Genomic DNA, 72,089 nt, shown 5'->3' on the forward strand with positions numbered 1-72,089 from the left:
TCATGATTGGAGGAAGGCCCCTCTCATCCTGATTGGATGAAGGCTTTGCCACCCGCCACCAAAACTGAAACTAGGGTTTTTTGACCCCAGGGGCTCACTGGGGACAGGGAGGAACTCCTTATATGGTCAGCACACTCTATAGTAGGGAGGATTATCCAGAAAAAAAGAAAAAATAAGTGATATTTGAATTAAGTAAAATCACTGAATATACCTTTAAGTTTAAGCACAATTGTTTTGTTTAAGATCAGCTTTTATTATCCAGCAAATAGTACATACAGTACATACAGTACAATATTGTATGACGCAATTGGGATAAATAACAGACAAAATCATTTAAAATACATTATAGGCCTACTACTTTTTTGTGATTGATGAATTGTGTGGATCTTTCAAATCGATGTATACAAATGATTTGGTCAATTTCTTGTTTGTTCTTGTTTGTTTTTATTTCCATTTGGTTTAACTTGTATTACTTATTAATTTTGATGAAACATACTTTATTAGAATAATGTTGTGTTTTGGATATTATAATATAATGGAGAATAAATCTTTACACTGCATTCAGATTAACTCTTTAAAAGCTACTGACGCGTCGACAACGTGTGGACTTGTCGGAACGCAGGACAGAATTAAAACACTTTTGCTGGAAAGTTTTGTTAGAAAGTTGTAACTGCAAACTTAAAAAAAGAAATGTTTCAGTGACGAGATCTGATGTTCAGCTATAGGCCTATGAATAAAACAAAGTCCCAGACGGGGAAAGGGCGTTGTGTATGTTTATGTTTATGTTTATGGAAGGGCCGAGTGTCACACCCGTCACGAATTGGGATGGAGCTCGATTACCGAAACCCGAATATACACCCAATAACAAGCGTATTGAGTACCCGCCCCGGTATCAATATGCTTTTGGGCTTATTAAGCCTGTTATTAAATGTAATCTTCCATGCTGGCACAAACATGTCGGTCGAAAAGTGTATTCATACCTGCCAAAACTACGCTAAAGTGACAGTACACATATTAACCAGTCAACAGTTTATTTAATATTATTATATTGGTAAAATTTCAATTTCCTTCCGTCTGTTAGAAACGTACTGTATTTGAAGGCCCTAGTAAAAAATACTGGTTCCGTTCAGAAGTTGTTTCCACAAATTAATATAAAATGCTCGATAGTGGTCTCGATAAGAACCCAGCTCGATAAGCCTGATCGATAAGAAGCTCGTTATCAATAAAGATTAACCCTAGTCACAAATTAACATAGGAATGAGCCTGGCTCCATGTGACTGTAGCTGATTGGTTGGTTGGTTGATTGATTGATTGATTGAACATGTTAACAGTTTTGCAGAATGGGTCCAGTTCTAGGGAGGTACAGGTCAGAATGGGTCCAGTTCTAGGAAGGTACAGGTCAATACAAAATGTGCTTAATCCATTCTGACCTGAGATCAGATTCTAAAAATGTCTTCTACATCCTGACAGTTTTCTGAAAAAGCTGTTTCTATGTCAGTGGTTCTTCGATTTTTCAAAAATAGCAGACCTACAAGCTTGTAGCGCGCCACTCGGTGGCGCGCTATGAGCTTGTAGATCTGCTATTTTTCAATAGCTAAAGCATAACATAATGCTAACACCAAAAGGGCAGAATAAACCAGAAAAAAGCACTATAAGACTTGTTTACATCAGGGTCTTCCATTTTCAATTCATCAGAACATTTAAAGACATACAGATACACACTTCTATGTCAAATATAAATATTATATACACATTAGAAAAAAAGGAAAACATTTGCCTACAGTATATAGCCTATATAGATATTGGGGGCGCATTCACTTTTTTTACAGGGGCCATTTTCGAGTTGCAGCCGGCCCATAAGTGCTACAGTTTAGGGGATTCACATTTCTTAACACCTGTTGGCAGGGCGTTCCACATTTTAGTGGCATATAGGAGCAAAATTCATTTTAACTTTAATTTAATTAAAAAATAATAATAATTTAATTTTCAAGGGGTTACAGTAACTTACAGGTGTTATAAGCCTGGGGTTCTCAACCCGTGGGTCACGACCCCTCGGGGGGTCGCCAAATTATTTTGGGGGGTCCCCAAATTATTTTCAAAAAAAATAAATGTTTTTTTTTTTTTTGCAACTGAATGGCTGGAAAAAGGAAATGAAGAGTTTACATATAGTACATGCATACACCTTCCCTAATGTATATCTGGTTTCAGTATTTATTCATGGTCTCTATTATTAAGGTTATTGTAGCAGTCAATTTATATTGGGGGGCGGGGCGGGGGTCCCGAGACATTGCCAAAGCATTTCCGGGGGTCCCCGGCCACAAACGTTGAGAACCCCTGTTATAAGCGACATGCGTGGGACGTCATTACAAGGCAACCAGAGATCATTATCAACAATGCAACACTGTATGCATCATCAAAGGCATCATTCATTGTACAAAGTTAGCAACAGCATTACTTTGTCGGGGTACCATTTCTACTAAGACTTGTCGGGGTACCATTTCTACTAAGACTTGTCGGGGTACCATTTCTACTAAGACTTGTCGGGGTACCATTTCTACTAAGACTTGTCGGGGTACCATTTCTACTAAGACTTGTCGGGGTACCATTTCTACTAAGACTTGTCGGGGTACCATTTCTACTAAGACTTGTCGGGGTACCATTTCTACTAAGACTTGTCGGGGTACCATTTCTACTAAGACTTGTCGGGGTACCATTTCTACTAAGACTTGTCGGGGTACCATTTCTACTAAGACTTGTCGGGGTACCATTTCTACTAAGACTTGTCGGGGTACCATTTCTACTAAGACTTGTCGGGGTACCATTTCTACTAAGACTTGTCGGGGTACCATTTCTACTAAGACTTGTCGGGGTACCATTTCTACTAAGACTTCCAGAAACAACTGCTATCTGCTAAACTCCCAATGTTCATGAGTAATTGTCAATAAATCAAATTGATTGATTGATCATTTTTATTTCACAGTATGCAGAATGGGTAGCCTACATGTCAAAGAAAGCACAAGGTTTAGTACTGACGGAAAGAATGTGAAATAAAGGGCTGAAGCTGGAAGAAGACCTAAACTCATTGGTATGCACTGCCATCTAGTGGTATAACCATGTCAGGGCAGAGGCTGGGGAAAACATAATCATATTTACCCAGGGTATCTGGGCTAAGCTCAAGAACTTGTTTCCAGCCAGGCCCTGCTCATAGAACATTTCATGGTAGTGGTTCAATGCCTTGCTCAAGGGCACTTCAGCGGTAGTAATTTTAACGTGTCGGACCGCTGATTCGAACTGGAGACCTTCCGGTATCAAGACCGCTCCGCAATCCATTCGGCCACCGCTGCCGCTGTGTGCGTCTTTAATGGAAATGCACAATGTTTATCTAGTGTACTGCTTAATGCATTTAATATAATATAAACATTAATAAACAACTGCATAGATCAAAACATGTGACCTACTTTTTTATATTATTTTGAGCATTATTATTTTTTTTTTATCTCTGTGTTTATAGCAGTGTGAACGCTATTTTAGAATGAGTTTAGTCCATCCCAGGCTTCCGTAGTAGTGAGCAGTGTTGCCATGTCTGCTTATTATAAGCGACTTTGGGCTTATTTAGTCGCGGGTTGTGGGTTTTTGCTCTTGTTTCTAAAGTTGTTTATTTGGGCTTGTTTCTAACGTGTAGTTGTTTATTTGGTCTTGTTTAATGTTGTTTAAACCAGTGATTCTCTTCTCACGCAGTTCCATGTCATTTGGACCCCCAAATAATTGTGTAAATTTGTCTGCAGACCGACATCTGAAAATATTGTATGCACAGGGACAAGAATTGTGTTTAAAAATATATTCCACAACTACATTTAATTATTACATTTTTTTAATTGAAAATAGCATCTACATCCACAAGAAAATAGCATCTGCAAGCTCGCGACGCGTCGCATTGCTTGTAGATCTGCTATTTTCACATTCATTTTGGGCTTGTTTTCATAGAACCGGTCGCTTGTTTCGGTTACAGAATCTGGCAACACTGGTTGTGAGTCACGTGACCGTTATGGTCGACACTGTTATGTCTTCCTGCAGAAAAAAACAACAACAAAACCATCAATATTTATCATTTTAACGCTTTTAAAAAGCTCTTTATTCACCAGATTGGACTCGTTTATGAATACAGCGAAGATAGAAACCACAGGCTGTGGCAGTCAGGGTTTTATAGTGCTGCTAAATATCATAAAAACGACTTTATATGAGATGATGATGCAGCTGTTCTACGTTCACTAAGCCTGTTATTGATTATTATATCATACATTAATCAATAAATCAGCCATAATGCTGCGATGGATCCTCGGAGGACGAGAGGCTCAGGGTGCTGTGGAGGTACTGTAAGATTTATTTATAAATACTGTGTCTTATTAATATATAGGCTACTGTAAGATTTATTCATAAATACTTTATATTGATTTGATTGATTGACATTTGTATTTCACAGTAGGCTATGTAGTAGTAGTAGTAGTAGTAGTAGTAGTAGTAGTTGTGCTTGAAATGTACTGTAATTCTGCAAACTGTTAATAAATACTTCAATCAATCAAGAATGGGTTTATTTCAAACGAAAGCTCCAACCTGTGATTTCCTGTTTTTATGTAGAAGTGCTCTAAATGTTCTGATTAATTGAAAAAGGAACCTGTTGTTGTTTGTACTTGTAAACAAGTGTAATGCTTTATCAGTGTATCGTCCACAGTATTGATCGATTGATTGATTGATTGATTGAAGTATTTATTAACAGTTTGCAGAATTACAGTACATTTAAAGCACAACTCAATACAAAGACTGTTAACTGTTAATAAAGCATTACACTTGTTTACAAGAGGATCCACCTTGTTCAATTCATCAAAACATTTAGAGACGTACAAATAGACACTTCTATGGGGGGGGGGGGGGGGGGGGGACATCTTTGTAGTCTAATAGACGTCTAAATGGCTAAAAAATTGGTCTAAAAACGGGGGTAGAAAATAGTCTAAAAAGGAAAGTTTTTTAGCAGTCTAGGCTTAGATTAGACGTTGAAACAACGTCTAATCTAATTAAACAACGTCGTTTCAACGTCTATATATAGACTGTCTACATTTAGACCTTGATTAGCCTGCAGGCGAATTGCAGTCGTCCGTAGGTGCCCTTTGAGAGCAGTTTTGAAGGAGTCTAGGGATTCACACGTCTCAATGGCTGTTGGTAGGGCGTTCCACATTTTAGTGGCATAGGAGCGAAAATAATTTAGTCCAATCAAAATTCAGAAAAAACATAAAGGGTTGAAAACGACTGATCTAAAAGGTATCCGAAAAGGTCCATAATGCGTTTCCATTCAGGTCCTAAAATTAATTTATACATACTGTATAAATTAATTATTAAATGTGTGTGTGTGTGCGTGTGTGTGCGCTGTAAGTAAGTAAAGTGCTTTACATACAAATAATTAAAAAAAAAAAACAATATTGAAGAGAATATAACAGAAAAGTGAGTGCGTGCGTGTGTGCGTGCGTGCACACACTGTATGAGACAGGGAAATCACCCTTAAAGGACCACTTCACCACTTTTCAACATCTCTTCATATAATTGGTCCTCACTAATGTTCATGATAAAACCACCATTTTTTCCTACTCAGTCTGTGTCTCATAGGAGGGCTTTGGGCAGTTCGGACACCCGTCCACCAGTGACATCATCATTAGGCAGATTTATTTTTAAACAAGATTTGTTTTAAAATATATTTACATTTGTATTATCGTGAGAACGATGGCTTCAACTTTTGCATTGCAACTTTTCAGGAAAAGAAAGCCTGCCTTTTCTATTAGCTTGGATTCACCATCGATGATGTCACTGGTGGACGGGTTTCTGAACTGCCCACAGCCTTCCTATGAGACACAGACTGAGTAGGAAAAATGGTGGTATTTTATCATGAACATTAGTTAGGACCAATTATAGGAAGAGAAGTTGAAAAGTGGTGAAGTGGTCCTTTAACAAACAAACACTAGATTCTACTTGTGTTATTGCTCTCATACCATATTTTAACTTTTTCTTTAAATCTTGTTTTAACTTGAATGTTTTCTATTGTTGTCCATATTGTACACAGCACTTTGTAACATTGTTTGAAAAGGTGCTTTACACATACATTTTACTTCCTGCTTATTAGGCTACTATCACAATATAGAGTTTTTTAACTGTAAGAAATAAAATAACTCAGGTCGTGTGTTTCCTTTCCAGAGGAGCAGTGTGTTGTTGACATTGTGTTGTTTACGATACGATACGATACGATACAACTTTATTGTCAGCTTACACTGAGATTTGCTTTGCGTCCATGACGTCACCGTTCAAGATACAGACAAGACAGACACAATACATTACAGAATGATACATTACAGGACACACATCACAGTAGCAGACAGGAACAAGAAGAACAATAGAACATATCCTCTTGGTTTACCAATTTTGGTTTAAAAGCAGAACAGACTGGTGTACAAATGACTTCTTTAGCCTGTTTTTCTTATATTTCGGGACTCTAAACCGCCTCATGGAGGGCAGCAGTTGATATTCATCATTTAAAACATGTAAGGGGTCAGAGGAGATGCTCTTGGCCAGTCTAAGCATGCTCTTGGTCTGGGTCTCTTTAAATGAACGTAACACGACCTCAACAGGCCTACCAACAGTTTTAGCGCAGCTCCTAATTTGGTTTCCATTGTGTTGTTTACGTTCCAGAGGAGCAGTGTGATGTGCATCGGAGAGGAACAGCCTAAAAACATCTTCACTGAACTGCAGGTCCTGAAAGGACATTTTGACATCGTTCGCTTCCTGGTGCAGATCGATGACGTCAGGTGACAAATCATGACAATAAACACATTCTTTGGGTCTGAACAAATAATTAGAAAGGTTTTAGGACTAGTTACTCATATAGCAGACTGTAGCAGTGCTGTGTTAGTTAATAGGACTAGTTACTCATATAGCAGACTGTAGCAGTGCTGTGTTAGTTAATAGGACTAGTTAATAGGACTAGTTAATAGGACTAGTTACTCATATAGCAGACTGTAGCAGGGCTGTGTTAGTTAATAGGACTAGTTACTCATATAGCAGACTGTAGCAGTGCTGTGTTAGTTAATAGGACTAGTTAATAGGACTAGTAACTCATATAGCAGACTGTAGCAGTGCTGTGTTAGTTAATAGGACTAGTTAATAGGACTAGTTAATAGGACTAGTTACTCATATAGCAGACTGTAGCAGTGCTGTGTTAGTTAATAGGACTAGTTAATAGGACTAGTTAATAGGACTAGTTACTCATATAGCAGACTGTAGCAGTGCTGTGTTAGTTAATAGGACTAGTTAATAGGACTAGTTAATAGGACTAGTTACTCATATAGCAGACTGTAGCAGTGCTGTGTTAGTTAATAGGACTAGTTAATAGGACTAGTTAATAGGACTAGTTACTCATATAGCAGACTGTAGCAGGGCTGTGTTAGTTAATAGGACAAGTAAGACGCGCAAACGCGGGAAGCGAACGCAGCTCGTAAATTGCAATAACAACAATTAGAATAAATTACGTACTTAAGGTTTTTTTTAAGTTAAGTCTTTTTTAAATTAAATGTTTTTTCAAGTTTTTTTTAGTGTGTGTATGTGTGCGTGCGTGTTTCTTTTTTAGGTTTTTTTTTTAAAGTTTTTTGTTTAAGTTTTTTTTTAAGTTAAGTTTTTTGTGTGTGCGTTTTTCCTTTTTAAGTTTTTTTAAGTTAAGTTATTTTTTTAAGTTAAGTTTTTTTTTAAGTTAAGTTTTTTTTGTGTGTGCGTTTTTCCTTTTTAAGTTTTTTTTAAGGTAAGTTTTTTTTTAAGTTAAGTTTTTTTTGTGTGCGTTTTTCCTTTTTAAGTTTTTTTTTAAGGTAAGTTTTTTTTTAAGTTAAGTTTTTTTTGTGTGTGCGTTTTTCCTTTTTAAGTTTTTTTTTTTAGGTAAGTTTTTTTTTAAGTTAAGTTTTTTTTTAAGTTAAGTTTTTTGTGTGTGCGTTTTTCCTTTTTAAGTTTTTTTTTTAAGTTACGTTTTTTTTTAAGTTAAGTTTTTTTTTAAGTTAAGTTTTTTTAAGTTAAGTTTTTTGTGTGTGTGTGTGTGCGTGCGTGCGTGCGTGTGTGTGTGTGTGTGTGCGTGCGTGCATGTGTGTGTGTGTGTGTTTTTGTGTGTGATACAGCTGCACCCTCTGGTGGTGGGCGGGTGGTGTTACAGCGTGACACACACACACACACACAGACACACACACACACACACAGACACACAGACGTGATCTGCTGGGTCTCATAGTAAATGCTCACTGCGTTCGCAACTAGTTACTCATATAGCAGACTGTAGCAGTGCTGTGTTAGTTAATAGGACTAGTTAATAGGACTAGTTAATAGGACTAGTTACTCATAGCAGACTGTAGCAGTGCTGTGTTAGTTAATAGGACTAGTTAATATGACTAGTTAATAGGACTAGTTACTCATATAGCAGACTGTAGCAGGGCTGTGTTAGTTTATAGGACTAGTTAATAGGACTAGTAATAGGACTAGTTATTAGGACTAGTAATAGGACTAGTTAATAGGACTAGTAATAGGACTAGTTAATATGACTAGTAATAGGACTAGTTAATAGGACTAGTTAATAGGACTAGTTACTCATAGCAGACTGTAGCAGTGCTGTGTTAGTTAATAGGACTAGTAAATAGGACTAGTTACTCATATAGCAGACTGTAGCAGTGCTGTGTTAGTTAATAGGACTAGTTAATAGGACTAGTTAATAGGACTAGTAACTCATAGCAGACTGTAGCAGTGCTGTGTTAGTTAATATGACTAGTAATAGGACTAGTAACTCATAGCAGACTGTAGCAGTGCTGTGTTAGTTAATATGACTAGTTAATAGGACTAGTTAATAGGACTAGTAATAGGACTAGTTAATAGGACTAGTTAATAGGACTAGTAATAGGACTAGTAACTCATAGCAGACTGTAGCAGTGCTGTGTTAGTTAATAGGACTAGTTAATATGACTAGTAACTCATAGCAGACTGTAGCAGTGCTGTGTTAGTTAATAGGACTAGTTAATAGGACTAGTAACTCATAGCAGACTGTAGCAGTGCTGTGTTAGTTAATAGGACTAGTTAATAGGACTAGTAACTCATAGCAGACTGTAGCAGTGCTGTGTTAGTTAATAGGACTAGTTAATAGGACTAGTAACTCATAGCAGACTGTAGCAGTGCTGTGTTAGTTAATAGGACTAGTTAATAGGACTAGTAACTCATAGCAGACTGTAGCAGTGCTGTGTTAGTTAATAGGACTAGTTAATAGGACTAGTTACTCATATAGCAGACTGTAGCAGTGCTGTGTTAGTTAATAGGACTAGTTAATAGGACTAGTTAATAGGACTAGTAATAGGACTAGTAACTCATAGCAGACTGTAGCAGTGCTGTGTTAGTTAATAGGACTAGTTAATAGGACTAGTTACTCATATAGCAGACTGTAGCAGTGCTGTGTTAGTTAATAGGACTAGTTAATAGTACTAGTTAATAGGACTAGTAATAGGACTAGTAACTCATAGCAGACTGTAGCAGTGCTGTGTTAGTTAATAGGACTAGTTAATAGGACTAGTTAATAGGACTAGTTAATAGGACTAGTAATAGGACTAGTAACTCATAGCAGACTAGCAGTGCTGTGTTCAGAATTAGGACAGGAAATCTATGGAAAATACAGGATCAAACCTCAAACTAATTGCAGAAAAAACAAACTCAGCTGATTTTGTATCTTCAATATATCCTGAATAATATAAAATAAAAAAGGTTGCCTGGAATTGTCTGAGGGGAAAGTGTTGAAAATGGCCTGTACAGTATGTACCAACACATGTACAGTATGGCCACCATAATTATACATCCTATATAAGGCACATAGTTCTAGATTTCCTTTTGCTTTCAGTAGCATGTGACATATCAAACTAGAGGGTTTTCATGATGCTGAATCCATTCCAAGCATTAGTTTTGCATAAAAACACTCATTGGGCTACATTTGGCCATAGCCACTTGACGGCTATGGACTATATTTCATATAGTGACCATCAGTAGTTCTCAGACTGAAATCAACATTTCATACCATTGTTTAATTTTAATGTGACGTAAATGTCACAAGGCAGATGGGCGGGCGGGCGGGTGGGCGGGTGGGCAGGCAGGCATCTGTTGTATTTCTACTGTGTGTGTATGTTTATAATGTCATATTTCTACTGTGTGTGTATGTTTATAATGTCATATTTCACGTGTTTTCTCTTATTTCCAGGTGTGCGTCAGCAGGAGACGATGGCCTGGTTTTGGTTTGGAATATGAAGGTAAATATCATTCTGTATTTTAGAGTCCGGCCGATGTATCGGTCCGACCGATGTATCGGTCCGACCGATGTATCGGTCCGACCAAAGTATCGGTCCGACCGATGTATCGGTCCGACCAAAGTATCGGTCCGACCAAAGTATCGGTCGTTAGTTTTTTTACGACATCGGTATCGGCAGTTATGCAACCGATTTGTCCCGATTTCTTTCAACCTTTACGTCCATAATATGTTTTTCGGGGATGTCATTCGTGAAAATGTTGAAAAGCTTCCAAAATAATTCAAAAATAGCCGATCTACAGAGCTTGTAGATCGGCTATTTTTGAACATTTTCTGATGGGTTTAAATTAGAGCTGGGACTCGATTAAAAAAATTCATCTAATTAATCAGAGGCTTTGTAGTTAATTAATCTCGATTAATCGCATTTTAATCGCATACCATTATTCAACCCGCGAACAGTGAGAAACCTTTTTTTTCAAATGTTTTTTGGTATCCCAGTGAATAGTGACTACGGGATTCCACTCATTTTCAACATTTTACTGTCATTAATATACCTTAGAGTTGTTGTGTGGATATAATAAGAAAGTCCCCCCCATTCTGTGTTGCCTAGAACTGGAGGTCTGAAAAAAATCAGTAACATTATGAAGTACATCTCAGTGACATCACAAAAATGTACTTCATAATGTTACTGTTTTTTTCAGACCTCCAGTTCTATAGGCAACACATAATGGGGGGGTGCACACAACTCCATAGAAAAATGTTGAAAATGAGTGGTATTCCCCTTTAAGCAATACAACTTTTTTATCCCAACAGATAAACAAGAGCAGCAGTGTGTATATGAATACTCAAATGTGCTTTACATGGCGGGGCATGAGAACAAATAAAAACAACTTTATTATGGGGGAAACATTTCACATGAGGTTGGGGCTGACCCACGCTTGCTACTTCAGTATGTTTCGCATCGAGGACAGCTTGACAGCGGTGAAATCACCGCGCGTCTCCGGTGGTCTGTGAGACATGTTAAACTGAAGCAGCTAGCAAGCCTAGCATATAAGCTAAAGTTGGTCATAAATGGATCATTTCCCTCTGACATTGCACACAGCCATGCCGCTATCCACGCGTACATCCGATAGCTTTTACATCTAAATGTCCCATCCATGGAGCAAAAGCGATATAAGCGGCTTCTTCATTCGATTCATTTGGGTTTGGGCTTTTTGACGGAGCTGTAGCCTGTAGTGTAGAGTAAACAACTGCTGCTGCTCGCGTGCCGCAGCCTATTCAGTACTACTAGAAACGCACCCAGTGAGAAACGTTCCGCGGTGGAAAAAAAAGGTGCGATTAAATGCGTTAATTTTTTTAACGCGTTAATTTTTCTGTAGTTAATTCATCTCAATTAACGCGTTAAAGTCCCGGCCCTAGTTTAAATGTTTAAATGAATAAATTCAAGTTAGATGTTGTCAAATAGAAACTTGACTCAAATCTAACATTTTCTTTTTTCAAATTGATTAGAGTCTAATCAATTTGAATAAATAAATAAATAAATAAAATCATTAGACAATGTTGCACATTTCTGACAAAATATCGGTAATAATTGGAGCTCTAGGACTCTCCACAATCGGCATCGGTCGGCTCGACTGCATTTCTCTCACGTCATAAAAGCATTGTATGGTTCTGGTTCGGAATATGAATTTCATTCTGTATTTCACTCATAACATCAATTCTTCATTAATTTTTTTACTGTAATTTGCTAGGTAAGCTGTTTGCTGTGCGTACTACCGTGTTGTTACCACCAGATGTCACTGTTGTCACTGCTATGGATTAATGAACCACTTACAAGCTGCCTAATGTTGAGATAATAATGATATCGTGGAAATGTTCTTAAGATCGTCGATATTGTCTTAAAAATATCTGATCTACAAGCTCGCATCGTGTGTGCGTGCGTGTTTGCGTGCGTGCGCGTGTGTGTGTGTGTGTGTGCGTGCGTGCGTGCGTGCGTGCGTGTGTGTTTCCAGACAGGTCAGAGGCTGGTAGAATGCAGAGGTCATTGTCAACAGATCACCTCCATCACGACCTTGACCTCCACGACCTCCACACACACCTGGCTCATTACTGCCTCTAGTGACCGCACGCTGAGCGTATCCTTAACAGTTTTACTGCTATTTAATCCAATATTCTACGCCATGGGTTCCCAAAGTGGGGTCCGGGGACCCCTAGGGGTCCTTGAGGGTACCTAGCTCAATTAGAGATAGTTAATTTAACTCTGAGAGTGTACAAATGGAACCAAATGAACCCTTATGAGTCTGTAACTCTGAGAGTGTACAAATGGAACCAAATGAACCCTTATGGGTCTGTAACTCTGAGAGTTTACAAATGGAACCAAATGGACCCTTATGGGTCTGTAACTCTGAGAGTGTACAAATGGAACCAAATTAACCCTTATGGGTCTGTAACTCTGAGAGTTTACAAATGGAACCAAATGGACCCGTTATTTTACAATATAAATTGGGGGTCCCAGAGATGGAAATGCCATTAAATGGGTGGGTCCTTGAAATTGATAGATAGATAGATAGATAGAGTTTTTATTAAAGTGTCCTACATCATAAGATGCCCAGCCTGCACAGGCTCACAAAATTGTACATACATAATAATACATATACACAAAATACATAGACAGTTACTTATGGATACATCGTTCTCCAACGTAACTGCCACGCCTTCTCTACGAATTGTCCTAAAACAAAAACTTCATTACTGAACAACCAATTTAACATAAAACACTCAGACATCCAAAACAAATCTGGGTTCTTATCCTGATTTTTTTCAAATAAAGAGTTTCTTAAATCATGGTATAGTGGACAATAGAAAACAAAATGAAACTCATCCTCTACAACTCCCAGGTCACAAAGAGCACACAGTCGCTGCTCCTCAGGAATGCCAGTATATCTGCCAACCTCAACTGCCAGAGGTAAAGCACCAGATCTTAACTGGGCACAGAGGGACCTCTGTCCTCTTTTTAAATAAATGCAACATAAGGTTCAGTCATGTAGTCCTCTTTGAATTGAATATAACTTCTTAATTTAGCTTTTTTATGTCCACCCTCCATTGCTGCTGATGTAACATTGACAGTTTATATTTGACTGTATTAATGTTACAGTGAAGGTTATTTAAAAAATATATATGTTTAAATCAGAAAGTGAGAAAATTGAGGAGACCTCTCTTATCCACGGATGATTACATCTTTTATTCCAATTAAATATAATTTTCGTAAACCTCTCTTCTGGCAGTTGGATAAGGCGATTCCATAATCTGATCATTTCACTTCTCTGCCTTGTCAGGCAGCTTTCCCAACCTGTGTCACCTTCAATGGCCAACTTAGTGGTATACTTATGCACCCCGAGAAAACACCTCAAAGCTCTACTCTGAATGTTTTTACATTCGGTGGCCTCCTCAAAGCCCCACACACCTGCTGCATGAAACAAAATGGAAGAAACCATGGTGTCATAAAGCTTGGTAAATGTAGCAAAACCTAAATCAGGGCAACATTTCCTTTTACTTAATATGGCACCTAATGCTCTACCTGCTGAGTCAGCCAATGCATTCCTTCCCTCAGAGAAACTCATAAATTAATGAAAAACAAAACCTAAGTATTTGTATGAGGGGGAATAAGTCAAAGACATTGACCCGAACATAAAACTATGGGTACTTTGCTGTACAGCTTTCCTTCTGAAGTGTATAATCTGAGTTTTCTCTTTGTTAATCGCAAGTCTCCATTTACTGCACCATAGACATGAAGTCTCCATTTACTGCACCATAGACATGAAGTCTCCATTTACTGCACCAGACATGAAGTCTCCATTTACTGCACCATAGACATGAAGTCTCCATTTACTGCACCAGACATGAAGTCTCCATTTACTGCACCATAGACATGAAGTCTCCATTTACTGCACCAGACATGAAGTCTCCATTTACTGCACCAGACATGAAGTCTCCATTTACTGCACCAGACATGAAGTCTCCATTTACTGCACCATAGACATGAAGTCTCCATTTACTGCACCAGACATGAAGTCTCCATTTACTGCACCATAGACATGAAGTCTCCATTTACTGCACCAGACATGAAGTCTCCATTTACTGCACCATAGACATGAAGTCTCCATTTACTGCACCAGACATGAAGTCTCCATTTACTGCACCATAGACATGAAGTCTCCATTTACTGCACCATAGACATGAAGTCTCCATTTACTGCACCAGACATGAAGTCTCCATTTACTGCACCAAAGACATGAAGTCTCCATTTACTGCACCATAGACATGAAGTCTCCATTTACTGCACCATAGACATGATGTCTCCATTTACTGCACCAGCCATGAAGTCTCCATTTACTGCACCATAGACATGAAGTCTCCATTTACTGCACCATAGACATGAAGTCTCCATTTACTGCACCAGACATGAAGTCTCCATTTACTGCACCAAAGACATGAAGTCTCCATTTACTGCACCATAGACATGAAGTCTCCATTTACTGCACCATAGACATGATGTCTCCATTTACTGCACCAGCCATGAAGTCTCCATTTACTGCACCATAGACATGAAGTCTCCATTTACTGCACCATAGACATGAAGTCTCCATTTACTGCACCAGACATGAAGTCTCCATTTACTGCACCAGACATGAAGTCTCCATTTACTGCACCAGCCATGAAGTCTCCATTTACTGCACCAGACATGAAGTCTCCATTTACTGCACCAGACATGAAGTCTCCATTTACTGCACCATAGACATGAAGTCTCCATTTACTGCACCAGACATGAAGTCTCCATTTACTGCACCAGACATGAAGTCTCCATTTACTGCACCATAGACATGAAGTCTCCATTTACTGCACCATAGACATGAAGTCTCCATTTACTGCACCATAGACATGAAGTCTCCATTTACTGCACCAGACATGAAGTCTCCATTTACTGCACCAGACATGAAGTCTCCATTTACTGCACCAGACATGAAGTCTCCATTTACTGCACCATAGACATGAAGTCTCCATTTACTGCACCAGACATGAAGTCTCCATTTACTGCACCATAGACATGAAGTCTCCATTTACTGCACCAGACATGAAGTCTCCATTTACTGCACCATAGACATGAAGTCTCCATTTACTGCACCAGACATGAAGTCTCCATTTACTGCACCAAAGACATGAAGTCTCCATTTACTGCACCATAGACATGAAGTCTCCATTTACTGCACTATAGACATGAAGTCTCCATTTACTGCACCAGACATGAAGTCTCCATTTACTGCACCAGACATGAAGTCTCCATTTACTGCACCATAGACATGAAGTCTCCATTTACTGCACCAGACATGAAGTCTCCATTTACTGCACCATAGACATGAAGTCTCCATTTACTGCACCAGACATGAAGTCTCCATTTACTGCACCAGACATGAAGTCTCCATTTACTGCACCAGACATGAAGTCTCCATTTACTGCACCATAGACATGAAGTCTCCATTTACTGCACCAGACATGAAGTCTCCATTTACTGCACCAGACATGAAGTCTCCATTTACTGCACCAGACATGAAGTCTCCATTTACTGCACCATAGACATGATGTCTCCATTTACTGCACCAGACATGAAGTCTCCATTTACTGCACCATAGACATGAAGTCTCCATTTACTGCACCATAGACATGAAGTCTCCATTTACTGCACCATAGACATGAAGTCTCCATTTACTGCACCAGACATGAAGTCTCCATTTACTGCACCATAGACATGAAGTCTCCATTTACTGCACCATAGACATGAAGTCTCCATTTACTGCACCAGACATGAAGTCTCCATTTACTGCACCATAGACATGAAGTCTCCATTTACTGCACCATAGACATGAAGTCTCCATTTACTGCACCAGACATGAAGTCTCCATTTACTGCACCCTAGACATGAAGTCTCCATTTACTGCACCATAGACATGAAGTCTCCATTTACTGCACCAGACATGAAGTCTCCATTTACTGCACCAGACATGAAGTCTCCATTTACTGCACCAGACATGAAGTCTCCATTTACTGCACCATAGACATGAAGTCTCCATTTACTGCACCATAGACATGAAGTCTCCATTTACTGCACCATAGACATGAAGTCTCCATTTACTGCACCAGACATGAAGTCTCCATTTACTGCACCAGACATGAAGTCTCCATTTACTGCACCAGACATGAAGTCTCCATTTACTGCACCATAGACATGAAGTCTCCATTTACTGCACCAGACATGAAGTCTCCATTTACTGCACCATAGACATGAAGTCTCCATTTACTGCACCAGACATGAAGTCTCCATTTACTGCACCCTAGACATGAAGTCTCCATTTACTGCACCATAGACATGAAGTCTCCATTTACTGCACCAGACATGAAGTCTCCATTTACTGCACCAGACATGAAGTCTCCATTTACTGCACCAGACATGAAGTCTCCATTTACTGCACCATAGACATGAAGTCTCCATTTACTGCACCATAGACATGAAGTCTCCATTTACTGCACCAGACATGAAGTCTCCATTTACTGCACCATAGACATGAAGTCTCCATTTACTGCACCAGACATGAAGTCTCCATTTACTGCACCATAGACATGAAGTCTCCATTTACTGCACCAGACATGAAGTCTCCATTTACTGCACCATAGACATGAAGTCTCCATTTACTGCACCATAGACATGAAGTCTCCATTTACTGCACCATAGACATGAAGTCTCCATTTACTGCACCAGACATGAAGTCTCCATTTACTGCACCAGACATGAAGTCTCCATTTACTGCACCAGACATGAAGTCTCCATTTACTGCACCAGACATGAAGTCTCCATTTACTGCACCAGACATGAAGTCTCCATTTACTGCACCATAGACATGAAGTCTCCATTTACTGCACCAGACATGAAGTCTCCATTTACTGCACCATAGACATGAAGTCTCCATTTACTGCACCATAGACATGAAGTCTCCATTTACTGCACCAGACATGAAGTCTCCATTTACTGCACCAGACATGAAGTCTACATTTACTGCACCAGACATGAAGTCTCCATTTACTGCACCATAGACATGAAGTCTCCATTTACTGCACCAGACATGAAGTCTCCATTTACTGCACCAGACATGAAGTCTCCATTTACTGCACCAGACATGAAGTCTCCATTTACTGCACCAGACATGAAGTCTCCATTTACTGCACCATAGACATGAAGTCTCCATTTACTGCACCATAGACATGAAGTCTCCATTTACTGCACCAGACATGAAGTCTCCATTTACTGCACCATAGACATGAAGTCTCCATTTACTGCACCAGACATGAAGTCTCCATTTACTGCACCATAGACATGAAGTCTCCATTTACTGCACCATAGACATGAAGTCTCCATTTACTGCACCAGACATGAAGTCTCCATTTACTGCACCATAGACATGAAGTCTCCATTTACTGCACCATAGACATGAAGTCTCCATTTACTGCACCAGACAAGAAGTCTCCATTTACTGCACCGGACATGAAGTCTCCATTTACTGCACCAGACATGAAGTCTCAATTTACTGCACCATAGACATGAAGTCTCCATTTACTGCACCATAGACATGAAGTCTCCATTTACTGCACCAGACATGAAGTCTCCATTTACTGCACCAGACATGAAGTCTCCATTTACTGCACCAGACATGAAGTCTCCATTTACTGCACCAGACATGAAGTCTCCATTTACTGCACCAGACATGAAGTCTCCATTTACTGCACCAGACATGAAGTCTCCATTTACTGCACCATAGACATGGAGTCTCCATTTACTGCACCATAGCCATGAAGTCTCCATTTACTGCACCAGACATGAAGTCTCCATTTACTGCACCATAGACATGAAGTCTCCATTTACTGCACCATAGACATGAAGTCTCCATTTACTGCACCAGACATGAAGTCTCCATTTACTGCACCATAGACATGAAGTCTCCATTTACTGCACCATAGACATGAAGTCTCCATTTACTGCACCAGACATGAAGTCTCCATTTACTGCACCAGACATGAAGTCTCCATTTACTGCACCAGACATGAAGTCTCCATTTACTGCACCATAGACATGAAGTCTCCATTTACTGCACCAGACATGAAGTCTCCATTTACTGCACCATAGACATGAAGTCTCCATTTACTGCACCAGACATGAAGTCTCCATTTACTGCACCATAGACATGAAGTCTCCATTTACTGCACCAGACATGAAGTCTCCATTTACTGCACCAAAGACATGAAGTCTCCATTTACTGCACCATAGACATGAAGTCTCCATTTACTGCACTATAGACATGAAGTCTCCATTTACTGCACCAGACATGAAGTCTCCATTTACTGCACCAGACATGAAGTCTCCATTTACTGCACCATAGACATGAAGTCTCCATTTACTGCACCAGACATGAAGTCTCCATTTACTGCACCATAGACATGAAGTCTCCATTTACTGCACCAGACATGAAGTCTCCATTTACTGCACCAGACATGAAGTCTCCATTTACTGCACCAGACATGAAGTCTCCATTTACTGCACCATAGACATGAAGTCTCCATTTACTGCACCAGACATGAAGTCTCCATTTACTGCACCAGACATGAAGTCTCCATTTACTGCACCAGACATGAAGTCTCCATTTACTGCACCATAGACATGATGTCTCCATTTACTGCACCAGACATGAAGTCTCCATTTACTGCACCATAGACATGAAGTCTCCATTTACTGCACCATAGACATGAAGTCTCCATTTACTGCACCATAGACATGAAGTCTCCATTTACTGCACCAGACATGAAGTCTCCATTTACTGCACCATAGACATGAAGTCTCCATTTACTGCACCATAGACATGAAGTCTCCATTTACTGCACCAGACATGAAGTCTCCATTTACTGCACCATAGACATGAAGTCTCCATTTACTGCACCATAGACATGAAGTCTCCATTTACTGCACCAGACATGAAGTCTCCATTTACTGCACCCTAGACATGAAGTCTCCATTTACTGCACCATAGACATGAAGTCTCCATTTACTGCACCAGACATGAAGTCTCCATTTACTGCACCAGACATGAAGTCTCCATTTACTGCACCAGACATGAAGTCTCCATTTACTGCACCATAGACATGAAGTCTCCATTTACTGCACCATAGACATGAAGTCTCCATTTACTGCACCATAGACATGAAGTCTCCATTTACTGCACCAGACATGAAGTCTCCATTTACTGCACCAGACATGAAGTCTCCATTTACTGCACCAGACATGAAGTCTCCATTTACTGCACCATAGACATGAAGTCTCCATTTACTGCACCAGACATGAAGTCTCCATTTACTGCACCATAGACATGAAGTCTCCATTTACTGCACCAGACATGAAGTCTCCATTTACTGCACCCTAGACATGAAGTCTCCATTTACTGCACCATAGACATGAAGTCTCCATTTACTGCACCAGACATGAAGTCTCCATTTACTGCACCAGACATGAAGTCTCCATTTACTGCACCAGACATGAAGTCTCCATTTACTGCACCATAGACATGAAGTCTCCATTTACTGCACCATAGACATGAAGTCTCCATTTACTGCACCAGACATGAAGTCTCCATTTACTGCACCATAGACATGAAGTCTCCATTTACTGCACCAGACATGAAGTCTCCATTTACTGCACCATAGACATGAAGTCTCCATTTACTGCACCAGACATGAAGTCTCCATTTACTGCACCATAGACATGAAGTCTCCATTTACTGCACCATAGACATGAAGTCTCCATTTACTGCACCATAGACATGAAGTCTCCATTTACTGCACCAGACATGAAGTCTCCATTTACTGCACCAGACATGAAGTCTCCATTTACTGCACCAGACATGAAGTCTCCATTTACTGCACCAGACATGAAGTCTCCATTTACTGCACCAGACATGAAGTCTCCATTTACTGCACCATAGACATGAAGTCTCCATTTACTGCACCAGACATGAAGTCTCCATTTACTGCACCATAGACATGAAGTCTCCATTTACTGCACCATAGACATGAAGTCTCCATTTACTGCACCAGACATGAAGTCTCCATTTACTGCACCAGACATGAAGTCTACATTTACTGCACCAGACATGAAGTCTCCATTTACTGCACCATAGACATGAAGTCTCCATTTACTGCACCAGACATGAAGTCTCCATTTACTGCACCAGACATGAAGTCTCCATTTACTGCACCAGACATGAAGTCTCCATTTACTGCACCAGACATGAAGTCTCCATTTACTGCACCATAGACATGAAGTCTCCATTTACTGCACCATAGACATGAAGTCTCCATTTACTGCACCAGACATGAAGTCTCCATTTACTGCACCATAGACATGAAGTCTCCATTTACTGCACCAGACATGAAGTCTCCATTTACTGCACCATAGACATGAAGTCTCCATTTACTGCACCATAGACATGAAGTCTCCATTTACTGCACCAGACATGAAGTCTCCATTTACTGCACCATAGACATGAAGTCTCCATTTACTGCACCATAGACATGAAGTCTCCATTTACTGCACCAGACAAGAAGTCTCCATTTACTGCACCGGACATGAAGTCTCCATTTACTGCACCAGACATGAAGTCTCAATTTACTGCACCATAGACATGAAGTCTCCATTTACTGCACCATAGACATGAAGTCTCCATTTACTGCACCAGACATGAAGTCTCCATTTACTGCACCAGACATGAAGTCTCCATTTACTGCACCAGACATGAAGTCTCCATTTACTGCACCAGACATGAAGTCTCCATTTACTGCACCAGACATGAAGTCTCCATTTACTGCACCAGACATGAAGTCTCCATTTACTGCACCATAGACATGGAGTCTCCATTTACTGCACCATAGCCATGAAGTCTCCATTTACTGCACCAGACATGAAGTCTCCATTTACTGCACCATAGACATGAAGTCTCCATTTACTGCACCATAGACATGAAGTCTCCATTTACTGCACCAGACATGAAGTCTCCATTTACTGCACCAGACATGAAGTCTCCATCTACTGCACCAGACATGAAGTCTCCATTTACTGCACCATAGACATGAAGTCTCCATTTACTGCACCAGACATGAAGTCTCCATTTACTGCACCATAGACATGAAGTCTCCATTTACTGCACCAGACATGAAGTCTCCATTTACTGCACCAGACATGAAGTCTCCATTTACTGCACCAGACATGAAGTCTCCATTTACTGCACCAGACATGAAGTCTCCATTTACTGCACCATAGCCATGGAGTCTCCATTTACTGCACCAGACATGAAGTCTCCATTTACTGCACCAGACATGAAGTCTCCATTTACTGCACCATAGACATGAAGTCTCCATTTACTGCACCATAGACATGAATTCTCCATTTACTGCACCATAGACATGAAGTCTCCATTTACTGCACCAGACATGAAGTCTCCATTTACTGCACCAGACATGAAGTCTCCATTTACTGCACCAGACATGAAGTCTCCATTTACTGCACCATAGACATGAAGTCTCCATTTACTGCACCAGACATGAAGTCTCCATTTACTGCACCAGACATGAAGTCTCCATTTACTGCACCATAGACATGAAGTCTCCATTTAATGCACCAGACATGAAGTCTCCATTTACTGCACCATAGACATGAAGTCTCCATTTACTGCACCATAGACATGAAGTCTCCATTTACTGCACCAGACATGAAGTCTCCATTTACTGCACCATAGACATGAAGTCTCCATTTACTGCACCAGACATGAAGTCTCCATTTACTGCACCATAGACATGAAGTCTCCATTTACTGCACCAGACATGAAGTCTCCATTTACTGCACCAGACATGAAGTCTCCATTTACTGCACCATAGACATGAAGTCTCCATTTACTGCACCAGACATGAAGTCTCCATTTACTGCACCAGACATGAAGTCTCCATGTACTGCACCATAGACATGAAGTCTCCATTTACTGCACCAGACATGAAGTCTCCATTTACTGCACCAGACATGAAGTCTCCATTTACTGCACCATAGACATGAAGTCTCCATTTACTGCACCAGACATGAAGTCTCCATTTACTGCACCATAGACATGAAGTCTCCATTTACTGCACCAGACATGAAGTCTCCATTTACTGCACCAGACATGAAGTCTCCATTTACTGCACCAGACATGAAGTCTCCATTTACTGCACCAGACATGAAGTCTCCATTTACTGCACCATAGACATGAAGTCTCCATTTACTGCACCAGACATGAAGTCTCCATTTACTGCACCAGACATGAAGTCTCCATTTACTGCACCAGACATGAAGTCTCCATTTACTGCACCAGACATGAAGTCTCCATTTACTGCACCATAGACATGAAGTCTCCATTTACTGCACCAGACATGAAGTCTCCATTTACTGCACCAGACATGAAGTCTCCATTTACTGCACCAGACATGAAGTCTCCATTTACTGCACCATAGACATGAAGTCTCCATTTACTGCACCAGACATGAAGTCTCCATTTACTGCACCATAGACATGAAGTCTCCATTTACTGCACCAGACATGAAGTCTCCATTTACTGCACCAGACATGAAGTCTCCATTTACTGCACCAGACATGAAGTCTCCATTTACTGCACCATAGACATGAAGTCTCCATTTACTGCACCAGACATGAAGTCTCCATTTACTGCACCATAGACATGAAGTCTCCATTTACTGCACCAGACATGAAGTCTCCATTTACTGCACCATAGACATGAAGTCTCCATTTACTGCACCAGACATGAAGTCTCCATTTACTGCACCAGACATGAAGTCTCCATTTACTGCACCAGACATGAAGTCTCCATTTACTGCACCAGACATGAAGTCTCCATTTACTGCACCATAGACATGAAGTCTCCATTTACTGCACCAGACATGAAGTCTCCATTTACTGCACCAGACATGAAGTCTCCATTTACTGCACCAGACATGAAGTCTCCATTTACTGCACCAGACATGAAGTCTCCATTTACTGCACCATAGACATGAAGTCTCCATTTACTGCACCAGACATGAAGTCTCCATTTACTGCACCAGACATGAAGTCTCCATTTACTGCACCATAGACATGAAGTCTCCATTTACTGCACCAGACATGAAGTCTCCATTTACTGCACCATAGACATGAAGTCTCCATTTACTGCACCAGACATGAAGTCTCCATTTACTGCACCATAGACATGAAGTCTCCATTTACTGCACCAGACATGAAGTCTCCATTTACTGCACCAGACATGAAGTCTCCATTTACTGCACCATAGACATGAAGTCTCCATTTACTGCACCATAGCCATGGAGTCTCCATTTACTGCACCAGACATGAAGTCTCCATTTACTGCACCAGACATGAAGTCTCCATTTACTGCACCAGACATGAAGTCTCCATTTACTGCACCAGACATGAAGTCTCCATTTACTGCACCATAGACATGAAGTCTCCATTTACTGCACCATAGACATGAAGTCTCCATTTACTGCACCAGACATGCAATATTCAGCATTTCTTGTACATTTGACTCATTTTCAGCTGTTTTTACCCTCCTCTAATCTAGCTCTTACTATAGATTATATAACAAAAATATGCTCAATACAAGCCCTGTTTTTTCTGAAGCCGTTTTGTTCATCCACCAACATGTTACTGCTCCAGGTAATCAGTAAGTCTTTGATTTACAACACTGGAATAAAGCTTATAGACTGTACTGAGCAAACTGATGAATAAAGCTTATAGACTGTACTGAGCAAACTGATGAATAAAGCTTATAGACTGTACTGAGCAAACTGATGAATAAAGCTTATAGACTGTACTGAGCAAACTGATGAATAAAGCCTAATGAATAAAGCTTATAGACTGTACTGAGCAAACTGATGCCTCTATAATTTAGAGGGACTCTAGGATCGACCTTTGGTGATTTTGGAATGGGTATAATTATTGATTTGTCCCACCCCGAGGGCTTTGGAGCAGCGGTGGCCGAACGGTTTGCGGAGCGGTCTTGTTATCGGAAGGTCGCCAGTTCGAATCCCCGGACCGGCACGTTAAAATTACCACCGCTGAAGTGCCTTTGAGCAAGGCATTGAACCCCTACCATGAAATGTTCTATGAGCAGGGTCTGGCTGTAACCAAGCATCTCGAGCTTAGTCCATTCACCCTGGGTAAACAAAGAACTTTGCTTTGCTTTGATGCCTGTATTGAAACAGACTTGACATAAGGAGTGCAGTACAGTCAGCATCTGAGGGGATTTAAGCACTTCATTGGGTTCCTCCACACCTACTGCCTTTTTTAATTTAGCTCTCTCTATAGCATCCTGGACCTCCTGTATGGTTATATCATTATTCAGTATATGCTGTTGGTAGTATGTTGTATGTTCAGCATCCTGAACCTCCTGTATGGTTATATCATTATTCAGTATATGCTGTTGGTAGTATGTTGTATGCTCATTGCACCAGTTTACATGTTGGTAGTATGTTGTATGCTCATTGCACCAGTTTACATGTTGGTAGTATGTTGTATGCTCATTGCACCAGTTTACATGTTGGTAGTATGTTGTATGCTCATTGCACCAGTTTACATGTTGGTAGTATGTTGTATGCTCATTGCACCAGTTTACATGTTGGTAGTATGTTGTATGCTCATTGCACCAGTTTACATGTTGGTAGTATGTTGTATGCTCATTGCACCAGTTTACATGTTTATTTTAGGAACTGCTCATTGAATAGAGGAAGATTACAGCAAGCATACAGATCCCTATAATCATTTCCCCACCGTTTTACTATCTGATTGGTTTCAAATGATGATTCACCATTTTCCATTAGGATCTCCATTGGTAGCAGCTTACTCTTTTGAGGACCCAATTTATTTATTTCTCTCCAAAATAATTGTGGATTGTTAAACTGTGTTTGGTCGATTTCTAAGGCTTGCCCTCTCTTAAAACGTCTTTTATAGAACCTAAGCCTTCTTTCAAAAATAGTTTGGCATCGTTTGAATTGCGTCCGAGCGATTCCCAAGCAGGTTCTGCGGGAAGGAGCGCTCGTTGCACCACGTTCGCCCCACCCTACTACTAGTAGCGAAGGAAAGTGCCGCCCGCGCGGGCGGAACCTCACCTTCTAATACAAACTCAAAACCCCATTCTGCCAGCTGCCTCGCTAGCCTAGTGGATTACTACGCCGACTTGTAATACCATGCTTCACGCGTTCGCGCCCCACTGCCGCCACCTCTTTTACTACTGCAGACTTTTTAATAGTTTTTGGATTAAGGTTGGTGAGGGGTACGTTAATAGTTTTTGGATTAAGGTTGGTGAGGGGTACATTAATAGTTTTTGGATTAAGGTTGGTGAGGGGTTCGTTAATAGTTTTTGGATTAAGGTTGGTGAGGGGTACGTTGATAGTTTTTGGATTAAGGTTGGTGAGGGGTACGTTAATAGTTTTTGGATTAAGGTTGGTGAGGGGTACGTTAATAGTTTTTGGATTAAGGTTGGTGAGGGGTACGTTAATAGTTTTTGGATTAAGGTTGGTGAGGGGTACGTTAATAGTTTTTGGATTAAGGTTGGTGAGGGGTACGTTAATAGTTTTTGGATTAAGGTTGGTGAGGGGTACGTTAATAGTTTTTGGATTAAGGTTGGTGAGGGATGCATTCAAAAGATTGGATTAAGGTTGGTGAGGGATGCGTTGCTCCCCTGCTTGCGGTTATGTTTAGGTTAGAGTTAGAGATAGGGTTAGTACTAGTCATAGAGTACTAGTAGGCATAACACTTGTGTGCGGTCCAAAACACAGCCCAGCGCTTCCTACTTCCTACAACCAATCACAGCGCTCCAAATTCAACTCGCGCTTGGGAATCGCTCGGGCGCGTTTGAATTCATCCCGAAATGTTCTCTTCCTGCCCTGATCTTTACACTCCAAAAACACTCTCTCTGCTGTGCGCAGGCTAAGACTAACACTCTCTCTGCTGTGCGCAGGCTAAGCCACAGGACATTCAATTCACCATTCCAATACGGTTGTTTAGTTCTATAAATCGTATTATTATGTTTAACGGCACAATGTTTATCTAATTCTTTGTATAGAAGATTACATAGTTGGCCATAACACACATCTACATTTAGATTACATAGTTGGCCATAACACACATCTACATTTAGATTACATAGTTGGCCATAACACACATCTACATTTAGATTACATAGTTGGCCATAACACACATCTACATTTAGATTACATAGTTGGCCATAACACACATCTACATTTAGATTACATAGTTGGCCATAACACACATCTACATTTAGATTACATAGTTGGCCATAACACACATCTACATTTAGATTACATAGTTGGCCATAACACACATGTACATTTAGATTACATAGTTGGCCATAACACACATTTAGATTACATAGTTGGCCATAACACACATCTACATTTAGATTACATAGTTGGCCATAACACACATGTACATTTAGATTACATAGTTGGCCATAACACACATGTACATTTAGATTACATAGTTGGCCATAACACACATCTACATTTAGATTACATAGTTGGCCATAACACACATCTACATTTAGATTACATAGTTGACCATAACACACATCTACATTTAGATTACATAGTTGGCCATAACACACATGTACATTTAGATTACATAGTTGACCATAACACACATCTACATTTAGATTACATAGTTGGCCATAACACACATCTACATTTAGATTACATAGTTGGCCATAACACACATCTACATTTAGATTACATAGTTGACCATAACACACATCTACATTTAGATTACATAGTTGGCCATAACACACATCTACATTTAGATTACATAGTTGGCCATAACACACATCTACATTTAGATTACATAGTTGGCCATAACACACATCTACATTTAGATTACATAGTTGGCCATAACACACATCTACATTTAGATTACATAGTTGGCCATAACACACATCTACATTTAGATTACATAGTTGGCCATAACACACATCTACATTTAGATTACATAGTTGGCCATAACACACATCTACATTTAGATTACATAGTTGGCCATAACACACATCTACATTTAGATTACATAGTTGGCCATAACACACATGTACATTTAGATTACATAGTTGGCCATAACACACATCTACATTTAGATTACATAGTTGGCCATAACACACATCTACATTTAGATTACATAGTTGGCCATAACACACATCTACATTTAGATTACATAGTTGGCCATAACACACATCTACATTTAGATTACATAGTTGGCCATAACACACATCTACATTTTCGGAATCACTGCTAGAGCCGTAAAAATCCTCCCTTATCGGGGTCACTGGCATATGTTTTCAAATGGGGGGTCCGTGGCCTAATGGGCATTGAACTAATTTTCCCAGAAGCCCTAGCTCAGCTCAGAGCACGGCTTGTTTTCCGTCGTAACGCGACGGCCTCGTCACCAGGTCCGCCACAAATCCGCTCTTTCTTTTTAATTATTAAAAAAACGGCGAATTAAACACATTAAACAAATAGCGGGTTTAGCGTATTACGCATGGGGGGGGAACGTTGGATTAAACCATTTCAAGCCCTCAAGCACGCACGCACGCACGCAGGCACGCACGCAGGCACGCACGCAGGCACGCACGCACGCAGGCACGCACGCAGGCACGCAGGCACGCACGCACGCAGGCACGCACGCACGCAGGCACGCACGCAGGCACGCATGCAGGCACGCACGCAGGCACGCATGCAGGCACGCACGCAGGCACGCATGCAGGCACGCACGCAGGCAGGCACGCAGGCACGCACGCAGGCAGGCACGCACGCAGGCACGCACGCAGGCAGGCACGCATGCAGGCACGCACGCAGGCACGCACGCAGGCAGGCACGCACGCACGCAGGCACGCATGCAGGCACGCACGCAGGCACGCACGCAGGCAGGCACGCACGCAGGCAGGCACGCACGCAGGCACGCACGCACGCAGGCACGCACGCACGCAGGCACGCACGCAGGCAGGCACGCACGCAGGCAGGCACGCAGGCACGCACGCAGGCATGCACGCACGCAGGCACGCACGCAGGCAGGCACGCACGCAGGCACGCACGCAGGCACGCACGCAGGCAGGCACGCACGCACGCAGGCACGCATGCAGGCACGCATGCAGGCAGGCACGCAGGCACGCACGCACGCAGGCACGCAGGCACGCACGCACGCAGGCACGCAGGCACGCAGGCACGCATGCACGCACGCACGCAGGCACGCATGCAGGCACGCAGGCACGCAGGCACGCACGCACATTTTTCTCCTTAACGTTGTTGTGATCAGCTGTGGGATCCAGACACGGGGAACAGAGTTCAGACCATCTCTGACCTGCAGTCGTCTGTCAAGGTAATTCATCCATCCATCCCTCCCTCCCTCCCTCCATCCATCCATCCCTCCATCCATCCATCCCTCCATCCATCCATCCCTCCCTCCATCCCTCCCTCCCTCCCTCCCTACATTCATCCCTACCTTCATCCCTCCCTCCCTCCCTCCATCCATCCATCCATCCATCCCTCCCTCCCTCCCTCCCTCCCTACATTCATCCATCCATCCATCCATCCCTACCTTCATCCCTCCCTCCATCCATCCATCCATCCCTCCCTACATTCATCCATCCATCCATCCATCCCTACCTTCATCCCTCCCTCCCTCCCTACATTCATCCATCCATCCATCCATCCCTACCTTCATCCCTCCCTCCCTCCCTCCATCCATCCATCCATCCATCCATCCCTCCCTCCCTCCCTCCCTCCCTACATTCATCCATCCATCCATCCATCCCTACCTTCATCCCTCCCTCCCTCCCTCCCTCCCTCCCTCCCTACATTCATCCATTCATCCATCCATCCATCCATCCCTACCTTCATCCCTCCCTCCCTTCATCCCTCCCTCCATCCATCCATCCCTCCCTCCCTCCCTCCCTCCCTCCCTCCCTCCCTCCCTCCCTCCCTACCTTCATCCCTCCCTCCCTCCATCCATCCATCCATCCATCCCTCCCTCCCTCCCTCCCTCCCTCCATCCCTCCCTCCCTCCATCCCTCCCTCCCTCCCTCCCTCCATCCATCCCTCCCTCCCTCCCTCCCTCCCTCCCTCCATCCATCCATCCATCCATCCCTCCCTCCATCCATCCCTCCCTCCCTCCCTCCCTCCATCCCTCCCTCCCTCCCTCCATCCATCCATCCCTCCCTCCCTACCTTCATCCCTCCCTCCCTCCATCCATCCATCCATCCATCCATCCATCCATCCCTCCCTCCCTCCCTCCCTCCCTCCCTCCATCCATCCATCCATCTATCCATCCAGTATTAATTCTCCATTAATCTCATTGACTCAGTCAGTCACTCAAACATACTGTCATGTTTACTAATAAAACTGTTATATTATATCCAGCACACAATAAATAAATAAATGTCCTTTTCATTTAGTTTTCTCACACAGTTATTTTTGTCTGTGACACTAAATAATGTTGCTCTGCTATTTAATATGCAACAAACCCTCGGCTCAACTTCCACTTAGATGAAGCTAACTGATGTATCTTAGATGAAGCTAACTGATGTATCTTAGATGAAGCTAACTGATGTATCTTAGATGAAGCTAACTGATGTATCTTAGATGAAGCTAACTGATGTATCTTAGATGAAGCTAACTGATGTATCCTTAGATGAAGCTAACTGATGTATCTTAGATGAAGCTAACTGATGTATCTTAGATGAAGCTAACTGATGTATCTTAGATGAAGCTAACTGATGTATCTTAGATGAAGCTAACTGATGTATCCTTAGATGAAGCTAACTGATGTATCTTAGATGAAGCTAACTGATGTATCCTTAGATGAAGCTAACTGATGTATCTTAGATGAAGCTAACTGATGTATCCTTAGATGAAGCTAACTGATGTATCCTTAGATGAAGCTAACTGATGTATCCTTAGATGAAGCTAACTGATGTATCTTAGATGAAGCTAACTGATGTATCTTAGATGAAGCTAACTGATGTATCCTTAGATGAAGCTAACTGATGTATCCTTAGATGAAGCTAACTGATGTATCTTAGATGAAGCTAACTGATGTATCTTAGATGAAGCTAACTGATGTATCTTAGATGAAGCTAACTGATGTATCTTAGATGAAGCTAACTGATGTATCCTTAGATGAAGCTAACTGATGTATCCTTAGATGAAGCTAACTGATGTATCCTTAGATGAAGCTAACTGATGTATCTTAGATGAAGCTAACTGATGTATCTTAGATGAAGCTAACTGATGTATCTTAGATGAAGCTAACTGATGTATCTTAGATGAAGCTAACTGATGTATCTTAGATGAAGCTAACTGATGTATCTTAGATGAAGCTAACTGGTGTATCTTAGATGAAGCTAACTGGTGTATCTTAGATGAAGCTAACTGATGTATCCTTAGATGAAGCTAACTGATGTATCTTAGATGAAGCTAACTGATGCATCTTAGATGAAGCTAACTGATGTCTCTTAGATGAAGCTAACTGATGTATCTTAGATGAAGCTAACTGGTGTATCTTAGATGAAGCTAACTGATGTATCTTAGATGAAGCTAACTGATGTATCTTAGATGAAGCTAACTGATGTATCTTAGATGAAGCTAACTGATGTATCTTAGATGAAGCTAACTGATGTATCCTAGATGAAGCTAACTGATGTATCCTTAGATATTCATATATTTGCGTGTGTGTGTGTGCGTGCGTGCGTGCGTGCGTGCATGCCCACCCCGGACCCTCCCTCCCTGCCCCTCCCTCCCTCAGTGTTTGCTGGTGCTGCATCAGACTGATGGTTTATGGGCTTCAGGCGGAGCTGAGCTGTGTGTCTGGAACACTGAGTTCACCCTGCAGTGTCAACGACACAACCACACTGACACAGGTAAACCACACTGACACAACCACACTGACACAGGTAAACCACACTGACACAGGTAAACCACACTGACACAACCACACTGACACAGGTAAACCACACTGACACAACCACACTGACACAACCACACTGACACAGGTAAACCACACTGACACAGGTAAACCACACTGACACAACCACACTGACACAACCACACTGACACAGGTAAACCACACTGACACAGGTAAACCACACTGACACAACCACACTGACACAACCACACTGACACAGGTAAACCACACTGACACAGGTAAACCACACTGACACAACCACACTGACACAACCACACTGACACAGGTAAACCACACTGACACAGGTAAACCACACTGACACAGGTAAACCACACTGACACAACCACACTGACACAGGTAAACCACACTGACACAGGTAAACCACACTGACACAACCACACTGACACAGGTAAACCACACTGACACAGGTAAACCACACTGACACAACCACACTGACACAGGTAAACCACACTGACACAACCACACTGACACAACCACACTGACACAGGCAAACCACACTGACACAGGTAAACCACACTGACACAACCACACTGACACAGGTAAACCACACTGACACAGGTAAACCACACTGACACAGGTAAACCACACTGACACAACCACACTGACACAGGTAAACCACACTGACACAGGTAAACCACACTGACACAGGTAAACCACACTGACACAACCACACTGACACAGGTAAACCACACTGACACAGGCAAACCACACTGACACAACCACACTGACAGGTAAACCACACTGACACAGGTAAACCACACTGACACAACCACACTGACACAGGTAAACCACACTGACACAACCACACTGACACAACCACACTGACACAGGTAAACCACACTGACACAGGTAAACCACACTGACACAACCACACTGACACAACCACACTGACACAGGTAAACCACACTGACACAACCACACTGACACAGGTAAACCACACTGACACAGGTAAACCACACTGACACAACCACACTGACACAGGTAAACCACACTGACACAACCACACTGACACAGGTAAACCACACTGACACAACCACACTGACACAGGTAAACCACACTGACACAGGTAAACCACACTGACACAACCACACTGACACAGGTAAACCACACTGACACAACCACACTGACACAACCACACTGACACAGGCAAACCACACTGACACAGGTAAACCACACTGACACAACCACACTGACACAGGTAAACCACACTGACACAGGTAAACCACACTGACACAGGTAAACCACACTGACACAGGTAAACCACACTGACACAACCACACTGACACAGGTAAACCACACTGACACAGGCAAACCACACTGACACAACCACACTGACAGGTAAACCACACTGACACAGGTAAACCACACTGACACAACCACACTGACACAGGTAAACCACACTTACACAACCACACTGACACAACCACACTGACAGGTAAACCACACTGACACAGGTAAACCACACTGACACAGGTAAACCACACTGACACAGGTAAACCACACTGACAGGTAAACCACACTGACACAGGTAAACCACACTGACACAACCACACTGACAGGTAAACCACACTGACACAGGTAAACCACACTGACACAGGTAAACCACACTGACACAACCACACTGACAGGTAAACCACACTGACACAGGTAATAAGGATAAGGACACAACCACACTGACAGGTAAGAATAGTGTCATGATAGTAAAGATGTAATAATGTTATAAACACCCAATTAATGGATCATTGCTATGTCGTCCACTGTAGGAATCACTGCTTTGATCGAGTTACCCAAGAAATGTCTGGCAGCGGCCATGGATAAAGAGATCGGTAAGAAGAACTAATTTATATATACAGCTATGTGTATATTTATATACACACCGTTTTTTCTCTACCCAATTCATTGTTATACCAATTCATTCCTGTTCCTATTTGTTGCCACGAGTGACTCTTCGTTTACAGTAATCTACAGATTATCAGTGTCTATAACTGCTCATATTTACAGTAATCTATAGATTATCAGTGTCTATAACTGCTCATATTTACAGTAATCTATAGATTATCAGTGTCTATAAATCTTATGGTTTACAGTAATCTACAGATTATCAGTGTCCAGTGACTCTTATTGTTTACAGTAATCTACAGATTATCAGTGTCCAGTGACTCTTATTGTTTACAGTAATCTACAGATTAATAGTGTCCAGTGACTCTTATTGTTTACAGTAATCTATAGATTATCAGTGTCCAGTGACTCTTATTGTTTACAGTAATCTACAGATTATCAGTGTCCAGTGACTCTTATTGTTTACAGTAATCTACAGATTATCAGTGTCCAGTGACTCTTATGGTTTACAGTAATCTACAGATTAATAGTGTCCAGTGACTCTTATTGTTTACAGTAATCTATAGATTATCAGTGTCCAGTGACTCTTATTGTTTACAGTAATCTACAGATTATCAGTGTCCAGTGACTCTTATTGTTTACAGTAATCTACAGATTATCAGTGTCCAGTGACTCGTCGGTGTCGGTGTCGGAGGTCCGCTGTCTGTCGGACCACCAGGACAACATCAGAACTCTCATCAATGTCACGGGTCAGTGCTCTCTGAGAGCGGTTTTGAAGGAGTCTAGGGATTATTACATTCACCCATTCACACACACATTCACACACCGATGGTGGAGGAAACCATGCAAGGCACCAACCAGCACATCAGGAGCAATCAGGGGTTCAGAGTCTTGCTCAAGGACACGTGGACACTGACTCTGGATGAGCCCACAGGGATCGAACTGGCAACCTCGCGGTTCTCATCCGGCCACTCTACCGCTGATCCACCACCGCCCCCTGTATAACCCATTCAGAACGGGAACCCCTTTTGGTGTTTTAAGCATTATGTTATACTTTAGCTGTTGAAAGATTGTGTAAAGGTGGCGCAAATCTTTGAATATATATATTCTTTCAGGGCGAACGTTTTTAACTCAAATCTTTGCTTCTGGGGGGTCCTTGAAACAACATATTTTCAGATGGGGGTTGGTGGCCAATTACATATAATTTCTGGGGTTCTTGACATGAAATAGGCTTATCTTTTAGACCGCGCCCATTGCAAGTAGCTGTAGTCTGTCTCAAAGTGGGGCCCGGGGAACCCAGGGGTCCTTGAGGGAGTTACAGGGGGGTCCCCCAGCTAAATGATGGTTAGGAACCAAATGGACCCTTATGGGTCTGTAACTCTGAGAGTGTACACATGTTTGTACACTCAGAATTAAATTATCATTGATTTTATTGATTGATTCTCTGGCAAATAGATGGATTGTATTTGAACACTTTATGGGCAAACCCACGCCTTGACACGAACACAGAGAATACACACATTATGGACAAACCCACACCTTGACATGAACACAGAGAATACACACTTTATGGACAACCCCTCACCTTGACATGAACACAGAGAATACACACATTATGGACAAATCCTCACCTTGACATGAACTACGGCATTAACCAAACGTGATTTTTGATAGTCGACACGAATACCATCAAAATCGGTTTATAATCGATTAGTCGGCGGTAAAATATGATATTCTTTTCCATCCAATCAAGCATTAAAACATCGTGTTCTGAAACGGCCAGCGCGAGTGAAGGATTAACTGCAAAACAGAGGCGGTGAATGCAGGCCGAGTGGAATAGTAAGAGAGTGGCGACACGCTTTGATCTCACCACAAAGCGGGGTGCTATGGGCTATAGTTCCAAACATTGGAACTATCCCATTGAGATAGAATGAGCACTTCCGCATTCCATTGTTACAATGGGAGTCAACGCTAGTGTCGCCACTCTCTTACTAGATTACGCTGAATGCCGCTCTGATTGGCCGAAATTCACAACAGCTGTTAAAAGTCAAGTCAAAGTTGCAAGTCCACAATGACTCACGGATGGACGCGCTGTGAGCTTGTAGATCTGCTATTTTTGATGCGCAAGACCTTTCTACGGCGCAGCATAGCATGTTACGTTGTTGAAAATGTTTGTTCAGTTGGAGAATTGGATACGGAGGAGGAGGATGATGCGATGTTTTTCATACACCCTAAATGTTCAACAACAAGTTACAACCACAGTTCCTTTGGTTTTTAGAAGCTACAAGCTAGGAGGAGGTTATGATTACATACTAGGCTTGCTAGCTAGCAGGCTTACCAGGCTATGAATCAGATGATCAACTACTTCACGAGACTGTGCGCTGTCATCTGCCTGTAATGCTTATGTAGTGGCAAACTTCCTCTTCTTTGAGTTTGCACACTTAAATGTAGCAGTCTACGGTTAGAGCAAAAGCTTGACGCACAAAAGGAGTTCTTCACAGTATTGTACAAAAAAAAGGTTCTTTACTTTGATCAAAAAACAATACAAAAACTTATTTCCTTTCTGTGTGTGTATGTGTGGTCAAAAACTGTGTTGCTCCAAAGCTGCTTCACTTCACACTGCCAGCAAACCCCCCAGACAATATGAGTTGCTAATCAACATGGCAAGGAGCATCCCATTGGCTAAGGCTCATTAATACAATTAACTCAGAACCCACAGAGCTGCATTCTACAGGTCATGTTAACCTCCTAATATCACACAGGTGCATTGGATAGGACTCGTTAACCCCCACTATGGCTCTTACATTTCCAGCCCCTAATTGTTTTACTATTAACTCAAAAACAATTACAAATATACACAAATAAACACAAAGAGCCATAACATATTCATCACACAAATTAAGTAATCATTATGTCCATAATTCTCTTGACGTCTTCGTAAGATCACACTGCTTGCTTCAGCAGACAGAGTTTGGTTATGGGTCTGTCCAATACGTTGGTTTTGGTCTGCACACGAACTCGTCTCACTGCACCATTGGAGTCTGGTAACGTTTTTATTACTCTGCCCATGATCCAGGAGTTTCGAGGGGCACGTTCATCCATTATCAAGACGATATCTCCTGGCTGGAGGTTTCTCTGTGGCGTGAGCCACTTTTGTCTCTCCTGAAGGAGTGGCAGATATTCCCTGGTCCATCTGGTCCAGAAAAGATCGGCCATGTACTGTATCTGCCTCCAACGTCGTCGTGCATACTGATCGTCTTTGCTGAAGACTCCAAGTGGAATGCTCGGTTTGGTTTTCAGAAGCAACAAATTGTTAGGCGTTAAGGCCTCCAAGTCGTTGGGGTCATCCGATGACTGCGTAATTGGTCTGTTATTGATTATCGCTTCAACTTCGCACATGATAGTCAGAAGACCTTCGTCATCAAATGACTGCTGTTTGAGCACAGAGTTTAGGATCTTCCTTACAGTGCGGATCTGTCTTTCCCATATGCCGCCCTGATGAGAAGCTGCTGGGGTGTTGAATATCCACCTGATGCCTTTTTGTCCCACGCTGTTCTGTATTTTTTCATGATCTAGGTGTTTCACTGACTCACGTAGTTCTCTTTCAGCAGCGAAAAAATTTGTCCCATTGTCCGAACGCATAATTGTCACCTGCCCTCTTCTGCATATGAACCGGCGTATGGCGTTAATGCAAGAATCCGTGTCTAAACTGTGGGCTATTTCGATGTGAACAGCTCTTACGGTGAGACAAGTGAAAATCACACCGTAGCGTTTGACAATGCTTCGTCCACGCTTGACCTCGAAAGGTCCAAAGAAGTCAACCCCTACGTTGGTAAAGGGTGGATCATCAGGTAGTAACCTGTCCTCAGGCAGATCTGCCATCTTTTGCCTTCCAGCTTTGGCGTTGAACCTTCTGCACACTGTGCATCTTGAAATGGTTTTCCTGACAGCTGCGTTAGCTTGAGGAATCCAGTATTTTTGACGCAGTACTGACAGCATGTAATTGCGTCCGCAGTGTCCGATTTCTTGGTGGATATGTTGCAGTATGAGGTTGGTTAGGGGTGAGGCCTTTGACAGGATGACTGGATGCTTAGCTTCCTGTGGCATTGCAGCCTTGTTAAGCCTGCCTCCGACTCGCAGTATCCCATCCTGCAAAACGGGGTCGAGTTTGTAAATCGGACTCCTTCTCTTCAAATGAAGGTTTTCTTGCAGAGTACTGATTTCTTCTGGGTACTCCTGCAGCTGACTCAGCCGTATGAGCTCGGTTTCTGCTTTAACCAGGTCTTCCAGTGTTAACGGAGTTGGTTTCATTGTTGACTTGAATTTCTTCATGTGCTGTTCAACCAGCTTATTCTGCTTCTCTGGGTTGCTCTCAGACTGACATATTGTAGATTTGAGGTCTTTTCTCTTGGTTTTCAACTGCATCAATAACTCCTTTAGTCTGAGAAACCAGGCAACCGCTCTTTTCAATCGCAGCCACGTGGAGTAGTAAGTGATAAGTCTGTTGACTGGATCCAGGCTGTCTACTGTGTTGCATACGATGTTGGTAGCACATTTCTTGATTTCAGGGTCTTCTTCTGTTGTTGAAACCCTTTGATCCGGTTGTTTTGGCCACTCACTTTCTGGCCTCAGCAAAAAGTCTGGGCCTTGAATCCAGGTTCTGCTTTGAATGAACTTCTCAGCTGTCAACCCTCGAGAAGCCTGGTCCGCAGGATTCAAAGTTGTGTTGACATAACGCCATTGAGTGGGCTGAGAGTGCTCCCTTATCGTGGTAACCCTGTTGGCTACGAAGGTCTTAAAGCGAGTGCTTTCATTTGCAAGGTATCTAAGCACCGTAGTGCTGTCAGTCCAAAAGACAGATTCCTGTAACGGGACTTGAAGCTCTTGTCTGATCATTCTGTCCATTTTGACAGCGACAACCGCTGCCGTTAATTCCAGCCTTGGTATTGTGACATGCTTCAGAGGAGTCACTCTAGACTTCCCCATCAGGAAAGAACAATGCATTTTGTTCTCTTGGTTGGTTAGCACAAGATAAGACACAGCGGCATAGCCGTCCTCACTGGCATCAGCAAAATGGTGCAGCTGTGCCGACTGTATGGGTCCAAACCCATTTGGCCTTATACACCTGGGAATGCTAAATCCTCCCAAGATCTCCAGGTTTGACAGCCATTCTTGCCACCTTCTTGCCTGTTCATTGCCGATCTCTTCGTCCCAGCCTAGCTTGTTCTTGCACAGGTCTCGCAAGATCAGTTTCACTGGCAAAATGAGTGGCGCCAAAAATCCAAAAGGGTCGTAAATGGAACTGACCGTGGACAGGATTCCACGCCTAGTGACAGGCTTGTCTTGCACATTTATGTGGAACCTAAACTTGTCAGTCTCTGTGCACCATTGAACACCAAGGGCACGTTCCATAGGAAGTGTGCTGTGACTTAAGTCTAAGTCTTTGACTTCTGGAGCTCGTTCCTTTGCAGGGATAGTCAGCAGTACTACCTTGCTATTGCTCACCCACTTAGTCAGATGGAAACCACCTCTGGCACACAAGTCTTGGAGATCTTGTGCTAAACTGATTCCCAAGTCCTCTGTTGGCACAGACTTTAAACAGTCATCCACATAAAAGTTCTTTAGCACTGTTTTCACTGCTTCTGTGCTCATCACATCTTTTGCATCTTCTGCAGTTCTTCGCAAGGCATAGGAAGCGCAGCTGGGTGAAGATGTGGCACCAAAAAGGTGAACCTTCATCCTAAACTCTTCCACGTTGCCGTGTAGGTCGCCGTCCGGCCACCAAAGGAACCGCAGCAGATCTGCATCTTCTTCAGGCACCTTCACCTGGTAAAACATAGATTTTATGTCCGCCATCAGTGCTACGGGGTGCTCTCTGAACTTTAATAGCACACCAATCAGAGGGTTGGTGAGGTCCGGTCCTTGGAGTAACTGCTCATTTAGTGAAATTCCTTGATATGTAGCAGTGCAATCAAACACTACTCTTATCTTCTTTTTCTTTGGGTGGTACACCCCGTGGTGAGGGATGTACCACACTCTGCCATCATTGCGACCGAGCTGCTCCACAGGGATTTTCTCGGCATAGCCTTTTTCAATTACACTTTTCATGAGTGCCTTGTAATCCTCATGGAATTCTGCATTTCTCTTGAATTTTCTCCTGGGAGTATCAGCCCGTTGCATGGCAATGCAGCGGTTATTTGGCATTCTGATGTTTTCATTTTTCAAGGGCAAACCCATGCAATAATGTCCATCAACCAGTTTTGCCGACCTTGTGGTTAGGTGCATAAATTGACGATCCTCTTGAGACATTTCATCCTTCTCGTCACAGCTTCGCTCCGGGAAATCTGTGTTGTACTGCTTAACTAGCAGTTCTTCTATGTCTGTTACCGTGATGCGATTAGCGGTGTAGCTCTGCAGTTTACCACCAGCTGACTTGGTGACATCTCCCTTTCTAAGGGGTCCGTTTATCACCCATCCTAAGGCAGTCTTGATAGCGTAAGGCCCCTCGCCTTCACTGTTAATGACCTGCCAAGGTTCAATGGCTTTAGGGATGTTTGCACCTATGAGTAAACCCACCTCCGCTTCAATGTGTGGCAGATGCACCTCCTTCAGATAAGACCATTGCAAAATATCTTTCTGTTGTGGGATATTTTCTTTCTTTATAGGGATGTGGGGGTGTGTAAACACCTTCGGCAGTTCAATGTAGGTATTTCCTTCAATTCCACACACCTCCAGGTCTGAAAGAACACAACTCTTCATCAACTTATGACCATCTTGACTCATTGTGTCTAGAAGATAGTTGGTGCTCTTTCCTTTAAGGTTCAGTGTTCTCTGTAGGCCTTCAGTGCAAAACGTTGCAGTGCTCCCTGGGTCTATGAAGGCATATGTTTCCACGTATCTGTCACTCTTTTGGGATTTTACTTTTACTGGTACCACGGCTAGGACACATTCTCCTCCAGCCCCGGTGCTTCCACACGCCTCATGACCCAGTGACACATAGGCACTGGAAACTGCACTCTGGCTGCAGCTTTCTTCATCCTTTTTGGGTGCAATGGTATCCTCCTTTATGACATGGAGTATGTCTGGATGCAACTGAGAACAGGTCTGGCACGTTATTTTCTTTCTGCAATATTTACTGAGGTGCCCTGGTGTTAGGCATCCAAAGCACAGGCCTTTAGACTTAAGGAAGTCTATCCGTTCTTTGTTTGTCAGCTCTTTAATCTTGTTGCAAACCGCAAGAGCATGATTCTTCTGACAGTGTAAACATGGTTTGTGGAAAGCTATAGCCACATCCTTTACTGCAGTGTTCTTCTTGGCTGTTTCTGTCATGTATTGTACACCTGTTGCTGCTGCAGTTGTGTCCTGAACACCGGCAGCAAAACTGCTCTCTCTCCTACCAGACCTCTCGCTGGTTCTCACTTTCGTAAATTTCTCCTTTTCTTTTGTGGTTTGACGATTCTCTACCACATTTCCAAAAAGAGGATCCAGAGCTACTTTGGCCTGACGGTCGATAAAATCAACTAGGTTAGAAAACCTTGCACGTCCTCTTCCTCTCTCGTGGATCTCATAGGCAATTGTTCTCCACCTTTCCTTAAGTTTGAAAGGTAACTTTGACACGACCACCCGCATGTTCGTAGGATTATCCAATTCGTCCATGAATTCTATGTCAGCCATGGAGTTCCTACAGCCAATCAGAAACAGGGCATATGCACTTAATGCCTTGCCGTCCTCAGACTTGATTTGAGGCCATTTCAATGCCTTATCCAGATATGCATTGGCTATAGTAAGTTCGTCTCCATAATGCCTTTGGAGTAACCTTCTCGCCTCCTTGTAGGCTTTGTCTGCCGACATGTGCTCACAGCTTCGAACGAGCTCCTGTGGCTCCCCACTTGTATATTGCTCCAAGTAGTAAAGCTTGTCCTTCAAACTGTCTGTTTTGCTATCCACAGTGTGCTCAAAAGCCCTGATGAAGGACTTGTAAGTGAGAGGGTCACCTGTAAACACTGGAATGTCCTTGCAAGGGAGGTTAGACATAGCCTGTTGCTTAACAAGCATTTCAGTAATCACGTTTTGCCTTTGCATAACTTGACACAGCTCACTTTCCTTATTTCTTGACTGCATATGACTGCTGTTGTGAAGTTGGTCATGTGCAGGCTGCCCTGGTCTGCTTGAAACATGTCCTAGACTGTAGCCATAACCATGAGATTGGTCATATTGTGTATTCTGTGCAAACTGCACCGGTCTGCTTGTTGCATGTCTCTGACTGTAACCATTATCATGTGATTGATCATGCTGCATGTTTTGTGCAAGTTGCATCGGCGTGCTTGGAACTGATCTCAGAATATAATCAAAAACATGAGATTTATCTTGCTGCGTGTTTTGTGCAGGTTGCACTGGTCTGCTTGAAACGTGTCCTCCTGCAGCAACACTTAAAGTTGGCCTTCTCTTTTGTGAGCGCTTACTTGATGTGCAACTGCCTTCTTTGACATCATCATCATATTCTTTAAGCACCTTGAGCTTTGCACTGGATGCAGCAATTGCAGCATCAACCTCTAGTTGATCCTTTTTAGCCTTTATCTGTGCCTCTTCAATTTCTCTTTTAGCCTTTAATTGTGCTTCTTCAATCTCAAGTGCTTGTCTTTCTTTTAAGGCAGCGGAACGTACGATCAGTGCAGCACGCTCTGCTTCTTCCCTAATACGTGCTGCTGACACTTTGGTCGCTGTGGACCGTGAAGACTTTGTGTTTGAAGATGAAGCTGATGACTTATGGCCAGCAGATGAGCCAAGGGTTCTCTTACTGGTTTTCTGTACTGTATTAACTTGAGACACGCTGTCCTCTACACGTACATCATCTTCATGGTGTGTGTCTGCTAGACATTCACTTGCATAAGCATTTTCTTCTCTTAATTTTGTCCACATTGCAGAACACCATTTCTCTGTATTTTCCACAAAGTCATTTATGGGTGCTGATTTGGGTTCATACCAATTTTGTTGATCAGCTTGTCCCTCATCTTCATCTAGCAAGGATTTCACCTCGGCATTAATGTCATCAAATTCTTTATTTGCTTTGCCAAAGTTGTTTCTTAGCATCTCTTCCACAACGTTCACATTTGAGCAATCCAGTTTTACATTTTCCATTGTTTTTATCATGGTAGAAAGTTGAGATAATTTACCTCTTCTTGTTGCAATGAACCTGCTGAGTCTGTCTTCCAGTGCTCTTTCTGTGGGTTTCGATGCCCTCCTTTGGTCAGAAACATCCATTTTCTTTTCTTTCTTTGTTCTTGAGCAAAGTTTTTGACTTTGAATGTAGTGGCAAACTTCCTCTTCTTTGAGTTTGCACACTTAAATGTAGCAGTCTACGGTTAGAGCAAAAGCTTGACGCACAAAAGGAGTTCTTCACAGTATTGTACAAAAAAAAGGTTCTTTACTTTGATCAAAAAACAATACAAAAACTTATTTCCTTTCTGTGTGTGTATGTGTGGTCAAAAACTGTGTTGCTCCAAAGCTGCTTCACTTCACACTGCCAGCAAACCCCCCAGACAATATGAGTTGCTAATCAACATGGCAAGGAGCATCCCATTGGCTAAGGCTCATTAATACAATTAACTCAGAACCCACAGAGCTGCATTCTACAGGTCATGTTAACCTCCTAATATCACACAGGTGCATTGGATAGGACTCGTTAACCCCCACTATGGCTCTTACAGCTTATCAGGCCCGTGTTGATGATTTGCCCTCTTGTCAGGGCCAATTATGCTTGGATGTGTCACAGTGGCGGGCTGTGGGACTGCCATTACTGGTGGAGAGGGATGACGTGAGTGGGTTGGGGTCAGGCCCGCGGGAAGTACTTTACACTCGCAGGGGCTGAGCGTCTAGTAGGGGGTGCGCGCGCGTAGCGCCGCAAAAATGCGCGTGCACGCGCATCATGCACGTGCATTTTCGCGCATTTTCACGCGCAAACGTGGCCTTTACTTTCCCTCTCCACACGCAAGTTATATGAACGAACTGACACAGGCAATTAACCAGGATAAGGTGCCAATACTGTGATACAGCATATTTTCTTCTTTTTTTTCTTCTTCCCCTCCTGTTCGAGGGGGGGCTGTGCCTGGGGGAGGGGGTGCTACAGCCCCCCCAGCACCCCTACTTCCCTCAGCCATGCTTCACGACTATTATAACTATGATCGCGCGGCATGGCTGTTTGTTTTTAATAATGCCGCACGCCTGCACTTTTGTTGGATAAGCATGAAGAAAGATGAATAAGAAAATGAAACATGAAATCACGGCAAGAGCTACTGTAGTTTGACTGTCACCAAACTGGATATTATTGGGCAGAGTGAGGAGGGACAGGCTGCTATACTACTGTACCGGACGAAACGACGACACGTCTCCAATCTAACTTGTTGAACAAACTACAGTAGTAAACTCACCAATAGTAAAAGTATTTACACACTGTAGTTGTCCCCATTGAGCGTATGAGGCATATGCTTTTTGAAAATCTGTCTTAAATGTTGCCAGTGCAGCCACCGCCCACCGCACCTACACGAGTGACGGTGACGGCAAAACCCACGTACAGTCGGCTTGTATATGATATGAAAACAATCAGCCAGGAAGGGATTAGTACTTAAGTTGGAGAACTACCAACAAAACAACAGCTCACAGCTGCATGTCTGCTGTAAAAAAAAAAATCATAAAGAATATTAAAAATAATATTAACGATTACTCGATTTTTGCTAGTCGACTAATCGATTTGTATGTTAATGCCCTAACATGAACACAGAGAATACACACATTATGGACAAACCCACACCTTGACATGAACACACAGAATACACACATTACGGACAAACCCTCACCTTGACATGAACACAGAGAATACACACATTATGGACAAACCCTCACATTGACATGAACACAGAGAATACACACATTATGGACAAACCCACACCTTGACATGAACACAGAGAATACACACATTATGGACAAACCCACACCTTGACATGAACACACAGAATACACACATTACGGACAAACCCTCATCTTGACATGAACACAGAGAATACACACATTATGGACAAACCCTCACCTTGACATGAACACAGAGAATACACACATTATGGACAAACCCTCACATTGACATGAACACAGAGAATACACACATTATGGACAAACCCACACCTTGACATGAACACAGAGAATACACACATTATGGACAAACCCACACCTTGACATGAACACAGAGAATACACACATTATGGACAAACACACACCTTGACATGAACACAGAGAATACACACATTATGGACAAACCCTCACCTTGACATGAACACAGAGAATACACACATTATGGACAAACCCTCACATTGACATGAACACAGAGAATACACACATTATGGACAAACCCTCACATTGACATGAACACAGAGAATACACACATTATGGACAAACCCACACCTTGACATGAACACAGAGAATACACACATTATGGACAAACCCACACCTTGACATGAACACAGAGAATACACACATTATGGACAAACCCACACCTTGACATGAACACAGAGAATACACACATTATGGACAAACCCACACCTTGACATGAACACAGAGAATACACACATGTATCAATAGAATGTGTAGAGATATGGAATGGAAACTTAATTAAACCCATCTTTTTCTCTTTTCTTCTTAAAATTGCTAAATAAATGTACTTAGTATTGATTTAAATTGAGTATACAATATGTGTTGTTTACATATCGATATGCTTCGATTGTTTTAATTCAAATTGATATTGCTATATCGTTACACCCATATAACTAATACGTGTCAATTTGGGGCAGTGGTCCCCAAAGTGGGGTCCGGGGACCACTAGGGGTCCTTGAGGGAGTTCCAGGGGGTCCCCAGCTAAATGACAGTTTGGAACCAAATGGACCCTTATGGGTCTGTAACTCTGACAGTGTACAGATGTAACTAAATGGACCCTTATGGGTCTGTAACTGACAGTGTACAGATGTAACCAAATGTTTTTTGTACTCTCTCAGAGTTAAATTAACATTGATTTTACAATATAAATTGGGGGTCCCAGAGATAGAAATGCCATTAAATGGGGGCGTAGCCTAATTCATGTCAAACGGGTTGAGAATCACTGCTAGAGCCTTCAAAATCTTCTCTTATGGGGGTCCCTGGTCCATATGGGGGTCCCTGGCATGTCTTTTCAAACGGGGGTCCCTGGCATGTCTTTTCAAACGGGGGGTCCCTGGCATGTCTTTTCAAACGGGGGGTCCCTGGCATGTCTTTTCAAACGGGGGGTCCCTGGCATGTCTTTTCAAACGGGGGTCCCTGGCATGTCTTTTCAAACGGGGGGTCCCTGGCATGTCTTTTCAAACGGGGGTCCCTGGCATGTCTTTTCAAACGGGGGGTCCCTGGCATGTCTTTTCAAACGGGGGGTCCCTGGCATGTCTTTTCAAACGGGGGTCCCTGGCATGTCTTTTCAAACGGGGGTCCCTGGCATGTCTTTTCAAACGGGGGTCCACTCTGCGGGCTGATGAGTGTCCATTTGGGGGTCCTTGACAGACGGGCTGTTCGCCAGCGGTTCTCACGCGGGCGAGCTGATCCTGTGGGACGCGTGTGATTGGACCATCCTGGCCTACGAGCACATCCTGTGGGAGGAGTCACAGGCCGACAGCGCGCAGGCCGACATGGGATTGGCTGCTCCTCAGCCCAGCGAGATGTCCATCCAACATCTGACGACCAATGGGAACGTGAGGACAAAATGATGGATGGATGGCTGGATGGATGCTACACTGTATATTCTTGTACCGACAGTAGTGTGTGTGTGTGTGTGTGTGTGTGTGTGTGTGTGTGTGTGTGTGTGTGTGTGCACAGCTTATCCTAGCACCAGTATTATAATGTGTGTGTGTGCGTGCACAGCTCAGTGTTATAATGGGTGTGTGTGTGCGTGCAGTTCATTCCGTATATAATGAGTGTGTGTGTGCGTGCAGCTCATCAGTATTATAATGGGTGTGTGTGCGCGCACGAGGCGCATGCACGCACATTTTGCACCCCCTACTAAGTGTTCAGCACCTCCTACTGTAAACATCTTCCCGCGGCCATGACAGCGTGGTGTTATAATGGGTGTGTGTGCGTGCACAGCGTGGTGTTATAATGAGTGTGTGTGCGTGCACAGCGTGGTGTTATAATGGGTGTGTGTGTGCGTGCAGCTCATCAGTATTATAATGTGTGTGTGTGTGTGTGTGCGTGTGCGTGTGCGTGCACAGCGTGGTGTTATAATGGGTGTGTGTGTGCGTGCAGCTCATCAGTATTATAATGTGTGTGTGTGTGTGTGCGTGTGCGTGCACAGCGTGGTGTTATAATGGGTGTGTGTGTGCGTGCAGCTCATCCTGGCCGCGGTGGGCTCTGGGCTCTACGTCTACTCTGTGGTGAAGAGGAGCGTCGTCGCCTACAAGAAGATCGCCCACGACTCCAACGTCCTGCACACCATGCTGCTGCATGATGGGTAATGTAGTCCACACCATGCTGCTGCATGATGGGTAATGTAGTCCACACCATGCTGCTGCATGATGGGTAATGTAGTCCACACCATGCTGCTGCATGATGGGTAATGTAGTCCACACCGTGCTGCTGCATGATGGGTAATGTAGTCCACACCGTGCTGCTGCATGATGGGTAATGTAGTCCACACCGTGCTGCTGCATGATGGGTAATGTAGTCCACACTGTGCTGCTGCATGATGGGTAATGTAGTCCACACCGTGCTGCTGCATGATGGGTAATGTAGTCCACACCATGCTGCTGCATGATGGGTAATGTAGTCCCACCATGCTGCTGCATGATGGGTAATGTAGTCCACACCATGCTGCTGCATGATGGGTAATGTAGTCCCACCATGCTGCTGCATGATGGGCAATGTAGTCCACACCATGCTGCTGCATGATGGGTAATGTAGTCCACACCATGCTGCTGCATGATGGGTAATGTAGTCCACACCATGCTGCTGCATGATGGGTAATGTAGTTCCCATGACTTAACCTCTTCATGATGGGTGTTTTTGTGTGTTTTCGTGTGTGTTTTCGTGTGTGTGTGTGTGTGTGTGTGTGTGTACGTGCGCGGTACAGTGAGCTGATGTCGTGCTCGGAGGACGGCAGTGTGAGGATGTGGGAGATGCAAGACCCGCCCCTTCCTGCCGAGCCTGCCAATCCAGGTACACACACACACACACACACACACACACACACACACACACACACACTTCTTGTTTCAGGGGTACGGTATGAGTTAATTTCTCTCTCCAGGGTTCTTTGGCATGTGGTCGTTTGGACGAGCCAATAAGCAGCCGGCTCCGCCTTCCAGGAGGATCCCGGACACGCCCACCGTCCGGACGCTGGAGCTGACGGGAGACCTGATTGGTCACTCCGGTGCCGTCCAGGTATGATGATGTCATCATCATCATCATCGGACCACCTATTATTCACATGATTTAATAATTCACATCATTTATCGACCAATCAGATGTTCCTGAGCTTCGGAGGGGCGGAGCAGTGCTTGGTCACGTGCTCCGCGGACCACCTGCTGATCCTGTGGAAGAACGGCGACGCCCAGTCCCACCTGAGGAGCCACGCCCTGTTCCAGAAACTACAGGACAGCGGGGGTCTCTGAGGAGTAGGGATGGAGCTCTAAACCCGAAAAAACCTTATAACAAGCTTATCCAGTACCCGGTATCGATAAGCTTTGGGCTCATCGAGTACCCGGTATCAATAAGCTTTGGGCTCATCGAGTACCCGGTATCAATAAGCTTTGGGCTTATCGAGTACCCGGTATCAATAAGCTTTGGGCTCATCGAGTACCCGGTATCGATAAGCTTTGGGCTCATCGAGTACCCGGTATCAATAAGCTTTGGGCTCATCCAGTACCCGGTATCAATAAGCTTTGGGCTCATCCAGTACCCGGTATCGATAAGCTTTGGGCTCATCCAGTACCCGGTATCAATACGCTTTGGGCTCATCGAGTACCCGGTATCGATAAGCTTTGGGCTCATCCAGTACCCGGTATCGATAAGCTTTGGGCTCATCGAGTACCCGGTATCAATACGCTTTGGGCTCATCGAGTACCCGGTATCAATAAGCTTTGGGCTCATCGAGTACCCGGTATCGATAATCGCTCACGACTCCACGCAGCCAACTGCCCCGCCGATAGGAGGGTTCTGAACACCAGTGTTGTTGTATTGTCTCGGTGTTATGTGTGGTTTTTGTTGTGGGTTTGCAATCTCTGACCTGGCAGGTACTGTTCAGAATCTGGAGAAGAAGAAGAACAAGGTTCTGACTGTGTACCTTTGATGCTTCAAATAGAGGCTCTCACACCTGGTGTGAAACCCCAAATCACAGCCCCGGTACGGGCACGGATCCAGACTATTTGACTCGTGTCCCTCCTTGGGTTGGGTACGGCTCGGTTCACATGTCTTTTGGGTTCAGGGCGTCGGGAAATGGATTCTTAATGTTTCACTACTGATTGTCATGCAGTAATTTACATTCATGATGGAAATAGATAATGCTGTTCTGTCTGCACGGGTGGATGTTTGTGTGTTTGATGTGTTCACAGTGTACAACTGTTCAACGTCTCCACATCGACCGACAGCAGAGATGCGTGGATTGCGGTTTTATCCGCTCTGTTGCTGTGAAACCTCTTTCTTTTTGCCAAATATGTTGTGTCTTCATCGGCGGTGCATTGTTTTATTATTACTAATAAAATTATTATTATTATAGGTGTTGTATTGTTATCATTCTATTGTCTTGTGTGTCAGCCTGACACCTCATCTGCACAGGCGAGGAGCGAGCGTTGCGACGGCGATATCGCGCCGAATAAAATATGTCCTGTCTCTGAGCTACAATATTATGACAACTGTCTCTGAGCTACAATATTATGACAACTGTCTCTGAGCTACAATATTATGACAACTGTCTCTGAGCTACAATATTATGACAACTGTCTCTGAGCTACAATATTATGACAACTGTCTCTGAGCTACAATATTATGACAACTGCCAACTTGGCTATAAATCCAGTAGGCTAAAATATGTTCCAGGGAACCCCGCAGAATTTGAGTTAAAAACATTTGCTCTGAAAGAATGTATATACAAAGATTCACGCCACATTTTCACGATTTTAAAAAAAGTGGCAGATCTACAAGCTCATAGCGCGAGCTTGTAGATCTGCCATTTTTCAACAGCTAACGTATAACATGATGCTTAAAACACCAAAAGGCGTTCCCGCCCGGAATGGGTAAGTCTCGTAGGTTTACATCAATCATTGCCTCTCAATCCCAGATACATGACGTGCGTAATATGCACCGTTGCCTATCCAAAACACGACATACAAGCCGCTCATGGCGTGTCGACAGCTTACAGATCTGTTGTTTTGGACGAAGGAGGAGGCTATAATTCTATTGCATTTTAGAAAAATCCTGTAACATATTGCGTGGTCATGTAACTCGCTGGTAGCTCACGTTTGAAATGAAATGAAATGATTACTATATTTACCCAGGGTATCTGGGCTAAGCTCAAGAACTTGTTTCCAGCCAGGCCCTGCTCATAGAACACTCCCTCTGGTGTTGTGGGTGTGGACTTCGTTAACATTAAGGAAGTATCTAGACATTTAGAGGTCTAAACACTTTTAGGTATCTTGGTGGAGTATCGAATCTTGTGGACCAGACCCATTGCAAGATGCTGTACTTTGTCGTCGACCCTAAGCCATTCCAGCCTGTCAAAGTGGACAGGGGTGAGGTGGGTTCGGGGGGTGAGGCCAAGTAGGAGCCTGACCAGTTTGTTTTGGGAAGTCTGGAGCCTAGTTTTAAGGGCCTTTGAGGTGCTGTGGTACCAGGAGGTGCATGCATAGTCAAAGAAACCTTGTACGAGGGCTCCTGTTAGGGTCTTCAAGGTGTTTTTTGTTGACCAGTGAAGAGATCCTGTAAAGGAATCTTGTTCTTTGGTTGACTTTTTTGATTACGTTGATGGCCATTTTATCTTTTTCCTCCAGGATGGAACCTAGGTAGGTCATTGCATCTTTTAGTGTGATAATATTGTCACCCACTCTAACCAAGAAGCATCTGCCTTGCTGAGATTACTATTAGATCCAAAGAGAATCAATGGATTCTGAAAACCCACCTCTTCAGACTCCACCATGGCCCGTAGCACTTGCCCTAGCCCCTTAGATAGCACATTATGTAGACTTAGATAGTATTTTAAACAGACTTATAGCTTGTTACGTAGACAGCTCTAGAATTGCACTTTATATAGTCATAGCACTTTATAGTACACATGTATAATATATTATATAGTATAGTATGTATAGTTTACATAGATACTCCACTGTTACGTTCTTAGTCTACGCATGATTCATGATAACTACTTTTTATATATGTGATGTATGCCATGCTTTTGTTATTGCTTAATGTAAGTCGCTCTGGATTAAGAGCGTCTGCTAAATGCCTAAATTGTAATTGTAAATTGATTCAGTTTTTCCCAGGTGTAAAGATAGTTTGTTATCAGCGAGCCAGGTGCAGATTAGTGGAAGCACTGAGCCCCCCCACCACACGTATAAAAGGTACTTTTTGGCCAGAAAGGGATTTTCTTTTTCACTGGAGGAAAAATATTCTCTATGTTTATATTGTATATTTGGTGGAAAACGTTATTTTTTATTTACGCTAAACGAGAGGGGCTTCTGCATTTATGCGAGCCCCGGAGGTCATCGGTAACATAGCCTGGAACTCACCTCTGCTTTTTATGGCATAGGCAGCTCCCGGCAGGATCCGCCGGGAGAAACTATGCGCAGCTGCTAGACATGAGACTAATTGATTAGAGCGACAGAAGGTGCGGTTCCATTAAGCCTTTGCGAAAAAAGGAAGCGTATGTTCATTAAGTCGAAAAAAGAAAAGCGAATTGTCGGTGTTTCCATTAAACTGATAAAATGCGCATATGCAATAAGTTCATGAAATGTGCATTAGGTTGCACTGTTTTGCCAGTAAAGTGAGGCTCATGTAAAGTAGTCCTAATCGATGTTCACACCATTGATTTGATGCGCTGTATGTATGCTGTATGCTGTATGTATCTCAGTTTAACGGACGGGACCCCATATACTGCGCTGTAATCTGATCCCTGGTCAGCGGCTGACCGACCGTCTGCTGCTTTCACAGTATTGACGACACCTACAGTCAAAGAACGTACAAAGAACGATTTGTTGTGTAATGCTTGTCTTGTCACATGTAGCCTATATGTCACGGGACTCGATTGGAGCATACTGGTCGTTTATACTGTAAATTGATTGATTGCAGCTGCAAACAGTTGTGAATAACTTGTTTCATCGGCTATATAGCCTATAGCCTACACGTTTAGGTTGCTTATCTTATGCAATGAATATAAATATTAAATAAATAAGAATAGATGAAGCATATGCATGGATCGAAATCGAATAGCCTGCAGGGAGTAGGGACCCAGGCAGCTAGGTTATATAAAAGTTTAGTCTACTACACTACTCGTAGTCCACGTGTGTGTGTGTGTGTGTGTGTGTGTGTGTGTGTGTGTGTGTGTGTGTGTGTGTGTGTGTGTGTGTGTGTGTGTGTGTGTGTGTGTGTGTGCGCGTGTGTGTGTGCATGTGTGTGTGTGTGTGTGTGTGTCTTGCATCCATACAGTAGCGATCCAGATATCAAGCGCCCTGATCAACTCGGGAGGATTCAGACTTCATATGGGATCTTTGAACACGCTACACAATTATTAATCGGACGGGTCGGGTATAGTAGTAAATTGGGACCTTATATGTATCCACAACATCACTCCGACACTCCCTCTCCCTCTCTGTCCACCATCCCATGCACCGTTCACTCCACTGCCTCCCCATCGTTGTTTTATTTTATTTTCCAACTGTTCAAAAGCGATATAATGCGAGTTCAATGCTTTCTAATTAAAAACCTTTTCCGCAAGTGTTTCCATACACTATTTGCGCATTTCCCTTTTTTCGAAAAAGCCTAAATCCGCAACCTCCAAGCGAAAAAGTGTTTTTGCGAAAAATGGAGACTTATTCGCATGTTGATGTGTTTCCATCCAGGAGATTTTGCGCAAGAGCCTTAATGCGCAAAGAAACGGCTTTATGGAAACGCACCTAGAGAGAGAGAGAGTGTGTGTCAATTTAACAAAGGTGCAGACGATCAGAAATCAGCAGAGAGTCAGTGATGTTTGCCGAATTGAAGTGGACTCGGACCCAGACTTTTTTTTCTCCCTGGAAATAAAAATGTCTGGGTTTCCGAGGCTATCGGTAACATAGCTCTAAATGAAACGGCATTAGAGCTATGGACCAGAGCATTAGAGCTATGGAACAGAGCATTAGAGCTATGGACCAGAGCATTAGAGCTATGGACCAGAGCATTAGAGCTATGGACCAGAGCATTAGAGCTATGGACCAGAGCATTAGAGCTATGGACCAGAGCATTAGAGCTATGGACCAGAGCATTAGAGCTATGGACCAGAGCATTAGAGCTATGGACCAGAGCATTAGAGCTATGGACCAGAACATTAGAGCTATGGACCAGAGCATTAGAGCTATGGACCAGAGCATTAGAGCTATGGACCAGAGCATTAGAGCTATGGACCAGAACATTAGAGCTATGGACCAGAGCATTAGAGCTATGGACCAGAGCATTAGAGCTATGGACCAGAGCATTAGAGCTATGGACCAGAGCATTAGAGCTATGGACCAGAACATTAGAGCTATGGACCAGAGCATTAGAGCTATGGACCAGAGCATTAGAGCTATGGACCAGAGCATTAGAGCTATGGACCAGAGCTACCTAGATGCTATGAATCCTAAGATTGCATTTATAGAATCTATGTTTAGGTTGACAACATTGCCGTGTGTGTGTGTGTGTGTGTGTGTGTGTGTGTGTGTGTGTGTGTGTGTGTGTGTGTGTGTGTGTGTGTGTGTGTGTGTGTTATGATGACTATACACAACATTCCATTATGGTGAATGAAGGCTGAAAAACACTTCATTTATTTAAGTAAATTGAGGTCAAGATTTACAGCATCAAAAATCACCCGTGTCTCCCAACATGCGTGGCGGGTTAAAACTAATCCGCTGTCATTCTCTTGTATTATTTCTCACCACGGAGTAACCTCGCGTCTCGGAGGACAGTAAAGACGGGCAGTGTCGGTAGGCCAATCGGAGGCAGGCGGAGCGTTGCCATGTCTATGCTCAGTGTCGGTAGGCCAATCGGAGGCAGGCGGAGCGTTGCCATGTCTATGCTCAGTGTCGGTAGGCCAATCGGAGGCAGGCGGAGCGTTGCCATGTCTATGCTCAGTGTCGGTAGGCCAATCGGAGGCAGGCGGAGCGTTGCCATGTCTATGCTCGGACCGTCGGACGCAAAATAGATTCACGCCCCGGTTGAAGCTCATAAGCTGCAACCTTTCCCAGTCAGTCACCCATTTCCTGCACAGTGGGTCCCCCCAGAGGGTCCCCCCAGTGGGTCCCCCCAGAGGGTCCCCCCAGAGGGTCCCCCCAGTGGGTCCCCCCAGAGGGTCCCCCCAGAGGGTCCCCCCAGTGGGTCCCCCCAGAGGGTCCCCCCAGTGGGTCCCCCCAGAGGGTCCCCCCACTGGGTCCCCCCAGTGGGTCCCCCCAGTGGGTCCCCCCAGAGGGTCCCCCCACTGGGTCCCCCCAGTGGGTCCCCCCAGTGGGTCCCCCCAGAGGGTCCCCCCAGTGGGTCCCCCCAGAGGGTCCCCCCAGTGGGTCCCCCCAGAGGGTCCCCCCAGTGGGTCCCCCCAGAGGGTCCCCCCAGTGGGTCCCCCCACTGGGTCCCCCCAGTGGGTCCCCCCAGAGGGTCATTCCACCCACCACACTCGTACACAGGTATAGTCAAATCACAACTGCTGCGATTCCATAGGATTTGCACGCAAGGAAGTGATTTCAAAATAGCCTGTAAAACGCTATTTAATGCTCTCAGACTACGAGGTTACACCAGGACATTCCTACGGAAAGCTCACAATACCTTCTTAGAGGTAAGAGTACGGGATCAAGGCCCAAAAATAGCCCTAGTAACCAGTTATTCAACACAGAGCAGACTAGCCAACAACAGATTAAAAAGGAATTTTGAGAACCGAACAGATGATCTTCTAAAGGAATATAAAATAATATCAGCCTACAGAAAAAACAAAAATCTTAAAGACTATCTGGTACAGAGCAAGCTAAAAGGAATCAACACACCAGCACGCCAGAGACCAGAATACTTCAAACCCAAACAAATAGTTAAAAATAGAACTACAAAACGTGTGCTGGAGATTAAACAACAGATAACAGCCAGCACCAGCAACTGTATTTATTTAATCACATGTGAAAAATGTGGCTTACAATATGTCGGAGAAACGAGTAAAACAATAGCTGCAAGGCTGAGACAACACAGGTACAATATTAACAATGCAAAAAAGACAACTACAAGGATTGTCCAACATTTCATGGCACATGGCATTGCAGATCTAAAAGTGTCTGGACTCCAACACAATCCCAACTGGACAGTAGGACAAAGACGTTTTAATGAAAGACAGTGGATCAAGAACCTCAACACGGATTTTCCTGGAGGTTTAAACATACCAAAAAATTAGACAAGTTGTTTTGATTTTGTACCAAAACTCCACAGACACATAGACAAAGCCAACACTCAATGGAAATCAGACTTTGAATAGGGGACACATTAGCACATTCCAAATCAACCTGGGACAAGAAACAAAGAGGTGTCACTGACACCAAATGGGCCATTAGACACCCAGGGAACAAAAGAGAAACACATGTAAATGTTTCTTTTTTGAAATGGAGCCATGGGGTGAATTAACCCCAATAAGGCTAAATAAACCAAAAATCCTACAACAATAGGGTCAATTTAAACTCAGGGATAAACTGGATAAAATCTAAGAGTGATTGGATTAGACTTCCTTCAGGTACATGGCGAATGCACTCATTCCTTGCAATGTACTTACATACACTTACATATGTTGCGACCTTCGGTCGCAACATATGTAAGTACATTGCACTGAAGTCCCCAGGTCCCCCCAGTGGGTCCCCCCAGAGGGTCCCCCCAGTGGTGTCCAGTGGTGTTGAATTGAATGAGCCTGATTCTAATGTCCAAAGATGTTTTCTTAACCCATTTTGACCTGAGATCAGATTCTAAAAATGTCTTCTACATCCTGACAGTTTTCTGAAAAAGTTATGTTTCTATGTCAGTCGTTCTTTGATTTTTCAAAAATAGCAGACCTACAAGCTCGTAGTGGTGCGCTACGAGCTTGTAGATCTGCTATTTTTCAATAGCTAAAGCATAACATAATGCTAACACCAAAAGGGGTTCCCGCCCAAAATGGGTTTATATTGTGATATATTCTATCCCGTTCCTTAGAGATGGCCTCCAAAAGACCTTCAACGTTGTCAGAGGAACAGCCAGAGAAGGACCAGAGACGTGGACTGTTTGATGCAAGGATGCAACCTGTAGTGAAGTTGTACCGTAACAGGTATGTGATGTTTTACTTAAAGGGATATTTCTCACCTTAGTGACGTCATGTTGTAGTCTTAGTAAAAACAGAGAGATGTGTTTGGGTGAGCGGTGAGTCTCTTACCACCGCGGCTCAGTGACGTCATGTTGTAGTCTTAGTAAAAACAGAGATGTGTTTGGGTGAGCGGTGAGTCTCTTACCACCGCGGCTCAGTGACGTCATGTTGTAGTCTTAGTAAAAACAGAGAGATGTGTTTGGTTGAGCGGTGAGTCTCTTACCACCGCGGCTCAGTGACGTCATGTTGTAGTTTTAGTAAAAACAGAGAGATGTGTTTGGATGAGCGGTGAGTCTCTTACCACCGCGGCTCAGTGACGTCATGTTGTAGTTTTAGTAAAAACAGAGAGATGTGTTTGGATGAGCGGTGAGTCTCTTACCACCGCGGCTCAGTGACGTCATGTTGTAGTTTTAGTAAAAACAGAGAGGTGTGTTTGGGTGAGCGGTGAGTCTCTTACCACCGCGGCTCAGTGACGTCATGTTGTAGTTTTAGTAAAAACAGAGAGATGTGTTTGGGTGAGCGGTGAGTCTCTTACCACCGCGGCTCAGTGACGTCATGTTGTAGTTTTAGTAAAAACAGAGAGATGTGTTTGGGTGAGCGGTGAGTCTCTTACCACCGCGGCTCAGTGACGTCATGTTGTAGTTTTAGTAAAAACAGAGAGATGCGTTTGGGTGAGCGGTGAGTCTCTTACCACCGCGGCTCAGTGACGTCATGTTGTAGTTTTAGTAAAAACAGAGAGATGTGTTTGGGTGAGCGGTGAGTCTCTTACCACCGCGGCTCAGTGACGTCATGTTGTAGTTTTAGTAAAAACAGAGAGATGTGTTTGGGTGAGCGGTGAGTCTCTTACCACCGCGGCTCAGTGACGTCATGTTGTAGTTTTAGTAAAAACAGAGAGATGTGTTTGGGTGAGCGGTGAGTCTCTTACCACCGCGGCTCAGTGACGTCATGTTGTAGTTTTAGTAAAAACAGAGAGATGCGTTTGGGTGAGCGGTGAGTCTCTTACCACCGCGGCTCAGTGACGTCATGTTGTAGTTTTAGTAAAAACAGAGAGATGTGTTTGGGTGAGCGGTGAGTCTCTTACCACCGCGGCTCAGTGACGTCATGTTGTAGTCTTAGTAAAAACAGAGATGTGTTTGGGTGAGCGGTGAGTCTCTTACCACCGCGGCTCAGTGACGTCATGTTGTAGTTTTAGTAAAAACAGAGAGATGTGTTTGGGTGAGCGGTGAGTCTCTTACCACCGCGGCTCAGTGACGTCATGTTGTAGTTTTAGTAAAAACAGAGAGATGTGTTTGGGTGAGCGGTGAGTCTCTTACCACCGCGGCTCAGTGACGTCATGTTGTAGTTTTAGTAAAAACAGAGAGATGCGTTTGGGTGAGCGGTGAGTCTCTTACCACCGCGGCTCAGTGACGTCATGTTGTAGTTTTAGTAAAAACAGAGAGATGTGTTTGGGTGAGCGGTGAGTCTCTTACCACCGCGGCTCAGTGACGTCATGTTGTAGTCTTAGTAAAAACAGAGATGTGTTTGGGTGAGCGGTGAGTCTCTTACCACCGCGGCTCAGTGACGTCATGTTGTAGTTTTAGTAAAAACAGAGAGATGTGTTTGGATGAGCGGTGAGTCTCTTACCACCGCGGCTCAGTGACGTCATGTTGTAGTTTTAGTAAAAACAGAGAGATGTGTTTGGGTGAGCGGTGAGTCTCTTACCACCGCGGCTCAGTGACGTCATGTTGTAGTTTTAGTAAAAACAGAGAGATGTGTTTGGGTGAGCGGTGAGTCTCTTACCACCGCGGCTCAGTGACGTCATGTTGTAGTTTTAGTAAAAACAGAGAGATGTGTTTGGGTGAGCGGTGAGTCTCTTACCACCGCGGCTCAGTGACGTCATGTTGTAGTTTTAGTAAAAACAGAGAGATGTGTTTGGGTGAGCGGTGAGTCTCTTACCACCGCGGCTCAGTGACGTCATGTTGTAGTTTTAGTAAAAACAGAGAGATGTGTTTGGGTGAGCGGTGAGTCTCTTACCACCGCGGCTCAGTGACGTCATGTTGTAGTTTTAGTAAAAACAGAGAGATGTGTTTGGGTCGAGCGGTGAGTCTCTTACCACCGCGGCTCAGTGACGTCATGTTGTAGTTTTAGTAAAAACAGAGAGATGTGTTTGGGTGAGCGGTGAGTCTCTTACCACCGCGGCTCAGTGACGTCATGTTGTAGTTTTAGTAAAAACAGAGAGATGTGTTTGGGTGAGCGGTGAGTCTCTTACCACCGCGGCTCAGTGACGTCATGTTGTAGTTTTAGTAAAAACAGAGAGATGTGTTTGGGTGAGCGGTGAGTCTCTTACCACCGCGGCTCAGTGACGTCATGTTGTAGTTTTAGTAAAAACAGAGAGATGTGTTTGGGTGAGCGGTGAGTCTCTTACCACCGCGGCTCAGTGACGTCATGTTGTAGTTTTAGTAAAAACAGAGAGTTGTGTTTGGGTGAGCGGTGAGTCTCTTACCACCGCGGCTCAGTGACGTCATGTTGTAGTTTTAGTAAAAACAGAGAGATGTGTTTGGGTGAGCGGTGAGTCTCTTACCACCGCGGCTCAGTGACGTCATGTTGTAGTTTTAGTAAAAACAGAGAGATGTGTTTGGGTGAGCGGTGAGTCTCTTACCACCGCGGCTCAGTGACGTCATGTTGTAGTTTTAGTAAAAACAGAGAGATGTGTTTGGGTGAGCGGTGAGTCTCTTACCACCGCGGCTCAGTGACGTCATGTTGTAGTTTTAGTAAAAACAGAGAGATGTGTTTGGGTGAGCGGTGAGTCTCTTACCACCGCGGCTCAGTGACGTCATGTTGTAGTTTTAGTAAAAACAGAGAGATGTGTTTGGGTGAGCGGTGAGTCTCTTACCACCGCGGCTCAGTGACGTCATGTTGTAGTTTTAGTAAAAACAGAGAGATGTGTTTGGGTGAGCGGTGAGTCTCTTACCACCGCGGCTCAGTGACGTCATGTTGTAGTTTTAGTAAAAACAGAGAGATGTGTTTGGGTGAGCGGTGAGTCTCTTACCACCGCGGCTCAGTGACGTCATGTTGTAGTTTTCGGTGGTCACCTCTTCACCGAAAACTGGACTATGAATAGGGCTTTAGTTTCAAAGTATTTTTCATGTGTTAAACTAAAGGACCACTTCACCACTGTTCAATCTATCTTCATATAATTGGTCCTCAGTCCTCACTAATGTTCATGATGAAATACCACAATTTTATTTTACTCAGTTTGTGTCTCATAGGAGGGCTGTGGGCAGTTCAGAAACCCGTCCACCAGTGACATCAGTGACATCACCAGTGACATCATCAAAATAATTTGATTTGTATTATTGTGGGATGGCTTCCATTTTTACATTGCAATCATTCAGGAATAGAAAAGCTGCCGTTTCAATTTGCTTGGATTCCCCATCGATGATAGTTAGTGTCGAAGTGTCATTGAGCAAGGTGGTTTCCTCTGTGTCATTGAGCAAGGTGGTTTCCTCTGTGTCATTGAGCAAGGTGGTTTCCTCTGTGTCATTGAGCAAGGTGGTTTCCTCTGTGTCATTGAGCAAGGTGGTTTCCTCTGTGTCATTGAGCAAGGTGGTTTCCTCTGTGTCATTGAGCAAGGTGGTTTCCTCTGTCATTGAGCAAGGTGGTTTCCTCTGTGTCATTGAGCAAGGTGGTTTCCTCTGTGTCATTGAGCAAGGTGGTTTCCTCTGTGTCATTGAGCAAGGTGGTTTCCTCTGTGTCATTGAGCAAGGTGGTTTCCTCTGTGTCATTGAGCAAGGTGGTTTCCTCTGTCATTGAGCAAGGTGGTTTCCTCTGTGTCATTGAGCAAGGTGGTTTCCTCTGTGTCATTGAGCAAGGTGGTTTCCTCTGTGTCATTGAGCAAGGTGGTTTCCTCTGTGTCATTGAGCAAGGTGGTTTCCTCTGTGTCATTGAGCAAGGTGGTTTCCTCTGTCATTGAGCAAGGTGGTTTCCTCTGTGTCATTGAGCAAGGTGGTTTCCTCTGTGTCATTGAGCAAGGTGGTTTCCTCTGTGTCATTGAGCAAGGTGGTTTCCTCTGTGTCATTGAGCAAGGTGGTTTCCTCTGTCATTGAGCAAGGTGGTTTCCTCTGTGTCATTGAGCAAGGTGGTTTCCTCTGCCATCAGTGTGTGAATGTAATGCACAATTTATGTAAAGCCCTTTAGATAAAAGCGCTATATAAATGCACCATTTACAATTCCAAACAGTGTTTTTAGATGGCTTGTTTGGTCAAGTCTGTTGGTAAAATGTCTGCAATCATTACCAAGTGGATCGCCCATGTCAGCTTGACCTAAGTTATCATTTTGAATCAATTATAGTGAGGATGTGTGATTCCAACGTGTCGCGGTACACAACTGTCTGGTTTTTCTTGTTTCGAGGCGAAGCGAGGAGTGAGTAGGTCTGCTGGATTGTAAGGGAGGAGCGTAAATGATAAATGGTGCATTTATATAGTCACCATTATCCAAGGCGCTTTACATAGATTAATTCACACACACATTCACAGACCTTTACATACGATACGATACGAACTTTATTGTCAGCTTACACTGAAATTTGCTTTGCGTCCATGACGTCACCGTTCAAGAAACAGACAAGACATAGACGTACATTACAAAATGGTAGACATTACAGGACAAACATCACAAACAATCAGGAACGAGAACATGTCCACTGGTTTAACGATTTTGGTTTAGAAGCAAGACAGACTGATGTACAAATGAGTTCTTTAGTCTGTTTTTCTTAAATGTAGAGACTCTATTGCCTCATGGAGCAGCAGTTGATATTCATCATTTAAAACATGTAAGGGGTCAGAGGAGATGCTCTTCGCCAGTCTAAGCATGCTCTTGGTCTGGGCTTCTTTAAAGGAACGTAACACAACCTCAACTGGCCTACCAACAATTTTAGCGCAGATCTTAATTTGGCTTACAGTTTGTTCTTATATACCATTGATAGGCTGTTAAACCAGGCCGTGCTACAGTACAACATCACAGTTTGAACAACAGACGTATAGAAAAGAGACCAGATCTGACTGCTAGCACCAAACGATCTAAGTCGGCGTAGGGAGTACATACGCTGCTGGATCCTCTTACAAATATAGTCAATATGAGATGAGATGACCATGATAAGGTGGCGTCTATCATCACCCCCACTCCCCCAGATATTTGTAAAATGGGACTTGTTCAATAGCTGAACCATGGATTGTCACCGGTGGTGTCTTATCACCGGGAGCAGGACCAAATATCATTTCCTCAGTTTTCTTAGTGTTGATGATCAGATTATTTTTGTCACCATTCCACAAGCCGGTCAACGCTACACTGTTCCGGGTCATCACTGTCAGTCATCAGAGCTATTAGTGTAGAATCATCCGAATATTTCATAATAAACTTATTTGACTCGCAGGTGTTACAGTCTGCCGTGTAAAGAGTGAACAGTACAGGTGAGCTAATGCAACCTTGGGGTGCACCAACTCTGGTCCTGATGGGAGAGGAGAGTGTCTTATTCACCTTTACATACTGAATTCTGTCAGTGAGGAACTTAAGATAAAACTGAATAACAAAAGGATGAATGTGTAACTGAACCATTTTAGTGAGGAGCAAGTCTGGCTGTATTGTGTTGAAAGCAGAAGAAAAATCTAGGAAAAGTCCTCTCGCATAGGATTTTGGTTTGTCAAGATGTTTGGAGATGAGGTGAACAAGTGTGACAACTGCATCCTCTGTACTTCGACGCTGCTTGTAAGCAAATTGAAATGGATCCTGTGAGTTAAATATGGCATTATTGAGATGATGAACCATAATTCTTTCCAGAGCTTTCATGATAACAGATGTGAGTGCTATTAGTCTATAATCATTGTGTTCTTTAGGGTTTGGCTTTTTTGGCAGTGGTTTTATGTGGGCAGTCAACCAAGCCTGTGGTATGGTATGTGGATTGTCAACAATATGTTGAAAAATGGGCTGCCAGACAGGGGCCAATTCTGTGGCAAAATCCTTCAGAATAAGGGGGCTTATTAGGTCAGGGGCTTTTTTCGCGTTTAAACGCTGAAATATGCGCCTGGTTTCCTCCTCACTGATAGTGATTCTATCCCCACTAGAGGGCACCAACACATCAATTCAATCTACACCTTTATCTAGACCATCGTTTGCAGACTCAAAGCGAGAGAAAAAGCTGTTTAAACCAGTTCGTTGTCCGTCACAATTGGCTTATTGGAAGGAGACATACCGGTCATACTTTTCATAGTGTCCCAGAGTCTTTTAGGGTTATTTGCTTGAAATGAATCCTCTAGACGCCTATGAGCCTGTTTCGCCTCCCTAATTTTCTTCTTTAGGTTCTTGTCCAAACTCTTAAGTTTGGCCAAGTCGTTGTTCTTAAACGCAGCTTTCCTGTCGTTAATCTCGTTTTTAATGTCTCTGGTCACATACAGTTTGTTATTGGGATAGATCTTAATTTTCTTCGTAGGAATAGCCATCTGCACACAGAAGTTGATGTAGTCGCTGGTTACAGTGGTGGTTTCATCTACGGAGCTGCTGTGGAATGTGTCCCAGTCTGTACAGTCAAAGCAGGCTCCCAGCCTCTCCCTGCTTTCAAGCGACCATTTCCTTATTTCCCTCCTCCTCTGGCTTGCTAGCTTTTAGTTTTGTTTTATAGGTAGGGATCAGGTACACCACGTTGTGGTCAGAGTTGGCTATGGGGGGTCTAATTCTGGATTCATATGCCGTTTTAACGTTCACATAGCATTTGTCAAGGATCTTGTCTTTCCTGGTGGGACTTTTTACAAACTGGTTAAAACCAGGCAGAGTGCTGTCCAAGTAACAGTGATTCAGATCCCCCAGAACAATAGCAGGTGCACCTGGATATCTCTGCTGCTGGTTATGGACACAGTCCGCGATGGTGGCGGCCGCTTGCGCAGCGTTAGCACTGGGCGGCACATACACCACGCACAACAAGATGCTTCCAAATTCCCTAGGTAAATAAAAGGGTCTCAGCCTTACGCAAAGGATCTCCACATTCTTATTGCAGATCGTTTCTCTTACAGTAAACTGTCGACACCATACGTGATGATACCTCCCCCTTTGGACTTTCCAGAGTTAGTGTCTCTGTTAGCTGGCACGAGAGTAAATCCATTGATCTCAAACAGGGAGTCGGGCGCATCAGGTTGGAGCCAGCTCTCCGTGAAGCATAATAAAGATGCCTCACGGAATTCGTGACAGTACCTCGCATAGTCTCGGACCTCGTCCACCTTGTTGTTCAGGGAGCGCAGGTTACTGAGGATGATAGCAGGGAGCGGCGGTCTTGTGTGCCTTCTCTGAAGTCGGTTGCGAATCCCTCCTCTCTTTCCCCGTTTCCTACGCTTGGCTGGCCGTCTCAGCTCGGGTGGGATATTGTCCAAAATCACCGGTGGTAAATGGTGTTGGTTTCTGTCCTCTTGGGTTGATAGCTCCAACAGGAATTCCCGGCTATAGGAGAGGCTCATTCCCCTGCCGAAGTCGGCGTTCGGGTTAGTTGTTGTTTGTGTGACAGCTGAGAACTGTGCTCCCCAAAGGGCACCGATCCCCACCAAAATCAGTATAAACCACTGACAGTTCATTTTCGTTCCCATTTAGTCATCCTAACATGCGATGACAAAGTCAGACAAACAATAAAAACACACTTAACAAACAATCTTGAACGGATTCGTCATGGACGCGGTTCGCAGCTGAGCAGCGCCCCAGGAAGTTCAAGTTAAAGTATATTGTGCATTACAGTCACCCATTCACCCATTCACCCATTACAGTCACCCATTCACACACACATTCCTACACCAAGTGCCCCTACAGCATAAGCTGCAGATAGACAGCTGGCTCTGTGATCTCACGAATCAATCTGCTGTGTAAGGTTACTGGTTATTTGCATCTTAACTTTTTTGCTGCTATCTACGTTTATAAATGTAGCTAGGCTATCGGTACCTAAAGGTGCTAACTACGCGTATGTTCGTAGACATCCGTTGCTCCGGTTAGTATGGAGAGCCTCCGCCCCCACCAGCTATGGGATTTTTAAATCCAGCTCCGTCGAGCCTCCATTATAACAGGATTTTCAAAGCGCTGTATTTCAAAAGGTTTGAGCGCTGTCCATGGTGAGCCGTCGCGCATCCCGACAATCGTAAATCATTTGTGAGTTTGTGTCGCATTGCATGAAACTGTAATGATGGTCACCTAGCGGCAGCATGAAACTGTAATGATGGTCACCTAGCGGCAGCATGAAACTGTAATGATGGTCACCTAGCGGCAGCATGAAACTGTAATGATGGTCACCTAGCGGCAGCATGTAACTGTAATGATGGTCACCTAGCGGCAGCAATGAAGTTAATTGTCAAATATTCCTCTTTAATATTCACATCTACATTTGACTGTGGACTATTCGTTGACAGCCCTAGTTGGTACACGCACGCACGCACGCACGCACGCACGCACGCACGCACGCACACGGCGCTAATTTATATGTAAAACTTACAACATTGAAATGTGGAGATGTGAGGTTTCTGCACAACAGCAACGATATCAACCGTTAACTCTTTGTACACAAAGAGTCACTTAACAAGACATTACAATAATAAAGAGTCACTTAACAAGACATTACAATAATAAAGAGTCACTTAACAAGACATTACAATAATCAATACAAGACAAACCAATTAGTAGAATAAATCTGATACAATCAGGAAACACATTGATTTATTCTCTGCTGATGTTACCTCTTCTCTCCTCCTCGTAGATCTCACAGTCCTTCCTGTGTCTAAAGGGGAGGTTGACCCTAAACAGCAGGAGATGAGACCCATTCTGGTCCAGGTGGAACTAGAACCTCCACAGATAAAAGAGGAACAGCAGGAGATGAGACCCATTCTGGTCCAGGTGGAACTAGAACCTCCACAGATAAAAGAGGAACAGCAGGAGATGAGTCCTATTCTGGTTCAGGTGAAACTAGAACCTCCACAGATTAAAGAGGGACAGCAGGAGATGAGTCCCATTCTGGTCCAAGTGAAACTAGAACCTCCACAGATAAAAGACGAACAGGAGGAGATGAGTCCCATTCTGGTCCAAGTGAAACTAGAACCTCCACAGATTAAAGACGAACAGCAGGAGATGAGTCCTATTCTGGTCCAGGTGAAACTAGAACCTCCACAGATAAAAGACGAACAGGAGGAGATGAGTCCCATTCTGGTCCAAGTGAAACTAGAACCTCCACAGATAAAAGACGAACAGGAGGAGATGAGACCCATTCTGGTCCAAGTGAAACTAGAACCTCCACAGATAAAAGACGAACAGGAGGAGGACTTACTTCAAAGACCAGAGGAGGCTGCATTACTAGCAGTGAAACGTGAAGATGATGATGAAAACAGAGAGATAGAGCCTGTAGCCGGCACCTCAACTGAACACATGAAAACACAAGCTGATGTAGAGCACTGTGGAACATCACAACCAACTAGTGATGACCAGCTCATCTCTTCACACTGTTCTGAATCTGATATTACTGAAGACAGTGATGACTGGCCTTCACACTGTTCTGAATCTGACACTGAGGACAGTGATGAGTGGAAGCCCAGTGATGATCAATCTGTTTTAAACCCACTGAAATCACACAAGACACAACGTGTGGAAGGTCAAAGGTTGTCCCAGAACATGACATCATTAAAACACCAAACATGAGGCGTCGAACAGGAAAGAAAAGCATTTGTTGTACAGACTGTGGTAAAGTCTTTTCACGCAAGACTGATCTGAACCTTCACATGAGGACTCATACAGGGGAAAAGCCTTTTGCTTGTTCAGTTTGTAGCAAAACCTTTAGGTGATCTGAAAATCTGAAAAAACACATGAGGACTCGTACAGGGGAAAGGCCATTTGCTTGTTCAGTTTGTAAAAAAGGCTTTAGTCTATCTCAACACCTAAAAAGGCACATGAGAACACATACAGGAGACAAGCTCTTTGCTTGTAATGTTTGTAGCAAAACCTTTAGTTAATCCTGTAATCTAAAAACACACATATAGGGCTGTATTTTGCGTGTCTTAAGTACCAGGTCTTATTACTTAACTTAAGACCTGGAGGCGTGATCAATGCCATTTGGCTATTCTGAGTGGCCAAAGAGCATTGACCACGCCTCCAGGTCTTAAGTTAAGTAATAAGACCTGGTACTTAAGACACGCAAAATACAGCCCGAGGACTCAAACCGAAAAGCCCTTTGCTTGTTCTGTTTGTAGCAAAACCTTTAAACATTCTGAATCCCTGGAAACACACATGAGGACTCGTACAGGGAAGAAAAGCTTTATTTGTACAGAGTGTGGAAAAAGGTTTAATTCAAACGGTGATCTGAAGAGACACTCAAGGATCCATACAGGGGAAAAGCCCTTTACTTGCAAAGTTTGTCGCAAAGGATTTAGTCAAAAGGGTGCTCTAAAAACACCAAACCCCACCACCCACCCTTTTCCCCTCACTGTATATGTTTCTTTTCCCTTTTTACCTCTATGATGATTTCCTGTTTTGACTATATAGTTGTGTATATTCGTACATCTCTAATTGTTTTGATGAATTGAAAATGGTGGGCCCTCTTGTAAACAAGTGTAATGCTTTATGGTGTCGTCCACTCACTGTTAACAGTCTTTGTATTGAGTTGTACTTGAAATGTACTGTAATTCTGCAAACTGTTAATAAATCAATCAATCACATGACGACTCATAATGGGGGGAAGCTGTTTACTTGCAAAGTTTGTGGCAAGGATTTAGTCAAATTTGTTATCTACAAAAATCACATGAGGACTCATACAGGGGGAAATTGCAATATTTGTACAGTTTGTGGTAAAGGCTGCATTGACTTGCATAATCTACAAACACATGAGGACTCATACAGGGGAAAAGCTTTTTACTTGTAATGTGTGGGGTAAAGGCTTTGCTCAAAGTGGTAATCTACAAACATGAGGACTCATACAGGGGAAAAGCTTTTTACTTGTAATGTGTGTGGTAAAGGCTTTGCTCAAAGTGGTAATCTACAAACACACATGAGGACTCATACAGGGGAAAAGCCCTTTACTTGTAACGTGTGTGGTAAAGGCTATATTCAAAGTAGTGGACTAAAAATACATCTGACTCATACAATGGAAAAGCCCTTTACTTGTACAGTTTGTGGTAAAGGCTTTACTATTAGTGGTAATCTAAAAACAAAAAATCACACCCGTGTGAACTGAGTGGTGTAAGGTCTTATATAGACTGATCAGCTGTGGTCTGACGTAATGTCTGACGTAATGAAATCACACCCGTGTGAACTGGGTGACCGTAGCAACCATGCTCATTTTTTCTGCACAGACAGACAGACTAACAAAGCCAGTTGTAGGAGTGGTTTACACCACTCAAAAATACACATGATGTCTCATACAGGAGAAAAGCCCTTTACTTGTAATGTGTGTGGTAAAGGCTTCACTCAGAGTTGTCATCTAAAAACACACATGAAGACTCATAAAAGGGAAAAGCCCATAGACACATCCCTTTAGTTGCAGCAAAGATGTTCTATGTATGAAGATGGGCGAACTTCATTGGAGCCACTAGAGGCGAAATGGTACACAAAGCCTACAAATGGTCTCCTAAATATAGTAGGCCCACTTGCTTCTCCCCGTTGTTTTGCTACCAGTTTACATGGACGTGATATAAATGTTATTTCATGTGAAACTACGCCATCTCTTGCACACAAAATATAGGCAGTTCATTCAGTATAATGCCTCAACAATACAAACATTACAGTGACGATACTTTTAACCCATTTTGACCTGAGATCAGATGCTATAAAATGTCTTCTACATCCTGACAGTTTTCTGAAAAAGCTATGTTTCTTTGACAGTGGTTCTTCGATTTAAAAAAAATAGCAGACCTACAAGCTCGTAGCGCGCCACTCGGTGGCGCGCTACGAGCTTGTAGCTCTACTGCGAAACCCGCGTTCCCCGCTATTTAATCCAATATTCTACGCTGCCGAGATTGTTTTATTACCTTTAGAGCATAACGCTGTATTTGCAGCTTTCAACCACAAAAATCTGGCGAAAAATGGTCCGTTGGTTTGTTATGATCAGAAGCACCAGCGGCCATGACGATGCGAAACGAAACCACAGTATGTTGTAGTCTAAACAAACGGCCCGTCCACTTGCATTGGGCTCAATTTCCCAGAAGCCATAGCAGCCCAGAGGATGACTTGATTTCCGGTTTCGTCATCATAACGCGACGGCCTCGTCACCAGGTCCGGGACAAATCCTTTGTTTCTTTTTAGTTATTTTAAAATGGCGATTTAAACAAATAGCGGGTTTAGCGTGTTACGCTCGGTGGAACCCTGGATTAAACAATTTAAAGCCCTGAAAGTGTTAACTACAAGGCCACTGAGCTGTTGATGATATCCAGGGCCCCTTTCGACGGGTGTGCAAAGTGGAACCAAATAGACCATGAGGATTATGGGGGTCCTTGAAATTTAAACATTCTAGAGCCACTGTACACTATATGGAAAAGATCCTTAATTAGTATAGTTGGAGCAATTGATCTGTCTGCTGTATGGACAGAGTCATGCTGTATGGACAGAGTCATGCTGTATGGACAGAGTCTTGCTGTATGGACAGAGTCGTGCTGTATGGACAGAGTCGTGCTGTATGGACAGAGTCGTGATGTATGGACAGAGTCGTGCTGTATGGACAGAGTCGTGCTGTATGGACAGAGTCATGCTGTATGGACAGAGTCATACTGTATGGACAGAGTCGTGCTGTATGGACAGAGTCGTGCTGTATGGACAGAGTCGTGCTGTATGGACAGAGTCGTGCTGTATGGACAGAGTCATGCTGTATGGACAGAGTCATGCTGTATGGACAGAGTCATGCTGTATGGACAGAGTCATGCTGTATGGACAGAGTCGTGCTGTATGGACAGAGTCGTGCTGTATGGACAGAGTCATGCTGTATGGACAGAGTCGTGCTGTATGGACAGAGTCGTGCTGTATGGACAGAGTCGTGCTGTATGGACAGAGTCATGCTGTATGGACAGAGTCGTGAGTCGTGCTGTATGGACAGAGTCGTGCTGTATGGACAGAGTCGTGCTGTATGGACAGAGTCTTGCTGTATGGACAGAGTCATGCTGTATGGACAGAGTCGTGCTGTATGGACAGAGTCGTGCTGTATGGACAGAGTCATGCTGTATGGACAGAGTCATGCTGTATGGACAGAGTCATGCTGTATGGACAGAGTCATGCTGTATGGACAGAGTCGTGCTGTATGGACAGAGTCGTGCTGTATGGACAGAGTCGTGCTGTATGGACAGAGTCGTGCTGTATGGACAGAGTCGTGCTGTATGGACAGAGTCGTGCTGTATGGACAGAGTCTTGCTGTATGGACAGAGTCATGCTGTATGGACAGAGTCATGCTGTATGGACAGAGTCTTGCTGTATGGACAGAGTCTTGCTGTATGGACAGAGTCGTGCTGTATGGACAGAGTCGTGAGTCGTGCTGTATGGACAGAGTCATGCTGTATGGACAGAGTCGTGCTGTATGGACAGAGTCGTGCTGTATGGACAGAGTCGTGCTGTATGGACAGAGTCGTGAGTCGTGCTGTATGGACAGAGTCATGCTGTATGGACAGAGTCGTGCTGTATGGACAGAGTCATGCTGTATGGACAGAGTCATGCTGTATGGACATAGTCATGCTGTATGGACAGAGTCGTGCTGTATGGACAGAGTCGTGCTGTATGGACAGAGTCGTGCTGTATGGACAGAGTCGTGCTGTATGGACAGAGTCATGCTGTATGGACAGAGTCGTGAGTCGTGCTGTATGGACAGAGTCGTGCTGTATGGACAGAGTCGTGCTGTATGGACAGAGTCTTGCTGTATGGACAGAGTCATGCTGTATGGACAGAGTCGTGCTGTATGGACAGAGTCGTGCTGTATGGACAGAGTCATGCTGTATGGACAGAGTCATGCTGTATGGACAGAGTCATGCTGTATGGACAGAGTCATGCTGTATGGACAGAGTCGTGCTGTATGGACAGAGTCGTGCTGTATGGACAGAGTCGTGCTGTATGGACAGAGTCGTGCTGTATGGACAGAGTCGTGCTATATGGACAGAGTCATGCTGTATGGACAGAGTCTTGCTGTATGGACAGAGTCATGCTGTATGGACAGAGTCGTGAGTCGTGCTGTATGGACAGAGTCGTGAGTCTTGCTGTATGGACAGAGTCTTGCTGTATGGACAGAGTCGTGCTGTATGGACAGAGTCATGCTGTATGGACAGAGTCTTGCTGTATGGACAGAGTCTTGCTGTATGGACAGAGTCATGCTGTATGGACAGAGTCTTGCTGTATGGACAGAGTCGTGAGTCGTGCTGTATGGACAGAGTCGTGAGTCTTGCTGTATGGACAGAGTCTTGCTGTATGGACAGAGTCGTGCTGTATGGACAGAGTATTGCTGTATGGACAGAGTCGTGCTGTATGGACAGAGTCTTGCTGTATGGACAGAGTCGTGCTGTATGGACAGAGTCGTGCTGTATGGACAGAGTCATGCTGTATGGACAGAGTCGTGCTGTATGGACAGAGTCGTGCTGTATGGACAGAGTCGTGCTGTATGGACAGAGTCGTGCTGTATGGACAGAGTCATGCTGTATGTATGGACAGAGTCGTGCTGTATGGACAGAGTCGTGCTGTATGGACAGAGTCGTGCTGTATGGACAGAGTCGTGCTGTATGGACAGAGTCGTGCTGTATGGACAGAGTCGTGCTGTATGGACAGAGTCGTGCTGTATGGACAGAGTCTTGCTGTATGGACAGAGTCATGCTGTATGGACAGAGTCGTGCTGTATGGACAGAGTCGTGCTGTATGGACAGAGTCGTGCTGTATGGACAGAGTCGTGCTGTATGGACAGAGTCGTGCTGTATGGACAGAGTCGTGCTGTATGGACAGAGTCGTGCTGTATGGACAGAGTCGTGCTGTATGGACAGAGTCGTGCTGTATGGACAGAGTCTTGCTGTATGGACAGAGTCGTGCTGTATGGACAGAGTCGTGCTGTATGGACAGAGTCGTGCTGTATGGACAGAGTCGTGCTGTATGGACAGAGTCGTGCTGTATGGACAGAGTCATGCTGTATGGACAGAGTCATGCTGTATGGACAGAGTCGTGCTGTATGGACAGAGTCGTGCTGTATGGACAGAGTCGTGCTGTATGGACAGAGTCGTGCTGTATGGACAGAGTCGTGCTGTATGGACAGAGTCGTACTGTATGGACAGAGTCATACTGTATGGACAGAGTCTTACTGTATGGACAGAGTCGTGCTGTATGGACAGAGTCGTGCTGTATGGACAGAGTCGTGCTGTATGGACAGAGTCGTGCTGTATGGACAGAGTCGTGCTGTATGGACAGAGTCTTGCTGTATGGACAGAGTCATGCTGTATGGACAGAGTCATGCTGTATGGACAGAGTCGTGCTGTATGGACAGAGTCGTGCTGTATGGACAGAGTCGTGCTGTATGGACAGAGTCATGCTGTATGGACAGAGTCATGCTGTATGGACAGAGTCGTGCTGTATGGACAGAGTCATGCTGTATGGACAGAGTCGTGCTGTATGGACAGAGTCGTGCTGTATGGACAGAGTCGTACTGTATGGACAGAGTCATACTGTATGGACAGAGTCTTACTGTATGGACAGAGTCGTGCTGTATGGACAGAGTCGTGCTGTATGGACAGAGTCGTGCTGTATGGACAGAGTCGTGCTGTATGGACAGAGTCGTGATGTATGGACAGAGTCGTGCTGTATGGACAGAGTCGTGCTGTATGGACAGAGTCGTGCTGTATGGACAGAGTCATACTGTATGGACAGAGTCGTGCTGTATGGACAGAGTCGTGCTGTATGGACAGAGTCGTGCTGTATGGACAGAGTCGTGCTGTATGGACAGAGTCATGCTGTATGGACAGAGTCATGCTGTATGGACAGAGTCATGCTGTATGGACAGAGTCGTGCTGTATGGACAGAGTCGTGCTGTATGGACAGAGTCGTGCTGTATGGACAGAGTCATGCTGTATGGACAGAGTCTTGCTGTATGGACAGAGTCTTGCTGTATGGACAGAGTCTTGCTGTATGGACAGAGTCATGCTGTATGGACAGAGTCTTGCTGT

The 72,089-nt window shown here is 43.7% G+C and overlaps 1 protein-coding gene across 1 annotated transcript; it reads left to right on the plus strand.

Annotated features, from left to right (window-relative positions):
- Positions 1-4,019: 4,019 nt before the first annotated feature.
- Positions 4,020-49,112, plus strand: LOC306919178 (WD repeat-containing protein 41-like). The gene is made up of 13 exons (XM_079532007.1): positions 4,020-4,368; positions 6,730-6,845; positions 10,301-10,349; positions 12,358-12,480; positions 28,851-28,913; positions 31,338-31,452; positions 33,281-33,343; positions 34,001-34,105; positions 45,927-46,114; positions 46,748-46,869; positions 47,488-47,573; positions 47,665-47,798; positions 47,882-49,112. Exons 1-13 carry the CDS (start codon positions 4,321-4,323, stop codon positions 48,026-48,028), a joined length of 1,359 nt encoding a protein of 452 aa, XP_079388133.1. The 5' UTR covers positions 4,020-4,320; the 3' UTR covers positions 48,029-49,112.
- The last annotated feature ends 22,977 nt before the right edge of the window (positions 49,113-72,089 follow it).

Source organism: Electrona antarctica (genome assembly GCF_951216825.1).
Source record: "Electrona antarctica genome assembly, contig: scaffold_255, whole genome shotgun sequence".
In the NCBI taxonomy this organism is placed as follows: domain Eukaryota; kingdom Metazoa; phylum Chordata; class Actinopteri; order Myctophiformes; family Myctophidae; genus Electrona; species Electrona antarctica.

Coding starts and splice junctions, on each gene's coding strand:
- LOC306919178 (XM_079532007.1), top strand. CDS start 4,321: ATGCTGCGATGGATCCTCGGAGGACGAGAGGCTCAGGGTGCTGTGGAG. Junction 6,846..10,300: donor GTGCAGATCGATGACGTCAG/GTGACAAATCAT, acceptor TCTTATTTCCAG/GTGTGCGTCAGCAGGAGACG. Junction 10,350..12,357: donor TTTTGGTTTGGAATATGAAG/GTAAATATCATT, acceptor GTGTGTTTCCAG/ACAGGTCAGAGGCTGGTAGA.